This window comes from Lepus europaeus, chromosome 17 (assembly GCF_033115175.1).
Source record: "Lepus europaeus isolate LE1 chromosome 17, mLepTim1.pri, whole genome shotgun sequence".
Classification (NCBI taxonomy): Eukaryota; Metazoa; Chordata; class Mammalia; order Lagomorpha; family Leporidae; genus Lepus; species Lepus europaeus.
This window is the reverse complement of record NC_084843.1, coordinates 48,579,385-48,651,473: the sequence shown is the minus strand read 5'-3', so window position 1 is coordinate 48,651,473 and position 72,089 is coordinate 48,579,385. Positions and strand designations below refer to the sequence as shown.

The 72,089-nt window shown below is 42.2% G+C and overlaps 1 protein-coding gene, 1 non-coding gene and 1 pseudogene across 2 annotated transcripts; 1 reads left to right on the top strand and 2 right to left on the bottom strand.

Moving 5' to 3' along the window:
* Window positions 1-16,516: 16,516 nt before the first annotated feature.
* UBE2D1 (ubiquitin conjugating enzyme E2 D1) lies at window positions 16,517-60,298 on the bottom strand. Its single transcript, XM_062214649.1, has 7 exons — window positions 60,098-60,298; window positions 24,835-24,898; window positions 24,710-24,741; window positions 22,766-22,843; window positions 21,614-21,719; window positions 18,098-18,191; window positions 16,517-17,396 (listed from the first exon to the last, which is right to left on the bottom strand). Exons 1-7 carry the CDS (start codon window positions 60,119-60,121, stop codon window positions 17,351-17,353), a joined length of 444 nt encoding a protein of 147 aa, XP_062070633.1. The 5' UTR covers window positions 60,122-60,298; the 3' UTR covers window positions 16,517-17,350.
* On the bottom strand, window positions 19,959-20,161 carry LOC133776427 (small nucleolar RNA SNORA74). Its single transcript, XR_009868375.1, has one exon. It is a non-coding gene; the product is annotated as a small nucleolar RNA SNORA74 (small nucleolar RNA).
* A 1,284-nt stretch (window positions 60,299-61,582) lies between the features above and the next one.
* On the top strand, window positions 61,583-62,957 carry LOC133775799 (pre-mRNA-splicing factor 18-like; annotated as a pseudogene).
* The last annotated feature ends 9,132 nt before the right edge of the window (window positions 62,958-72,089 follow it).

The following is a 72,089-nucleotide window of genomic DNA, read 5'->3' as shown; positions in this document are numbered from 1 at the left end:
TGTACATTTCTTAAGCCAATAAATATAATAAGTGAGATTAGTATTAGTGATCTGATTTGTTTTTTATTATTATCCATTATTATTTAACTTGCACTAGCTGTCATTGAATGCCAATTAATCAATTACCTAGGTGGCTTGGAGAGGGCAAGAAGATATTAGAAAATAAAATGATGGGGCTGAAGCTCTGGGTAAAACTGCCGCCTGCAGTACCAGCATCCCATGTGGGCACTGGTTCGAGTCCCGGCTGCTCCACTTCCTATCCAGCTCTCTGCTATGGCCTGGGAATGCAGTAGAAAATGGCCCAAGTCCATGGGCCCCTGCACTCACGTGGGAGACCCGGAAGAATCTCCTGGCTCCTGGCTTCAAATAGGCACAGCTCCGGCCGTTGTGGCCAACTGGGGAGTGGGTGAGCGGATGGAAGACCTCTCTCTCTTTCTCTCTCTCTCTCTCTCTCTCTCTCTCTCTGCCTCTCCTTCTCTCTCTGTGTAAGTCTGACTTTCAAATAAATATTTTTTAAAAAATGTTTCAGTGGCACTAGTTCAAGGATGATGAGTATAAAGCTATGATTTTCAGGGTGCTGACATCTCATATGGGCACCAGTTCAAGTCCCCACTGCTCCACTTCCAATCCAGTTTCCCCTGCTGGTGTGCCTCGGAAAGCAGCAGAGGATGGCCCAAGTGTTTGGGCCCCTGGCAACGATGGAGACCAGGATGAAGATCCTGGCTCCTGAGTTCGGCCTGGCTCAGCCCTGGCCACCGTGACCATTTGGGGAGTGAATCCTTGTATGGAAGCTCGCTCTCTCAGTCTCTCTCCCCCCACCCTGCCCCCACACTAGTAACTCTGCCTTTCAAATAAGTAAATGTTAAGAAGCTACTGGGGGCCGGTGCTGTGGCACAGTGGGTTAAAGCCCTGGCCTGAAATGCTGGCATCCCATATGGGCACTGGTTCTAGTCCCGGCTGCTCCTCTTCCGATCCAGCTCTCTGCTATATCCTGGGATAGCAGTAAAAGATGGCCCAGGCTCTTGGGCCCCTGCACCCATGTGGGAGACCCGGAAGAAGCTCCTGGCTCCTGGATTCGGATCTGTGCAGCTCTGGCCGTTGCAGCCATCTGGGGAGTGAACCAAAAAATGGAAGACCTCTGCTTGCTCTCTCTCTCTCTCTCTCTCTCTCTCTCTGCCTCTCCTCTCTCTGTGTAACCCTGACTTTCAAATAAATAAAATAAATCTTTGAAAAAAAAAAGAATCTATTATTTGATCCACAGACTTCAGAGTGTAGACCATAATTTAATCCTGTGAAGGATGTTTGACTTACGCATCCTGGGATGGTGTCTCTTTTTAGGACTAAGTACGGATTGGCTCATGAGTGAAACATTTTCCTGTGAGATTAACATGCAGAGGGGCTAGCATTGTGGCATAGCACTTAAGCCACTGCTTGGGCCACTGGAATCTCATATTGGAGGGCTGGTTTGAATCCCAGCTGCTCTGCTTCTGATTAGCTTCCTGCTAGTGTGCTTGGAAAAGCAGCAGATGATGGCCCAAGTGCTTGGGTCCCTGCTACCCCCGTGGAAGCATGGATGGAGCTCCTGGTTCCTGGCTTCAGCCTGGCCCTAGGCCTGGCAGTTGTGGGCATTTGGGGAGTGAACCAGTAGAAGGAAGATACCTGTCTCTCTCTTTCACACTCTTTCTGTTGAATAAATCTTGTTAAGATATTAACATGTAGGCTGGCATTTCTAAAGGTAGGACTACACAGTTGTCTACTTCAAGCAGTTGTAACTCTCCTGGTTTTAAGTCTGTTGTAGGGACTTTACAGGGGTCAAAGCTGAAGTCTTCATAATCTGCATATTCATAGCTTCAGTATCAATGGCCTATAGTTTTTCCTGTTGGGAAATGGTTGTTAATTTCATCATATATATATATATATATATGTATTTATCATATATCAGATCATAAGGATATGGTGGCAGTTAAGATTAAAATAATAGTACAATGGCTCATATAGTTTCTGCCTCTTGGGCACCTATAGTACTTGTGTGTGTTAATTTAGTTGCTGACTAAATTTAAAGACCTACACAGCTAATTAAGATTACAATCATTAATGTGTGATCATGAAAATGTAGTTCTTCTTCTTTTTTTTTGGACAGGCAGAGTGGACAGTAGAGGGAGACAGAGAGAAAGGTCTTCCTTTTTGCCGTTAGTTCACCCTCCAATGGCCGCCGCGGTAGGCGCGCTGCAGCCGGCACACCGCGCTGATCCAATGGCAGGAGCCAGGTGCTTCTCCTGGTCTCCCATGGGGTGCAGAGCCCAAACACTTGGGCCATCCTCCACTGCACTCCCTGGCCACAGCAGAGAGCTGGCCTGGAAGAGGGGCAACCGGGACAGGATTGGTGCCCCGACCGGGACTAGAACCCGGTGTGCTGGTGCCGCAAGGCGGAGGATTAGCCTACTGAGCCGTGGCGCCGGCCGAAAATGTAGTTCTTCTGTATTAGGCAATGTTGATCTTAAAATCCTGGTTGGAATGGACATGTCATAAAGATGTAAAGGATTTAAACCTGTAAGTTAACTCTGACAAAGCTGTAGGGGGTTCTATTTCTTCTTTTTTAGTCTGAGCTTTCATATAAATCGGTTCTTCAAATATATGATGTGTCAGGAGGCACATCATATATTTGAGATTTGTGGCTGAGAGTTCAAACGTTGAGACTTCTGATTTTTAGGTGAAAACTTCTCAAATTAGGAAGATTATAACTGTAACAGCTGTCCATGAAATAAATGAGCCTGTGTGGATACGGTATTTCATTGTTATGTATGCAGCAGGACAGCTGGGGTATCATGGTGACATAAATGAAAGTCCAGGAAAATGTTGTCAGGAAGAATGCTAGGCTTACAATACAAATATAATTATATGATTTTAGTATATCCTGAAAATAATGGGAACCAATGAGCAAATCCTATGATGGAAATACAACTCTTAAGGATGACATAGTTGAAATATGCTACTATGCGGTAAGTTTGATGAACAAAGTTTGATCATAGACAGCAGGATTCCATTGATTTTCTATATAAATCATGAGATTGCACTGACTAGTTAAGAATGACTTTAGGGGCCGGCGCTGTGGTGTAGTAGGTTGAGCCTTGCCGATATCCCATGTGGGCACCAGTTTGAGTCCCGGCTGCTCCACTTCTGACCCAGCTCCCTGCTAATGTGCCTAGGAAAGCAGTGAAAGATGGCCCAAGTGCTTAGGTCCTGCACCCATGTGGGAAACCTGGCTCCTGGCTTCAGATCTGCCCAGCTCTGACCATTGCAGCAATTTGGGGAGTGAACCAGAGGATGGAAGACCTCTCTCTCTCTCTGTCTCTCTGCCTTCCCCTCTCTCTAACTCTGCCTTTCAAATAAATAAAAATCTTAAGAAAAATGACTTTAAAGATTCTAATTTTAGAGACTATTCCAATTCAAAATGCATATTCTGTTAAGTAAATGCTTTCATTATGTTATTTTTCTGGAAAAGAACGTATCCTGACTTCACAGGCCACCAAATCAAGGTTGCACATCTGGTAGATCTGACTTCTTCACCTCATGTTTTGTTTATTAATTGCACACAGACCTGCCAATGCCATTCTCACTTATTTCTACTTTATTATTTTAGTTGGGTTTCTCTTATGCTCATTAATGCCATCTCCATTTGCTATGCCAATTAAAATCCCAAGTACCTTCGAGGGTTTAGCTCATTCCCTTATTAACAACCCTTTTGAGTATCTGTGTGCCAGATACTGTTTCTAGGTCTCAGGGAGTCACAACTGGAAAGAACATTGAGGATCTCACAGTTAATCATACCAATAGCCCAGTGTGGGATGGGCAGCTGTAACGATGAACACTGAGTATGGCGGTAACACTGGTGAAGACTACCTATTTGCTCAACAGGCAAGAAAAGGAGAAGTGATCTTGAACTAGAGATTTAAAAGTTTGAGCAAGGGGCCGGCACCATGGTGCAGTGGGTTCATCTTCCACCTGCGGCACCAGCATCCCATACGGACGCCGGTTCTAGTCTCGGCTGCTCCTCTTCTAATCCAGCTCTCTGCTGTGGCCTGGGAAAGCAGTAGAAGATGGCCCAAGTGCTTGGGTCCCTGTATCTGCATGGGAGACCAGGAAGAAGCACCTGGCTCCTGGCTGCAGATCGGCCCAGCTCCGGCCATTGCAGCCAATTGAGGAGTGAACCAACGGAAGAAAGACCTTTCTCTCTGTCTCTTCCTCTCACTGTCTGTAACTCTACCTCTCAAATAAATAAATACAAATCTTAAAAAAAAAAAAGTTTGAGCAAGAGGACATTTTATGCAGAGTGAACAGCAGGGAAAGTTTGGGAGCCAAGGAGAAGCAAGTTTGATGGGAGGCAGGGAATGGCAGATGGGTCTGGAGATGCAAGTCATATCATGAGAGTCTCAAAGATTTAGTACTTTATTCTGTTGATTGATAGTTTAAACATAGGCAAAGCAGTTGAGAATCCAGGGGAAGGAACCTGATACACACATCAGATAAACATGAACTTCACTGTTTGAAGTAGAAACGCAGCATCTAAAGGTTAAACCATTAGCCTCTCCCTTCTCTCTCCCCCCCAGATCCCTCTGCAAAAGCACTGCTGAGGCTTTGAAGAGCTATTTAGAATTTTTATAGCTGATAACACACAGGATCAGATTTTGTAGACAGAATATTATGGTAATTCTGTGGAAGATGGATTTGAGGGCACCCTGAAGGTATGAAAACGTTAGGAGGCTGAAGTTGTAATGTCAGGTAGGGATTTCTGCTTCCAGATAGGTGGTCCACAGAGGATTCAAATTGGATAAAACATTAAAAATTATAATGGAAAAGGTACAAGAGACCTGCAGAAGCTATAAGAGTTTCAGATGTGAGCTCTGGATATCTGCAGTCATTTCTCTCCTGGAGTTCAGACTCAGCTTAACACAAGCAGAGGGCCACGGCTAGGAGACAGAGAAACAGTTTTCTGTGGTTGATCAGTGCTACAGTGACAGAACTGGAGACTTTTAAGGGACCTTGGCATGCAACTAGTTTTTCCCTCAGGACATGTGCCAAAATCTTATTCCAAACTGGACAGGAAACTAAAGAACTAAACTTTTAAAACACACAGTGGAATTTCCTGCAGTTTCTCTGTACAGAGGAAACAGTCCCAGAAGGCTGTGCCCTGTGATCAGGAGTAAAGTAGACACAGTTTGGGCTTCATAAAACTGCAAAACAGTCACAAATAATCACAGGCCTTGAGTGCACCAAAGTGACCATCCTCACCCTCTATTTGACAAGCAAACCGAGGATACACCCTCTCTGGTGGAAGATTACATCATCTGGAGTCTCTGCAGTTTTTATACACAACATCTAGCATCAATAAAAGCAGACATGAGTGATCCAGATACGGAAGTTAGCAAGAACTTCAAGATAACTATGATTAAGAAGTTTAGAAAACAGAGAGAAAAATGGGAAATAGAGGTGAAACAATCTAGGAACTCATAAAAAAAACGTAGAAAAAAACTACAGATAAGTCTAGAACTGAAAACTACATGTGGAATTAGCTATAATATCCAAAACTGAATGCATGGGTTTGAGTGCATATTGAACACAGAAAATAGGAGGTGTGAACTGGAGGAAAGGTCAATACAAAACTTCTACACCGAAGATGGAGAGTAGGGGAGGAAAATACAGAAAATAGGTCTGGAAGCAGTGAAGAGGCCCAATATCTTTTTGCTGAGGCCCAAAAGGGGGGGAAGTAGAATGGGGCAGAAGCAACATTTGATGTAATTATGGCTGGGATTTTCCATAAATGGTGAAAATGTATCAACCTACAGACTGAAGCAGCTCTATGAACCTCAAGCAGATCAAAGATAAAAACTATACCTTGTAATATCAAAGTGAAACATCTGAAAACAAAAAAGCAGTAATCTCAAAAAGCAAAGGGGTGGGCACTGTGGCCTATGGGAAAAAGCCCATATGGATGCCAGTTCACAACTCGGCTGCTCCACTTCTGATCCAGCTCTCTGCTGTGGCCTGGGAAAGCAGTAGAAGATGGCTCAAGTCCTTGGGCCCCTGCACCTGCATGGGAGATCCGGAAGAAGCTCCTGGCTCCTGGCTTTGGATCAGCCCAGCTCTGGCTGTTGCAGCCATTTGGGGAGTGAACTAGCAGATGGAAGATATGTCTGTCTCTGCCTCTGCTTCTCTGTAACTCTGCCTTTCAAGTAAATAAATAAATCTTTAAAAAAAGAAATGGGGGGAGGGTAGTGCTGTGGCATAGTGGGCTAAGCCTCCACCTGCATTGCCAGCATCCCATATGGGCACAGGTTTGTGTCTCAGCTATTCCTCTTCCATTTCCAGCTACTTGTCTGTGGCCTGGGAAAGCAGTGGAAGATGGCCCAAGCACTTGGCCCCCTGCACCAATGTGGGAGACCCAGAAGAAGCTCCTAGCCTTGGATCGGCTCAGCTCAGGCTGTTGTGGCAATTTGAAGAATGAATCAGCAGATGGACGACCTCTATCTCTGTCTTTGTCTGTAGCTCTACCTCTCAGATTAATAAATAAAATCTTAGAGAAGGCCGGCGCCATGGTTCACTTGGCTAATCCTCCGCTTGTGGCGCCGGCACCCCGGGTTCTAGTCCCGGTTGGGGCACCGGGTACTAGTCCTGATTGCTCCTCTTCCAGTCCCATCTCTCTGCTGTGGCCTGGGAAGGCAGTGAAGGATGGCCCAAGTGCTTGGGCACCTGCACCCACATGGGAGACCAGGAGGAAGCACCTGGCTCCTGGCTTCGGATGGGCACAGCACTGGCCATGGCAGCCATTTGAGGGGTGAACCAACAGAACGAAGACCTTTCTGTCTCTCTCTCTCACTAACTCTGCCTGTCAAAAAAATTTTTTTAAAAAAACTCAGAGAAAATGGACATATTAGTTGTAAAAGCAGTAATAAGACTAACAGCAGATTTCTCAACAAAATTAGGAATCCAGACACAATGGGATGGCATCTTTAATTTGCTGAAAGAAAATACAAATCCAGAATTCTGTTCCCAGGGAAAATATTCTACAAAAATGAAGGGGAACTTAAGATATTTTCAGAGAAACAGAATATATGTCACCAGAACATATGCACTAAAAGAAACAGCAGAGGCAGTTTTTTTGTTTTTTTTTTTTTTTTCAGAAGGCAAATGATCCCACAGAGAAACAGGAAAGCAATAAAGAGCAGGATAGAAATTAATAAGTGGGGCTGGCGCTGTGGTGTAATGGGTAAAGCCACTGCCTGCAGTGCTGGCATCCTATATGGGTACCGGGTTCTAGTCCCGGCTGCTCCACTTCCGATCCAGCTCTCTGATATGGCCTGGGAAAGCAGTAGAAGATGGCGCAAGCCCTTGGGACCCTGCATCCGCATGAGAGACTAGGAAGAATCTCCTGGCTCCTGGCTTCGGATCGGTGCAGCTCTGGCCGTTGCGGCCAATAGGGGAGTGAACCAGCAGATGGAAGACTCTCTCTGCCTCTCCTTCTCTCTGTGTAACTCTTTCAAGTAAATTAAATAAATCTTTAAAAAAAATGAATAAGAAGGTGGGGAGTATAATGACATTAACATACAAAACAGTAACATTAATGTCTTGTGAAATTTAACATATATCAAAATAAAATATACGAAAATAAGAATGCAAAGGGCTGGATAATGGAGTCCAAGTGATCGAAGCTTCACACATTACAGGGAAGACAGTAGAAGTAGTAATTTGTATTAAACTGAAATCAGTTAATGATTCTCTCTCTGTCTCTCACACACACACAGAAAGAGAGAGAGAGGAGAGAATGGATAAAAGAATATCTAACTAGTTGTCAGAGGGGAACAATGGGACTATATAAAAACGGATCAATCCAAAAGACAAGTGGGAAGGGGGTGGTGAAACCTATGGCTTAAAAGAAAAAAAAATGCAAATATAGTTGGTATAAACCCAATTGCATTATTAATTCTCCTAAATGGAAAAGAATTAAATATTTCAATGAAAAGACAAAAATGATCAGATTGGATAAAACAAATCAAATCAAATCACATAATGAGTGCAGAAGACACACATCTTGGGAGAAGTTACATCATCCAGTGCTTCCAGCTACTGAGGAAACCAGCCTGCTGGCCTGGGTGCTGCTCAGCATGCATCTGTCCAAGATAAGTCTTCAGATTCTATGGTGTGGATTTTCAAGCAGCTTATAAACCTCCATGTAAGATCGAGAAACTGAGGTGCAGAGAGGTTCAGGAACCTGCCTAAAGTTACACAGCTATTCAGTGCATCAGCTACGATATGAACACCGAATCCAAAGCCTAGGATTTGAAGCTTAGAAGACATGGGCTTGAATCCTGCCTCTGCCACTTTCTTGTTTGGTTTACTCCTCCATAAATGGGAATAACAACATCCATCTCACAGGATTTCAAGGGGAAAAAAATCTAATAAAGTATGAAAACATGTTGAAAACTGGAAATGTGCTATGATGATTGTTGTGGTGTCTGGGTCCCAGTTCTGGCTCTGCTCCCAGTTCCAGCTTCCTTGCTAATAACGTGCACCCTGGAAGACAGCAGATGGTGGCTCAAGTAGCTGTGTCCCTGCAGTCGACAGTAGAGAACTGGATTGAGTTCCAGATCTGGACTTCAACTCTAGCCCAGCCTTAGCTATTGCAGGCATTGGGAGAGTAAACCAGCAGATGAAAGTGCTCTCTCTGCCTTTAAAAATAAATATTAAAAGGGGGGGGGGAGGTTGGCACTGTGGCACAGCAGATAAAGCCACCACCTGCAGTGCCACATCCCATTAAGTGGTGTCAGTTCAAGTCCTGGCTGTTCCATTTCTTATCCAGCTCCTTGCTAATGCACCTTGGAAAGCAGCCGAACATGGCTCAAGTGCTGTGGACCCCTGCACCTACATGGGAGACCTGGATGAAGCTCCTGGCTCCTTTGGTTCTTGGCTTCGGGTCCACCCAGCTCCAGCCATTGCAGCCATCTAGGGAGTGAACCAGTGGATGGAAGATCTCTCTCTCTCTCTCTCTTATTTCTGTTTTTATTTGACAGGTAGAGTTAGACAGTGAGAGAAAGGTCTTCCTTCCATTGGTTCACTCCCAAAATGGCTGCTACAGCTGGCGCTACGCTGGTCCGAAGCCAGGAGCCACGTGCTTCCTCCTGGTCTCCCATGGGGTGCGGGGGCCCAAGCACCTGAGCCATCCTCCACTGCTCTCCCAGGCCACAGCAGAGAGTGGGACTGGAAGAGGAGCAACCGGGACTAGAACCCGGTGCCCTTATGGGATGCCGGCACCGTAGGCAGAGGATTAATCAATGAGCCATGGCCCTGGCCAGATCTCTCTCTTAAAAACCTTAACACACTTCTTTTAGTAATTGTGAGAATAAGAAAAATCGTAGGGGCTGGTGCTGTGAAATAGTGGGTAAAGCTACCACCTGCAGTGCTGTCATCCCATATGGGTGGCGGTTTGAGTCCTGGCTGCTCCACTTCCGATCCAGCTCTCTTCTATGGCCTAGGAAAGCAGTGGAAGATGGCCCAAGTCCTTGGGCCCATGCACCTATGTGAGAGACCTGGAGGAAGCTCCTGGCTCCCGACTTCAGATCGGCCCAGCTCTGGCCATTGTGGTCATCTGGGGAGTAAACCAACAGATGGACAACCTCTCTCTCTGCCTCTCCTTCTCTTCCTGTTTATCTGTGTAACGCTTTCAAATAAATAAATAAAAATCTTAAAAAAAAAAAAAGGCCTTGGAAAATGCATATTATAAAAAAAACTATAAACACAATGAATAAACTTTATCTAAGACACACACACACACATATATATATATACACACACACACATATATATAAATACTACACCTAATACAAGACTTCAAAAAGGTCTGTGGAAATGTGTACTTTTAATTCCATTTTCCATGGGGGTTTTAAAACTCTTATAACAGAATTCATAGTCTTTTCAAATGCAAACAGGACATTTATCAAAATTTCCATTTACTGGGTCATAAAACAAGTTTCAACAAATTTCAAAGAATTGAGATAATTCAGATTATTCTTTCTGGCTATGGAAAAATTAAGCTGCAAGTCAATAGTAAAAACAGAATTTTCAAAAAACTGCTTGGAAACAGAACTGTTTTTAAACTTTAAGAAATCAAAACAAGAACTAGAAAACATTTTAAACTAAATGATAATGAAAATGCAATATTTCAATGCATATAAACTGGTGCTTAGGGGGAAGTATATAGTATTCAAAACCTATGTTACAATAGGAGAAAGGCTGAAACTTATTTTTTCAATCTCAGGAAGCTAGAAAAAATAAAACAAGAAATAGGATAGAATTAAATGAAATGGAAAACAAATGTACAAAGAGAAATTTTAAGTTGAACACTGACTTTTTTAAAAAAATAAATTAGTGCCGGCGCTGCAGCTCAATAGGCTAATCCTCTACCTTGCGGCGCTGGCACACCGGGTTCTAGTCCTGGTCGGGGTGCCGGATTCTGTCCTGCTTGCCCCTCTTCCAGTCCAGCTCTCTGCTGTGGCCAGGGAGTGCAGTGGAGGATGGCCCAAGTACTTGGGCCCTGCACCCCATGGGAGACCAGGATAAGCACCCAGCTCCTGCCATCGGATCAGCGCAGTGCGCTGGCTGCAGCGCGCCAGCCATTGGAGGGTGAACCAACGGCAAAGGAAGACCTTTCTGTCTCTCTCTCACTATCCACTCTGCCTGTCAAAAAAATAATTAATTAATTAAAAATTTTTAAAAAATAAATTAGTTCCTAAAGACTAATTTAAAATTAAAATCAAAGGAGATACAAAGGTATTTATTACCTTAAAAAAGATGCTATGAACAGCTGCGTACCAAATAGACTGACAACTTGAATATGCAAATTCCTTGAAAAACACAAAACTGAGAGTAACAAATATATACCCAGTTCTATAGTTATAAAAAACTTAGCATTGTTAAAATCTTTCCATAACTCTAGGTCTAAAAAGAAAAGAAAACTAGACACAAATAACTTCAGTATGTTCTTTCAAATACTTAAGGAAAACAGCATAAATCTTATACAAAGTCTTTGCAGAAAGAAAAGAAAGAATTCTTCCCAACTCTTTTTATGATGCCAGCATAACTTGAGGAACCAAACTTGACAAAAATGTTTAAGAAAGGAAATTATGAGCCAACTCCTTTCGTGAATATAGATGGAAAAAGTCCTCAACAAAATATTAGCGAATGGGGCAGAGTATTTGGCCTAGTAGTTGACACCAGTTGGGATGATCACATCTCATATTGGAGGGCCTGAGTCTGATACCTGTTTTAGGCTCCTGGGTCTGGATTTCCCTTGGAAATCAAGAAAGGATGCTTCCTATCACCATTTCTATTCAGCATGATTCTGCAGTTCCATCTAATGCAAAAAAGAGAAATGTGGCATATAGATTGGAAATGGAGAAATAAAAATATCTATTTGATGGTAATGTGTATAAAACTTTAAAATTCTACAATTTTTTAAAAAGTTAATTTTGCAAAGCTGCAGAATACAAGGGGATTATAAGTTGTTTTTCTATCCATCAAAAAACATAGGAAATGAAATGACTTTTATAATAGGTTTGAAAAATTGGATACCAAGGAATTCAATGAAAATTGTGTAAGAATTCTACACAGAAAGTTACAAATGTAATTATACTACAAAACACAATTAAAAACTAAAGACAACCTAAGTACACTGAGTGATGCATATACTCATGCAAGTTTTTTTCTCATGGAAAGCTGAAAATCCACAAATATGTCTACTTCCCTTGAATCTGAGTGAGCTTGTGACTATTTGAACCAAAAAACTATAGCGTAAGTGACACCATATGACTTCCAAGGGCAGCTCTGAAAAGGTCGTGCAGCTTACTCCTCACTCTCTTGGAAGACTTGGTCTCCCAATGTTCTCTCTTAACTGAAGCACCAGGTTGCAAGAAACCCAAGCCAAGAAAGGTCATTAGGGAGTGCTCCAGGGGAGCGTGCCCACGCAGGTGCAATACATGCGTGGAGCTGTCTTCAGATGATTTCAACCCGAAGCCATGTGAGTCACCCCCAGCTGCCACTCTTAGCGCCAAGGAGCAGACAAGCCACCCCCACTGTACTCACCCAATTCAATCCATCAGCATAATGGAATGACTGTTCTCACACCATTTAGTTTGGAGTGGTTTGTCACTCAGCAATAACCAGAACAAAAGACATCACCTGTACCAAAGTTGCTTTATAGATTCAGTACACTCTCAAATAAAAATCTCAGCAGGAAAAATGGAGAAGCTGATCCTCAAACGCATATGGAATTACAAGGGACCTGAATGGTCAGAACAATATTGTAAAAGAGCAAAGATGAAGGACCCACACTTCAAGTTACTCCAAAGTCACAGTAGAAAGCAAAAGAAAATAAACCAAAAAACAGTGTGCTACTGGCATAAGACTATACTGTGAATCCAGAAACAAACCTTTATGGTTAGTTGACTTTCAACAAGGGTACCAAGACCACTCAAAGGGAAAGAATGTTCCTATTAAAAAATTGTACCCACCCCCGTCTTTAGAAGGGCCTGTTCTCAGCTGATATTTAAGAACTTGGCTTTTGTTAACTTTCGCTAAGTGATAAGGCTCTGCCTGTTAGCTAGACTAACCAGAGTTTTTAAATGAACACGATTTATTGTGAACACCCTTTCTTCTAGAAGACTAGAATTTTGGAGGACAAAGGGTGCCTGCAAGATTAACCCGTAATAAAAACCCTGGACTTGGGGTTTCCAACTAGCATTTCTGGGTGAAAATACACAGAACACAGGTAGGTTGCAGAGGAATTCCTCCTGGACTCTGCCTGATCTGTCTTCCTCTTCCTGACCTAGCCATGCATCCTTGCTGTGTTGCCATAATCAATCTTAGCTGTGAGTATGACCATATGCCGAGTCCTGTGAATTCTTCTTACACACCATGTGTGTGGGTGGACAGTGACTGCAAAAAGTGTATCAGAAGTGCTAACACAAGTGGTATCACAACTGCTCCCCATAAGATATACTGAGTTCGTATAAAAATATTTCATAGACAACTCACAGTATTCTTTGGCACTAAAGAGATCCTCACAGCTTTTTTCCTTTTGTCCATGAAGTAAATTATATGGGGAAAGCATATTTCAGACTTTATACATGTGCCAGTACAATAAAAGCAGCTCCTCATAAAGTAAGACACATCTCTCCAAGTAGCAGGACCCAGACAAGGCTGAAATAAGTTTCAAAAGAAATGTATCTTATACAAAATGCCCCCAATAGTAATACTAATACTTTTCTCATTAGTTCAGTTCATTTATAATTTAAGGCCATTTTCTTATACATAACAGGATATGGCAGCAAAAATTTAACAAAATAAAAGTGGTGCAACATCTGTTAGACAATTACACAAGTGGTATCACAACGTTTCCCACAAAATATTAAATTACTGCATTACAAAGTATTTCTACAACAAAAAATACCACCTGTCTACACATTTTTATTTGCCACCATTACTGGGAAACAACAACAAAAAACAAACCTTGGTGAAAGCCTGTGAATTACATGGTTGAAGAGCCTACAGACATTACCAGAAAAAAAATACATATATATGTATATATAAAAGAACATTCTTACAAATAAAATTAACATCTTCCTGCTGCCTTATTCGTGCAATACAAAGGGCAGTATAATAACAGAAGCATTTTTTTTCAGAATAAAAGTACAAACTTTCACCAATAATCTGAAGCACATTTTAGGGCTATTAAATTGTGATTAATCTTTTTTTTTTTTTTGGACAGGCAGAGTGGATAGTGAGAGAGAGACAGAGAGAAAGGTCTTCCTTTTTGCCGTTGGTTCACCCTCCAATGGCCGCTGCGGCCGGCGCATTGCGCTGATCCAAAGCCAGGAGCCAGGTGCTTCTCCTGGTCTCCCATGTGGGTGCAGGGCCCAAGCACTTGGGCCATCCTCCACTGCCTTCCCGGGCCATAGCAGAGAGCTGGCCTGGAAGAGGGGCAACCGGGATAGAATCTGGCGCCCCGACGGGACTAGAACCCGGTGTGCCGGCGCCGCAAGGTGGAGGATTAGCCTGTTAAGCCACGGCGCCGGCCAAAATTGTGATTAATCTTTAAAGAAAATAATGAGAAGTCCTAGTTTAGAGCTGGTAAAGTGATAGAAAATTTTTAAAAATTCAGACTTGCTACTTTGTAAATAGCCACTTAAAATGTTAAAACAAAGGAAAAATTATAGGCAAAACAGTCAAGACCCAGATGCACTGAAACTCTATTATACAACCATGGTCAAAGCATCAATCATTTTCCAATGATGAACAGAACTGCTGATCCTACTGCAGAACTCCAATTTTACAATACCATCAATTGGACTGCACTTTGAGTCCAGTTCACACTGACCACCGATAAATAGCTATGATACGAATAACTTTGGCTTTTAAATCTGAGACAAAAATTAATATCCCTCATCTTCTCATCTTAAATAAGAACTGTGGGAGAGCAAGATATTGTTCGTCAATTACCAAAACAAGTCAGAGAGAGAACACGGTGACAAGAGAAATGAAAACTATAATGTGGTATTATTTCTCATTTTTTAAAAGTACCTGTTCTAAATGTCTCAGAGTTGCCCTTGTACTCTGTTCCCCAGCACCATTTTGTCCTTCGAAACTGATGTGCAAAGTAAAATGTTAATCTTCCCTGAGTTTAGGGGGTAGATGAACAGGGCGATAAAGAAAAAAAACGAAGAGTTGTATGGGAGAACTTCATAAAGTCTGTTTTGGTGCAAATAAATCTTGAAATCAATGCATTTTTTCATAATATGTATTTTTCATGAACTTTATGAAGATCAGTTACATATATGGATTCCAAAGCTGGTCTGCACCAGAATAAACTTTTTAAATTTCATTTTCCACAATCCCTTTGACATCCCTGGATATACAGTTTACATAAGCAAATACATGTATGAAGCTTGTACTTCAGAAATAATATTTTTGAGACAGCTGAGGAATGATGATGAGGCTGCCCTGACAATGTGTATCACTGATCATCGTATGTGTAGCTTTGAGTCCAGAATCCAGTCTGAATATGGTTTTAAACTATTCTTCAAAGCATTCAGGACTTCAAGATGTGGAATCCTAAACTGCCAAAAGACTGCTGCCCCCTCCCCCGACTTCTGAATTTATTGTTTTAAAGGGCAACTGATGCTGTCAGAACTAAGCAACAACAATGTGCCCAAAGCGGTGATCTGACTATCTGGCCATTATCAAACCAAGATTTTTAGTTCATTGTGAGAATTTGTGCTCTATCCTTAGGAGTCTGGTTGTACAATTCAGAGGTAAGCAAAGGCAAACAAGAGTTAGGCAAGTTTCAAAAACTTTAATAAAGAAAAAAAGACACTTTCAAAAATAAATGCCACACAAATGAAAAGTTTAAAAAAAAAGAGTGAAAGATACTCAAGAAACAAAACCCTTTACTATCAAAATATACTAAATACTTAAATCTAAAGATGTTGAGTGTTCAAATTCAGGGCAAATGTAGCTTATATATATAGCCAGTGAAGTAGTGTTTTTCACATTATGGCTATTTCAAGACATCACTTAATAAAGTTGCTTTTTAAGACTATATGTTCTTAAACATCCATTTCACAATTCATTTAATTATTTTACATTCATTTTTAAAAACACATAATTTCTAACAACAAGGTTATTTTGTGCTTTAATAAAATAGTGAACCATGATCAAATACTCAAGTGATTTAATCCTTTGTTAACGACTACACCCATCACAGATTCCTGCACACTTACACAGCTACTACAATAATCAAGAGCTACAACTGTTCTTAAAAATGACACTCACTCAAGTTTGATAAGCATGCTAAACATTAAAGAGATGTATTTTTCTCAAGTTAAAACATTGGAGCTTTCTAGATTTTCTTAAAATCTACAATCTGCTAATTTAAAGCATTTTTAACTGGCAATTTATAAAAACAGAAGGAAGCATCTATTTAGGATTTTCTTTGTAACTTCTATAATAAAAAATGTTTTTCAAATTGTGATGGCATTAAAATTCTGCTTTAGAAAATTCAGATTTTAAAATGTTAAGAATTACATTGCCTATTACATCTAGAAGAGCATTTTTTTAAATTAATCTAGTGATTCCTCAGGTCTACAAACACAATTTTCTTCATGGTGGGTGACACTGCCTTATAATCACTTCAAGACCTTTGCAATAATCCATTTTAGATGTGATTTAAGACAAACTCCATCTTCTAAATTCTCCTCTACAAGAGACCAAAGTAACTATCTTATAGATACACAATTTATTAAAGAGATACTAACCTAAAGCAATAAAGTTTATAATTAATGGTGATTAATGCCAAACACAACAGACTCCATAGTCACAATTTGGAAATAATTTTCATGCAAAATTTTACACAGAGCTTTAATCCTTACTTATAAAGTAATTTTCCTTTTTTAAGTAATCAAGACAAATAGTAGAAAAAGCATTTTATTTATATGGAAAAAGCTACAGTAAGATCTGTAAAAGGTGTCAATATAATATTGCCTATACAGAAAAAAATTCAAATGTGAATAGCAACAAATAAAAGTTATACATCTTCCTACTTAGCAGTGCAATTAATTCACATTGCAATAAAGTTAAGTCAAGTATACAAAATCAAAACAAGTGTTTCTCCATAATCAGTATACTCAAAATTACAGTGTAAAGATCATTTCAGGTTTAAGAAATTTGCGATCAATCTACAGCATATCCTAAGACAAGGGAGACACAGTTAATTCATTTAATTATCAGCTGTTGGGTTTTTTCAATACTGTTCACAGGAAAAAAGTAATGAGTTGACACACATGTAAATAGAATATATTTAGTCTATACAGTAAAAAAATACAAATTATAAAGTGAGCTAACAAAGAATGAAATCTGAATACAGATTTATAAAAGTGACGACATCTTAGACAACACATACAGTATTTCTCATGTAAAAACATCTAGTTTCAGCAAAAAATAATTTGGTTGCTTTTCAGCTGCATTGTAGATCTTGTAAGCTGAAGATGCAGATGTCCAAGTATCTTAAATACCATAATAAATGTCTTTCTCAATGCATACAAAATGATAAATGCTCTCATCACAGTCTTAAGGGTATTTTTGGAAGTTTGTTTTGTCTTGCTTCAGAAACACACTTAGGATGGGTAAAAATCAAAGAGTTTCATGGTACAATGAAACAGTAAACAGTGCTCAATTTACTGCTAATGATGAAAAAAACCTAGATTTTACAGTACTCTGGTATATATGAAAAAAAAATTTTTTCATTTTACATTGCATATTTCTGAGTCCATTCTCTTGCATGTCTGTTGTATCTGTAGGCACACAAAAGGGATACAGTAAAAATATACCAATTTAATCTTTCAGAAGCATCTGTGAATAGAAATGTATATTCTATTTCTCGTGCTTAAGTGCAATAATCACACATACACTAATTACTGGGTCAATGTGACAGTTGTGCATAAATAAAACAGAAAACTAAATCACTTTTTAGCTCATGGCTTTCTGTACAACCTATATCAAAAAAGCTAAAATATAAAAAACACAATGTAAAAAACAAATTCCAACAACAATCTGTAAAAGCCAACTCTAAAAAGGATTACTTGGAAATTACAAATGAACCTACAGTCCTAGCAAAATGAAGCAGCTTGAAAATTAAGTCAATTAAGGCAGTTTGGGTGAGTATGGAGAGAACTACTCTTCCTGGAAGAAGACAGGGAATATAATATTCAATATTTTCCAGTGGTTAAATTCTTTCATTTTTAATTTACCACCTAGAATTATATATGTTCATAGTTAATGTGCACACACAGAACATGTTCTGCTAACAGCAACTGGGAGGGAACTATGCATTTTGCAAAAAGACTCGGAGTTTAAAAGGAAAAGTTTACTACCTCAAAAAAAGATAAACAAAATAAGCATAATTATATGTTCTTAAAAAATACAGATAAATCTCATATTTTGGCAAACTATTAGAAATGCACCCAAGTAGAAACCAATATAAGTACATACTTACTTTTCTTTGTCTGATTTATATATTTGTGCAATATCTGGTACTAAAGGGTCATCTGGATTAGGATCACAAAGTAGAGAACATATGGACAATAAAACTAGATTTAAAAGAGAACATCATATTAGGTAACAGTCTTCTACTTTATACAAATTATGTTTGTGAAAATAATTTTACTGAATACAGTTACTGAACTTATAAATACAAAATAAAATGAACACATCAACTACATTTTATACTAACTTTGCTTGATAGCACAATATCTTTAACTTTTAACTACCCCAGAATGTATATAACATAAAATTATACCATTTGCAGTTGTAAATTTTATCTAAAGGTGACAGAGTTTAATGTGAACCTCTGGAATACTTCCTAACAATCTTTAAACTCAAGAGTTCTCTACAAAGCAATCACATTACAATTAACAGTTCAAACCAGTTTGGATATTGTACTTGTGTGCTCTCTTTTACTCTGGCTCTGTACTATCAACAAAGAAGGAGGATTTGTAAGATTTTTTCCAATGAGTCTTTTATTCTATGTACCTTATTTGTATTCTGTTATTTAAAAATAGTAAAATAAATGTATATATGAACAGCTATTTTTAAATAACTTGTTACGACATAAATGAAAATTTTAAAAGGAGTTGTTGCTATACTGTTAAAGCACTAGTGCAGATAGATGGCTATGCTCAAAAGAAATACAAACATCTAAGTATCTGAAACTAGAGGAACAGGGATGTAGGTTCCTCACTTGCTTCTACTGCTTGCCACCAACTCTGAGACGGTGTGTGGAACCTTTCAAACAAAAGCCATTTCCAACCTTCCCTCTTCTACTACCATCCTTTATCTTTTCTTACTTTTTCAAGTCTAACGGTGGGTATCTGCAGGGTCTTCAAATAGTTCAGGGAAAATGTGCATTATATTTTAATTCCAGTCCCCATGAATTTTTTGAAGTACCCTTGTATAGAGCAGAGCTGACCCCCAAAACACAAGAAAAGGGGGTACTAAGGACTAAGGGAAAAAACCAATATTTTATTCATCTTCCTGATCTTCTACCTACCCAATGAAACTTGAAGATTTTCTGGGCTCACTTACGTCTCCAGAATACTTCCAGACTAGACCCATGAGAAAAAGCCAAACAAGATATTTAAAATACAGGAAAGTGAAAAATGTACAATTGAGCAAGTCAGGAGCTACCCTGTAAAATAAGCAAGAGTGAATGAAGTTCTTCCACACCCCACTCCTGCTGCCAGGAACCTTCTGCTCCGGCTTCATTATCATGCACACAAACCAATTGTTTAAGATAAGGAAAAAGGTAACAGTAAGCACTGATTTCAAAGCTTGTTATTTGCCAGGTGAATAGTGACACTACTATGATAGTACTATTTGAATTTTTGAAGGACAGATTTCCAGAAGCCAACATTCTATTCTTTGTAGAGAAAGGTATTCAGCATCCTGGCAGTCTGCCATTTCTTTTAAATGCATAAAGACTTAGTTATTCATGCCAAATGACACTCATTTTGTGATACCACTCCAGAAAACAGTTTATCAATCTGAATAACCTTTTGACACAGAATCATTGGTATAACCAGTACATGACACTTACACTTTGTGAAAGGTTTTAAAATGGCTACTGGAATCCATATGAATATTTTAGATAATCACTTTAGGTCAGAAAAACAACTGTACATAAATAATTGACCTTAAGGGCCATTATTTTTCTAATACTTGAAACAGGTTGTTAACCCTGCTTCCTATAAAACCTCATCACTTTTTTAAAAAAACATTTCAATATTCAGGTAGGATTTATTTAATTAAAAAAAGAAACGACCACAAATTCTTTCCATGACTTTTTTTTTTTTAAATAAATTGTTTGCACCCAGACTAGGAGCAACTCCACAGGAAGAGACATTCCACTCTCAGAGGCACAAAATACTGCCCAAGGGTTCTTGCCCCCAACACACCAAAACAGTGCTTAGAGCCAAACCTCAACAAAGACAGTGCTTGCTCTTCCAACAGTGTAACACCATCACAGGCATCATACAAGCCTGGACAGCTGACAACTGCTGGATTCAATGACTCTTTTAAGAGGAACAATTCAATTTTTTAAAAAGGGGAAATGTGGTAGTTACTTCAGGGGCAGATGTTTCTAATGCAAACTGTCAGACTCTCTTCTGTTAGAGAAACAAGACTCAAATACAAAGTGCTGCTACAATGAACACTACTGGTTAATGAAACAAAAATGGCTTTAGAGCTCCTATGTACTCCTATGTATCTGGCAATTGGGGCCAGCTCTGTGGTGTAGCGGGTTAACACCCTGGCCAGAAGCGCCAGCATCGCATGTGGGCACCAGTTTGAGACCCAGCTGCTCCACTTCCCATCCAGCTCTCTGCTGTGGCCTGGGAGAGCAGTAGAAGATGGCCCAAGTCTTTGGGCCCCTGCACCCATATGGGAGACCCAGAAGAAGCTCCTGGATCCTGGCTCCTGGCTCCTGATGGGGGCAGCTTCGGCCATTGCGGCCAATTGGGGAGTGAACCATCAGATGGAAGACCTCTCTTTCTCTCTCTCTGCCTCTCTTCTCTTTGTGTAACTCTGACTTTCAAATAAATAAATAAATCTCAAAAAACAAAACAAAACAAAACAAAAAACCAGATCTGGCAATTAAGCAGAGAATCATGCTACAGATCTGGGAGAGTCGAGAATCAGTCTGGATGTCATGTCAGTCATTATGATATTATCATTTATTCTAAGTTTAGACTGACATGCTCCATGTACTGACTGCATTATTCTAAAAGGGAAATAATGTCTGTTCTAATTCTCTCAATATCAATCTCAAATATAAAACTTTTTCTAAGAGGCAAAACAACCATAAAACTTAACTCATTACTGTCAATAGTTCTAGTTAATGAATGGCATAATTGGTGCCAGAATATCTGTGCTACTATCTCTTACCTTCTCTTTTTTTGTAAGACAAACTCCAAGCTAAGAGAGTAAAATCTCTAGGCTTATCCCCAAATTTCTAGTTCCATTACTGTCACTATCATCTTATTTCATCACTGGGATTTGCACATCCACATCTGCCGTCCACCCCTACCCCCAAGCTAAGTGCTAAAACAGAGGAACAGAAGAGCCATGAGAGTGAAGCAAAAATCAAAACAGGAGAAAGCACAGCAGATCAGTTTTTTAAAGCTTTGATCCTTAGGTGCAGGCACTGTGGCACAGTGGGTTAAGCCACTGCCTGCAATGCTGGCATCACATTTGGGTGCAGTTCATGTCCTGGCTGCTCCATTTCTGATCCAGCTCCTTGCTAATGGCCTGTGAAAAGCAGTGGAGGATAGCCCAAGTGTTTGGGCCCCTGCCACCCATGTGGGAGATCTGGATCCTGGCGAGTGAACCAGAGGGTAAAAGGCTCCTCTCTTTCAAATAAATAAATAAATCTTTAAAAAACACTTTGGTCCCTAAATACTTTAATTTTTCTGGTCTTACTTTTATCAAGTTTTTTAAATCTAATAAATGAAATTACCTTTTGATACAGTCAGGGCTGGTGACCACTGAGACCTCAGGATATCGAGACAAATACTTCCATTACTGTTTATATTTGGATGGTAAATTTTTGTTGTGAAAGCAATCTAAATATAAAACAAAACAACAACAAAAATGTTACAATCCATATGCTAGGAACAAAACAGAACTAGCATGCTCTGTGGTAAAACACCCACAATTTATATGGCTGTGGAGGAGACATACTTTCAACAGAAACTGAGCATCTACATGGTGCTGTGTGATGTTCTAGCTACGGGAAATTTAAAAACAATTAAGTCAGTTTCCCTCCACAACAAATTATCAAGTGCTTGCAGAGTGTAATCAGTAAGTCTGTAATAGCTGGTATGACTAGTTGAGGGGCACCTGGAGTCATTAACCAAGGCTTTCATCAGACCTTGAAGTAGTAATTCTTCTCTTGATTATCAGTGATACTTGGAAGGCACACTAAAAACAAGATGCTGATTCTGTTCTAGGGAATAGTCAAGAGGCCTCAGCTTGTCCTAAGAGACCCACCAAGAACCCTAATCTTCCATAAGGGTTACTGTCACATCATTTTACATATACAGTGTTAATCAGGCTTTTAAAAATCGGAAATAATTATATCCTGAGTGAAAGAATCTGTTTAATTTTTCCCCCTCCTTTATATTCTCGCCATTTGTTTCTTCTTTAGATCTTCAAAATTAAGTGTTTAAATAAGAATATGCTTTTACCTGACCCACTAAAATGAATAAAGGAACTGGCATATTTACTTCTGTATTCCCCAGTGTAGCAGAACATGGCAGGCACTCAATAAATATTTGTTGAAAACTAAGAAGGGTTGAGCTTGGAAAGAAAAATCCCATGAATAGATAGATAGGTCTGATCTCTGACCATAAAAACTTCCCAAACTACAGATAGCTATTAAGCAAGGAAAGGAAGGCAAGGAAGTTAACGTAGAGCCTAACAGACAGGGCCTTTTGTTTAACAGAGATAATACAATTTCTGAGTAAGAAACTGTATGTAAGATTCAGTAGCTTTAAAAATCAGTTTGAGCATGTTAATGTATCCACAGTCTTTGACATCAGAAACTATTTGTGGATACAGAATAAAACACCTGACATGAGAGCCGTATAAGTCATAAACACAAACATACCTTTGGTGGTTTAAAAGGATAATCTGTTGGAAAATGTACGGTGAGGAAGAAGACTCCACCTTGATATGCACTATCGGGCTGCAATGATAAGACACTGGCATCAGTATTTGATTTCTGTATTTAGTTCATAATTTACAATGATTTCTCCAAATATTTTCAGGTTGACAGAAATGCAATCACTGTGTCACACATTCAAATCATTTACCTTGAGGTTTTCCTTCACAAATATGAAGAAAAATTTTCCAACAATCATGCTGACATCACAAAGTATAAGAAAACAAAATTAGGACACACACAGTGCTGTGACTTGTCCAAACAAATCTGTTTATTAAAAATATTTTTAAAGATCAATATACATACAAGACTACTGTAAGGAAAGAGAATTTTCTGCAGTAGTAAACAGTATGAAAAGAGCTGAGGCTAGTATTTACCTTCTTATATATATAAAATTTAAGTTCTAATGTTCCCTTAAGGGCCAAGAATAGAGGTGAATTGAAGAGACCAAATTACACAATTTATCCTTCCACTCTTCATTCAGTACAGTTTATAATTAGCTATCAACTTTATAAGAGGAGTTTGGCTATCTATCTTTATGTCCATAACTATAACATTGCAAGCAATTAAAAAGAAGTTGAAAAAAGAAAAATGGTAGCAAAATATACCTAAAATTCTAATTTAACTCTTCATATTTAATTAAATACATCATGTTATATTAACATTTTAGTAATCACAACAAAACTATCATTACTTCCTTCTTAAGTTTCTGCATATAAATTAGAGGACTATACCAGGCAATTATTCTTACTTAGACATGTTGTTTAGTTCTAGTTGATCAAAAATCATAAGGAATGAAGAAAATATAAGCAAATTACAATGACAGATATGGTTTGCTTAGATATTCAAAGGGTACTACACACTTTACTAAAATAAGGGACATATGAATAATTATAACCATTTACCTAAGGTATTTGTGAAGGGCTACAACTCAGATGGTAAGGGTGGCCCTTTAAAAGATAGTATTTTGATGGGTCTCAGTAACTAATGAAAAACAAACAGAAATCATTGGATTCTTATTTGAAGGTTGTTATATGTTACACTTTACCTTTTAAAAAACAATGTAACAATTAGTAATTTGACACAGTTGCCCAGGAATCCTGCACTGAAATTCAGTAGTTTTCTTTTTTAAAAGTTAAACACAAGGTAATAGGATAAAACTCTGTAATTCACTCGATAAAGCTCCTGCAGGGGATGGAGAGATATGATGCTCACAGAAACATGTTACTAATATATCTCAGCAGATCAAAGTCATCAGTGCCCATTCTTGTACAATCAGGTTTTTGCTCACAGAAATGCCTGTTTCACGTCACAACTGTCTCTCTGGTAATGAAAGAAGTAATTTTTAAAAGGTAATAAATATTAAGAGGAGCCAGCTATAAAATACTAAATAATTTTGAGTTCAGGACAAACAATAAAATTAAAAGCAGCACATAAATAAGTGGTAAAAACAGACCTGCTACACTATTTATCAATTTTCTTTTACAAAAAAGAACAATGATGAAATGAACTGCAAATTGTTGCTTGTCATCTGTAGAAATTCCATCACTGGGTTAATTAATTTCTAACCTACTGCGGATGTGAGATGATTATGCTTAGTTATGAATAACCGAATCACTGCATTTAAATGAAATAAATAAAACATACACAAAGCCTGCTTGTAAATACCATCTATAATGATCAAGGATTTGGCAAAGAAAAACATCACAGTGATCCTGGCAAGTATATGCCACCAATGCTATAGAAAATCGTCATTAACTCCTTTCTGCTTCTTGGGTGACACAGAGCACAAGAAAATTCAACCTTAGTTGCAAACATCTGACAAAGGTGAAATGGCCACAGTGAGGTATGGCTGAGGGGATTAATTTCACAAATATGAAACATACTTACAGGCCCCATAATAGTTGCTTGCCAGTGGAACACTGAAACAAAGAAAGAAGTTTGGGAGTCATTAACAAACATTCAAAGCTGTATTTTTAACAGTAGCAAAATCTTAGAAATAGAGTAAAGCTTACGGTCATCTCCCACAGGGCCAGCAGAACAGTGAGCCGGTGGATCCCGCTGTAGATCACTTAATTCCTGAGGGAAAGCAAAAATATTTAATTTTTTCCCCAACAAAACAAGTATGATAATCCATTAAGACACACACTACTAACTTTCCTTTAAAATATTTTAGGCAGTTTTCTTATGCAAAATAAGAAAACATAAAATGTACTTTCATTGGTAGAGTATGGAATAAGGTATTAACTTCTTTTGTACGACAGCTTCAAACCTTGAAAAGATTAAATGGATTAAAACACTGTCTTTCTTTAACAACCCTAAAACAAAAATATTTAATGAGCATCCTTACATCCTTGTGAAGAGTGAGTAGGTAACTTATTTAAAAAAAAATCCCTAAAGCTTACAATCTAATGAAGCAGAGTAAATGGCTACAAGAGATGGATATTTAAGATAAATTTGAAGGTTAAGCAGAAAAAGACGACAGAAGTCAGACCATGTTTTCATATGCTGTTCCCTGCTCTCTCAGAATCACAGAATGAGCTGGCCAGTCCTGGGTTGGAATTCCCAGTCCCAACATAACCAGCTTCAGGGCTTTGGGAAGTTCCTTAACTTCCTTGGTGTCAGCTGGGAAGAAAATGATCATCCTCAAATAGGAATGTATAAATTCAAAATACAGGAATGTAACTGAAGAACCCAATTTACCCTGGAAAATCAAGGAATGTCATTGACAAAGTAATATTTCAGCTGAAATCTCAACGACTGGGAGGTTAGTTCTGGGGGAAAGTGAGGGAGATTGCATGGTAGAGAGACCTAAGATGAGGTTGGAAAGCTTAACAGGCAAAAGCCATGTAGAAAATACAATGACCAGGCCGGCGCCGCAGCTCAATAGGCTAATCCTCCGCCTGTGGTGCTGGCACACCGGGTTCTAGTCCCGGTCGGGGCGCCGGATTCTATCCCGGTTGCCCCCCTTCCAGGCCAGCTCTCTGCTGTGGCCCGGGCGTGCCGTGGAGGATGGCCCAAGTCCTTGGGTCCTGCACCTGCATGGGAGACCAGGAGAAGCACCTAGCTCCTGGCTTTGGATCAGCGCGATGCACCATTGGAGGGTGAACGAATGGCAAAAAGGAAGACCTTTCTCTCTGTCTCTCTCTCTCTCACTGTCCACTCTGCCTGTCAAAAAAAATAAACAAAATAAAACACAATGACCAATACATACTGTGTTTAAAGATTTGGGGTTTTATACTGTGTGCACCAGGACAGGTTTTAAGAAATGGCATGCTGTGATTTAAAGAACAGTTCTGGATGGATTAGGAATGGAAAAGGCAAGAAGCTACAACATTAGTTACTATAGGCAAGAGAAACAGGGCTTACAGTGGAAAAGAGGCCATGAGATCAAAGTGGTGGATCTGAAATACTCTGAAGGGCCCGCCTATCACTGCTTTGTATGATGATAAATTACATACGCAGTGTGAAGTCACAGAGAAATATGATGACCAGTGAACACTAACATTTACCCAGTGTTAGTCATCCCAACAACCCTCAGAGGGAGATGTTTGGTTTCCCATTTTACAGATGAAGAGTAAAGGTCATGTTGTATGCTCACGTAACTAAGGGTGGAAATGGGACTTAAGCCCAGGCACTTAAGCTATGTACTCATCTTCACATATGTACAGTATGCCATTTATTGACAGGGAACACTATTAAGATGAGCTGATTTGGAGGGTAGACATACTGAATGTGTGTGATCCCTGTGATAGCAAGAAAATAAATGTACTCAACATACAGGTCTGGATATTAAAAAGGATGAGGTTAGAAATCAGAAAATATCGTAGACATTTGGTATTTAAAACCGTGGAAGAAACAGGATGCAATAGGGAGGACATTTACCTGTGTCCCAAATCATAGTGCCTGGGTTCAACACCTGGCTCCAGCTCCAGACTCCAGCTTCCTAACATATACCCTGGGAGGTGACAGGCAATGGCTCAACTTATTGGGTTCCTGCCACCCACATAAAAGACCTGGATTTTGATACCGGTTCAGCTCAGCGCTGGTCATTATGGACACTTGGGGAATGATGGACACTTGGGGAATGATCCAATGCATAGATTCTCTTTCTCTCTGCCTCATAAATAAACACATAGAGGGAATTACATAAACATTTTTGTGGGAACATTTAATGAGTGTACTTGAAAAAATTTGTGGAAAATGGGAATTGCGGCTGGCATTGTGGTACAATGAGTTAAGCCCCTGCCTGTGGAACTAGCATCATATATGAGCACCAGTTGGAGTCCCAGCTGCTCCACTCTGATCCAGTTCACTACTAATGCACCTGAGAAAGCAGTGGAAGATGGCCTGAGCACTAGGGCCCCTGCAACCCACATGGGAGACCTGGATAGAGTTCTAGGCTCATATCTTCAGTCATTGTGGACATCTGGGGCATGAACGAGCAGATAGAAGATTCTTTTGTCTCTCCTTCTAACTCTGCCTTTCAAATAAATAAATAAATCTAAAATAAAATAAAATAAAATAACAGGCCAGCGCTATGGTATAGTGGGCTAAGCCTCTACCTGCATCCCATATGGGCACCAGTTTATACCCTGGCTGGTCCTCTTTCAATTCAGCTCTCTGCTATGGTCTGGGAAAGCAGTAGAAGATGGCCCAGTCCTTGAGCCCAGCATGGGAGACCCAGAAGAAGCTCCTGGCTCCTGGCTTCAGATCTGCCCAGCTCTGGCTGTTGCAGCTATTTGGGGAGTAAACGAGCGGATGGAAGACCTTTCTCTCTTCCTCCCTTCTCTCTGTCTTGTAACTCTACTTTTCAAATAAATAAATAAAATCTTTAAAAGAAAAAATAAAGTAAAATAAAATAAAATGGGAAAATGGAATTAAGATGTTTATTTTGGTGTTAAGGAAAACTTATATTCATACATAGGTTTTTCTTAATGTACATTTTCCATTAGCATTTCAAGGTTTTGAGACAAAGAAACAGAAGCAGACAACTGCTTCACTTCCCAAATACTAGAGCTGGGCTAGACCAAATCTAGGAGCCTTCTGATGTGGGCGGTAGGGACCCAAGGACTGCTGCTTCCCTGGGGGTGGGGGAGATAACAGGAAACTGGACTGGAATAGCCAGGACTCAATCCAAGCACTCTGATACAGGATTTGAGCATCCCAAGCAGCCACTGCTCACTGTGTCATATACCTGCCCCACCATGAATTTTTTGAAGACCCTTAGTATAAAGTAAATACTGCTTTTTATTAAATCAGAGATTTTTTTTTTATTTGATAGGAAGAGTTATAGACAGTGAGAGAGAGACAGAGAGAAAGGTCTTCCTTCTGTTGGTTCACCCCCCAAATGGCCGCCACAGCCGGCGCTGTGCTGACCGAAGCCAGGAGCCAGGTGCTTCTTCCTGGTCTCCCATGTGGGTGCAGGGCCCAAGCACTTGGGCCATCCTCCACTGCCTTCCCAGGCCATAGCAGAGAGCTAGATTGGAAGAGGAGCAACCGGGACTAGAACCCGGCGCCCATATGGGATGCTGGCACTGCAGGCGGAGGATTAGCCAAGTGAGCCACAGCGCCGCACCCCCCTTTTTTTAAGAGATTGTTGACAGTAAATCACATCCTTATTTTATACACCAGTAATGAAGGAAAAATGTTTCCAATTAATTTTAAGACACCATCCAATTCTAAGAAGCACACAGACTTCAAAAATGCTAAAATATGAAAGACGTGCACTTTAGAATCACTGCACTTTGGTAATTATAGCAATGAGTTCTGTGTTCTGATACAGAAAAACAAGGGAGACGACATACTTGGGAAAGGCTTTCTTAAGAAAGTGATATGTGAGCTAAGTAACTGAGCCAAGTGCAAGCTCAGGTCTCCTCTTTCCAAGTCCAGTCTTCTTTTCCAGTGTACCTTGGGACTTTCTTTTTTTTTTTTTTTTTTACCAGCTAATGCTATATTTTCCTTCCTAACAAGACTAACACAATTAGCTATGTCTTCTGGCCATGCACAATTAAGCACAAATGTGTTTATTTTGGTACAAAAAATTTTAAATCAATGCCTAGTTTCTACAGACTTGTATTTAAAGACCCCTTATACAGGAAAGGATGCGAGTCCATAGTGATTAAAAGCAAGGCTTTGATGCCTCTCCTCACCAAAAAAATAAGGACGGACCAATGGGAAACCTATCTTTTGAAAGTTTGCTTGTTGATTTATTTATTTATTTGAAACACAGAGTTAGAGAGAGAGGGAGAGGCAGAGAATCTTCCATTTGTTACTCCTCAAATGATCCCAACACCTGGGGCTGGGCCAGGCCAAAGAAAAAAAACCTAGAACTCCATCCAGGTCTCCTATGTGGGTGGCAGGGGCTCAACCACTTGGGCCATCCTTCACTGCCCTCCCAGACACCTCAACAGGGAGCTGGAGCAGAAGGGGAAGTGAAGCTGCTGGAACTCAAACCAATACTCATGTGGGATGCTGGCATCACAGGCACAGCTCAACCTACTGTGCTACAAAGCCAGCCCCAGGGATCTGAAGTTCAAATTTGCGTGTCACCATTCTCTTGTCACATGATTTTTGGGAAAATCATTATTTTCCCTCTCTAAAGCTTAGCTTTTTTTTTTTTTTAAAGATTTTATTTATTTATTTGAGAGGTAGAGTTACAGACAATGAGAGGGAGAGACAAAGAGAAAGGTCTTCTGCTTTTTGGTTCACTCCCTAAATGGTCACAACGGCTGGAGCTGCGCCGATCCAAAGCCAGGAGCCAGGAGCTTCTTCCGGGTCTCCCATGTGGTGCAGGGGCCCAAGAACTTGGGCCATCTTCTGCTGCTTTCCCAGGTCATAGCAGAGAGCTGGATCGGAAGAGGAGCAGCCGGGACTAGAACCGGCACCCATATGGGATGCCAGCGCTGCAGGCGGATGATTAACCTACTGCACCAGCCCCAAGCTTAGCTTTCTTTTATGTAAAGGGCATTACTAATTTCACTCATAGCTTTTATGACAATAACATAAAATAATACATGTCATGTGTATAGCACAGTTGTTAACACACAGTAAATAGTCAAATGCATGTTGAGATAATATGGAATTGATCACAAACATGATCGCCTAGTAGCAGAATACAATTATTTAAATAGGCTAAAAGATGGGGGGAGGTGCAGATCCTAAATCACAGTCCCACTTTTGAATGTGCCTTAATATCAGTTTTCTAATTGAAGATTTTAAGAGATTGCTTCTGAGATTATTCAGCATGTTGAGTCTCCAAAACACAGTACTAAATGGGACTTCTTTGCCCTCCCTTTTTCCTTGAATCAGAAAATGACAGTCTGTAATTGTGGTTTTAAAAAATCATTAGTGATGTGCATGTATATATTTTACACAGAGACATTATGTGAATAAATCATACTTAAAAATATATATAAACCATATTTGTTTATTGACAAAAAATCACATCTTAGAATAGCCTCGAGCGATATTCAAATTCAAATATCAGAATGTTTTTTCATGTCTCTTTAAACATCACACATAGGAATGGGTGTTCGGTACAACAGGCTAAGCTGCCACTTGGAATGCCAGTATTCCATATTGGAGTGCCCGGGTCAAGTCTTAGCTCCACTTGATTTCAGCCCCCTGCTAATATGGACCCTGAGAGGCATTAGGTCATGACTCAATTACTTGAGTCCCTGCTGTCTTTGTGGGAGATGGGGATTGAATTTAAGGCTTCTGGCTTGGTCTGGCCCAACCCTGACTATTGCCTGCATTTTCTCGCTCGCTCTCTCTCTCTCCCTCCCTGCCTTTCAAATCAACAACAGCAAATAAAAAATGTAAAAATAAAAAATATAAATTTTAAAAGTTACCTTGTTATTTCTTATGTCTACCTCCTCTGTTAGAAGTTAGGACCAAAGAAAAGAAAGCAAAAAGATAAACCCCATAAGGCTAGGTTCTTGTCTACATAAAAGCTCATCTGCTATAGGAAAGAGGCAGATGACAGTACATCAAACATACTTAACAATCACACTTTTCAGTAACTAAAAACTATAGTAGTGCTTTGGTAAACAGATTTACCCTTCCCAGACTTTTTAGGAGGGCCTAGATTTCTGATGTGCCATTCCTTTACTCTGTGTGTGTCTGGAAAACATGCCCCATTGTATGGCTTGGAAATATGGGGCATATGTGCAGACCAAATGACCAACAGAAAACAAAGGGCACATGACACACACTGCTTACTCTTGGAAAAAAAAAGAATTTTAGAAAATTCTGAGAAGTACTAATGAGTTGAAAATAACTAAAAAACAAAAACCCCATCCAAACAAATCAAATGCCACTTTCTGCTCTTAGTCTATTCAACAGCCAGGTTTTTTGGTAACACAAGAAGTCAGGGATCATTTATATTTTGTTAATTTTCCCTTTTGATTTAGTTTACTCTTTTTTCTGAAACTGCTGTATTATATGTATTATGCTGGCATTCTTATCTATCTACTTCTCATATAGTCACATGAGGTATTAAAAATGATTCAGTGATTCTTCCAATTTTCCCAAAAGGATATGGTAAGATTAGTTGTCTGTTCCTTTGCTCCTCTCCTCTTTTAAGACTGTAAGAATTAACACGGAATTATACAACTTGCTCAAGACCAAAGGATCCTCACAAGAGCCAAGGCTTAATGCCTTATTCCTTGATGCTAAGGAAAGTATCTCTGAAGAAAATCTATAATGCTTAGACTCCACTTCTTGAACACTACTTCCTATTCCACCACCACTCTGAAATCTTAGGTGTACCTTATAACACAGCCTTCTAACAGCTGATTCTTGAGCCCCTTTAGGCCTCTTGCCTCATCCTCTTCATGGCCATGTTGCTAAATCACACTAATTAAAAGATCTCAAAGACAAAGCATTTAAATATCTTACCTATCTGCATGTGTGTGTGTGTGTGTGTGTATGTTACAAAAGCAAAACAGCGATTTGTAGGAAAAAACAGAGGAAGTGGGGCCGGCACTGTGGTGTAGCAGGTAAAGTTGCTGCCTCCAGTGCCAGCATCCCATATGGACGCCAGCTCGAGACTCGGCTGCTCCTCTTCCAATCCAGTTCTCTGCTATGGCCTGGGAAAGCAGTAGAAGATGGCCCAGGTCCTTGGGCCCCTGCACCTGCATGGGAGATCTGGAAGAAGCTCCTGGCCTGATCAGCACAGCTCTGGCCGTTGCAGCCAACTGGGGAGTGAACCAGCAGATGGAAGCGCGCTCGTGCGCTCTCTCTCTCTCTCTTTCTGGCTCTGGCTCTGGCTCTGGCTCTCTGGCTCTCTCTGGGTAACTCTGACTTTCAAATAAATAAATAAATCTTTTAAAAAAAAAAACAAAAACAGGAAAAAATGTTAAAATAGTCAAATATCCAGAAAACCATTAGTGAGACCAGACCACTGTCAACAGATTAGAATAGTTCTACTGGGAAATGTGCACATCACTCTCCACTGGAGGGAGGGTAAGCTGAAAAACTTTTGTGGGGGCAATATGGCAACAACTGTGAAAGTGTAAAATGTATATGGTTGGTCTCAGACCTAGTAATTCACCTTACAGAAATAACTACTCAGGTAGTTAAAGCTATATATAAGGATGTTCAGCACAGTATCTTGGATAAGTACAAAAAACAGAATAATCAAAAAGCCCATCAGCAAGAGCATGGTTTTGTAAGATGAATATTATGAAATACTGAATGGCCATTAGAAAGAACCAAAAGGGGCTGGCGCTGTGACATAGTGGGTAAAGCCGCCGCCTGCAGTGCCGCCATACCATAAGGCGCTGGTTCAAGTCCCAGTTGTTCCACTTCTGCTCCAGCTCTCTGCTATGGCCTGGGAAAGCAGTGGAAGATGGCCCAAGTGCTTGGGTCCCTGTACCCTCTTGTGAGACCCAGAAGAAGCTCCTGGCTCCTGGCTTCAGAGTATCCCAGCTCCAGTCATTGCAGCCATTTGGGGGAGTGAACCAGCAGATGGAAGACCTATCTCTCTCTCTCTCCCTCTCTGCCTCTGCCTCTCTGTAACTCTGCCTTTCAAATAAATAAATAAACCTTAAAAAAAAAAAAAAGAAATGCATCTGTGTATGTTTACAATGAATAATGTTGCGTGAATACTGTAAGAGTGTTTGACTAAAAAATACAAGTTGCAGAACAGTATGTCCATCAGGCTCTCATAATACATTCATTACACATGCATAACCAAAAAATCCACATACAACTATTGACAATAGTTATCTCTGGGAGTAAGTTACTACTTTTTGCTTTACTGTCTTCCATTTTGTTTCAATCTTGTTTTGTTTCTATTTTGTTTCAATTTTACAATATCTTGGTAACTTATAAAAAATATTTTATTTAGGTTCTATGTACTTCATTTATTTACTTTTAAAGATTTTATTTATTTGAAAGGCAGCAGAGTTAGAGAGAAGGAGAGGGAGAGGGGGAGAGAGGGAGAGGGGGAGAGGGGGAGAGGGGGAGAGGGGGAGAGGGGGAGAGGGGGAGAGAGGTACATGTTCCATCCACTGTTTGACTCTCCAAATGGCTGCCAACAGCCAGGATGGGGCCAGGCTGAAGCCAGGAGCCAAGAGCTTCTTTCAGGTCTCTCGAGTGCATGGCACAAACAGTTGGGTCACCTTCAGCTGCTTTGCCCAGACCATTAGCAGGGAGCTGGATCCGAAGTGGAGCAGCCAGAACCCAGACTGGCACTCACATGTGATGTCAGCATCGCAGGTGACGGCTTTACTCACTATGCCACAATGCTGGCCCCTATCACGCGTTTCATTATTTTTTTAATTTACTTACAATTTTTTTAAGGTAAACAAATGCCATGTGTATGGATTTAGGAACATAGTAATACTTCAAAGAGATGAAATGACATTGATTTCTCCTCCACACAAGCTTTTCATTAAAATATTTTTATAACACAATGAAAGGCTGAGGAAGTGTCACCGATTGGATGGAAGATATTAAAAATACCCAACAGCTAAATTCAATATGGGACCCCAGGCTGGATCTTGGAACAGAAAGAGACATAAGCTGAAAAACTAGTGAAATCTGAATTAGATCTGCAGTTTAGTTAACAGTATTATACAAAGGATATTTTCTTTGTTTTGATAATGGCCGCATAAGTTGTATTGTACTGTTGTTATATAATTTATAAATAAATAGTAGGGTTAGGTCAAAGTTATATGTGAACCTTCCATATTATTTTCGCAACTTTTCTATAAGACTAAAAATTATTTCCAAATTAAAAATGTTAAACATTTCATATATATTCCAAACTTAATTCACTATTTTCTTTCTCAAAATTCTTTTTTTTTTTTTTTAAGATTTCTTTATTTACTTGAAAGAGTTACAGAGAGAGAGAGAGAGAGAGAGAGAGAGAGAGAGAGAGAGATGTCTTCCATTAGCTGGTTTACTCCCCAGTTGGCCATAATGGCTGGAGCTGTGCCAATCCGAAGCCAGGAGCCAAGAGCTTTTTCTGGGTCTCCCACACGGGTGCAGGGGCGAAGCACTTGGGCCATCTTCTACTGCTTTCCCAGGCCATTGCAGAGGGCTGGATGGGAAGAGGAGCAGCCGGAACTCGAACCAGCGCTCATATGGGATGCCGGCACTCCAGGCAGCGGCTTTACCTGCTACATCACAATGCCAGCCCAAAATTCCTTCTTTTACTGTGTTCCCCATATCTGTTAATGAGATCTTAACCACCCAGATACCAGGCTCAAAAATATCAGGTTTTTTTTTTTTTAAACTTTTATTTAATGAATATAAATTTCCAAAGTACAGCTTATGGGTTACAATGGCTTCCCCCCTCCCATAACTTCCCTCCCACCTGCAACCCTCCCCAGGTTTTTTTTCTTTATACACCGAAAGATATACCATACAATATACAATATACTGCTTACCATAATTAACTCAAAAATCAATGACAGTTCAACTATAACTACTTCTCAATATTCTATGTTTTACTTTCATAATAATCTTCTAAAAGCACAGCTTTTCATTTCATTTTTCTGCTTATAAAAACTTCACTGGCTCTCTATTGTTCATTAAAGACCAAACTCTACCAAAGAAGGAAGGACTTTTCATTATCTAGTCTCAAATCTACATTTTGAATTGGAGTCCCCTTCACAAACTTGTAATTCTCTAAAGAATCCCACTTTGCTTCCTAAAAGATTTTCAGGAGCTTTGTGATGTCAAAATTATCTTTGTGGTAAAACTAATGTGTTATTTATTTATTTTTTTTTACTCTCAAAATCTCTCGAGTGTATAGTGGAGTTTTGTGAAGGTTTAATGACATATGGTGGTGCAATAGCACATGTGAGAATCTAGGTGACCCCATGCCTAACTATAATGACATCTGAAAACATGAAACAATGCCACTTTATTTTTGTTTTGGAAAATATAATTATTTTTCACAAAAATTTAAAACTATACCAAGTATTTTAAATGTTTTAATTTTTCATATGACAAATAGCAGTAGATATAATCCACAAAAACAGAAGCTCTTTGAGGTCTTCAATACTTTTCAAAATATAAAGGAATCCTGAGATCAAAATGTTGAACAGCTGCTGGTGTAACTGACTAGTTAGCCTGCACATGGCTAAGTTTTCTGGCCTGCATTTTCCTTCTTCTAAAATTGTCTTTTTTCAGTCTCCCTATGCCCAATTTTACCTGTTCTTTTTCACAGTGGCCATGTTCTCAGGACCACTTTCAAAAACATGAGTTTTAGAATTAGATCTGGAGCAAATCTGGTCTTGTTATGAATCTACTAGCTGTGTGACATTGGGCAATTTACAAAGCCTCAAGCTTGCCATTTGTAGTATGAGGATATTACTGATTACTCTAAAGACTGCATTGAAAATTAAAGAAAACACAGGCAAACCATCTAGTTTAATACTTGTCATGTATAATGGATACCTAATAAATGCTATTTTTTTTTTCCCATTCTTTCTTATTCTATCAAAATGTTTTAGAAACCAGAACTTTTAGGGCTGGCATTGTGGCACAGCAGGTTAAGCCACCACTTGCAACACTGGCATCCCATATCACAGTATCACTTTGAGTTCCAGTTAATCCTCTTCTAATCCAGCTCCCTACCAATGTACGTGGGAAGGCACCAGATGATGTTCCAAGTGCTTCAGCCCCTACTACCCATGTGAGAGACTTGGAGGGAGTTCCTGGCTCCTGGCTCTAGCCTGGCCAAGCCCTAGCTGTTGTGGAAATGCGTTGAGTGAACCAATAGACAGAAGATTTAAATCTCTACTACCCACCACCCTGCCCTCTCTGTCACTCTGCCTTTCAAACAAACAAACAAACAAACAAACTAATTAAAAAAAAAACAGGACTTTTATAGTTTATTTAGTAATTGCTCCATAATACTTAGCACAATGACTTTCATGTAGGTATTATTTGAGCCAAGTAATAAAACTTAATAATGTGATCAGCAGAATCAAATTTCAATCTTTTAGAAAGATACCTAATCAGATTTGTTCCCTTATGCAGATAAGCAGATAAATATATAATTAAAATGTAACAGGTATTAAAAGGGAATCATGTACATCACTTAACACTGGGATAACCTTTTAAATGACATGTGACATCTAAAAATGAATATCAAAAGAATAAATCATGAAGATCCTATGCCATTATAACTATTTTCAAATCACAGAATGTATAATATATTCTGGCAAAATGTCCAAAGCACACAAAATTCTAATCAGAATATTTTTCTAATTTAGAAGACCTCAAAATTTTAAATATTTCAGGCTGTGGTGTCGCAGATTAAGCGTCTGCCTGCAGCACTGGCATCCCACATGGGCGCTGGCATCCACCAGTCCCAGCTGCTCCACTTCCAGTCCAGCTCTCTGCTATAGCCTGAGAAAGCAGTGGAAGATGGCCCAAGTGCTTGGGCCCCTACACTTGCATGGGAGACCCAGAAGAAGCTCCTGGATCCTGGCTTCAGATTGGCCCAGCTCTGGCTGTATCAGCCATTTGGGGAGTGAACCAATGGATAGAAGATATCTCTCTTTCTCTCTGTCTCCCCTTCTCTTTCTCTAACTCTGCTTTTCAAATAAATAAATAAACCTTTAAAAAATATTTCAAGCTTATTGTTTATTTAGGATGCTGCTGACATATTTTTTTGGGACACAGCTTTGGACTGCTTTTCTAAGAGGAGTTTGGAATTTATGCTGAGCTCATCTGGTGTCAAAATAAGTTGTAGTTGTCTTCTAACTGCTGGCAATCCTCAGTGACAGGGCTACCCATAGACAGGCCTGCTGCAGTCCGTAGCACGGGATTTTATTTTTTATTTGTCTCACGCTCAGTTTAACCAGCAATTCCACATCCTTTTTAACAGGTACCTTTTTGATTTTATACTTTTTTTTTTTTTTTTGACAGGCAGAGTGGACAGTGAGAGAGAGAGAGACAGAGAGAAAGGTCTTCCTTTGCCGTTGGTTCACCCTCTAATGGCCGCCGCGGTAGCGCGCTGCGGCCGGCGCACCGTGCTGTTCCGATGGCAGGAGCCAGGTGCTTCTCCTGGTCTCCCATGGGGTGCAGAGCCCAAACACTTGGGCCATCCTCCACTGCACTCCCTGGCCACAGCAGAGAGCTGGCCTGGAAGAGGGGCAACCGGGACAGGATCGGTGCCCCGACCGGGACTAGAACCCGGTGTGCCGGCGCCGCAAGGCGGAGGATTAGCCTGTTGAGCCACGGCGCCGGCCTATTTTTTTTTTTTTTTAAGATTTTATTTATTTATTTGAGAGGTAGAGTTACAGTGAGAGGTAGAGACAAAGTTCTTCTGTCCATTGGTTCACTCCCCAGTGGCCGCAACAGTCAGAGCTGTGCCGATCGGAAGCCAGGAGCCACGTGCTTCTTTCCGGTCTCTCATGTGGGTGCAGGGACCCAAGGACATGCGCCATCTTCTACTGCTCTTCCAGGCCACAGCAGAGAGCTAGATTGGAAGAGGAGCAGCTGAGACTAGAACCCGTGCCCATATGGGATGCTGGTGCTGCAGGCAGAGGATTAACCCACCGCGCCACAGCGCTGGTCCCTTGATTTTATACTTTCATCCTAACTCTACTGTTTAGAAGTTTTAAAAACTTCACATAATGGTATCCGATCATGATACCCGCCTGAATTGTGGTGTAGGAGGTAAAGCCATTGCCATGTGGGCACTGTCCATGTCCCAGCTGCCCCACTTCCAATCCAGTTCCCTGATAATGGTCTGGAACAAGCATCAGAAGATGGCCCAAGCTTCAGCCTGGCCTGGTGTTGGCTGGTGCGGCCATCTGAGGAGTGAACCAGCAGACAGAAGATTGTCTGTCTAACTCTGACTTTGGAAACAAATAAATCTTTTAAAAAAGATTATAACAGTAAGAAAAACCCTTACAAGTCATCACTCAGGCATATCTGCTGATGATTTGACTGGAATATCAATAAAAGAGAACTCATCGGTGGAAAAAAAAAAGTTATCTTCGTAAGATGTAGTTTAAAAGGTACAGGAAAGAAGCCTTCCGCGATCTTAGAAGATACAGTGACAGTATCTCCAGGAAATCCATTTAAGAGTAGTAATAAGCCCCCAGGGTCACCTTTTGAACATGTTCATCAACATTAAAAACATTCCCTAGGGGAGACTTGGAAAGAAAGTTTCTCCTAAGACAAAAGTATGACTGAGTGACCTAGTAAGAAACTAGCACAAAATATCTTAACTTATACAAACGATCTTCTAAATAACAAACATTGATAAACGAAACACTAAGAAGTAAAATTATAAGACCAAGTAAAATCAGTCACAAGAGTTTACATCCACCCATTTAACTTATGGTGCACTTTAGTGCTTAAATGTAACTCTTGGGGCTGGCACTGTAGTATAGTGGGTTAAGGCCGCCATGTGCAGTGCTGACATCCCATATGGGCACCCATCTGAGCCCTGGCTGCTCTACTTCCGAACCAGCATTCTTACTAAGGTGCACGGGAAACCAAAACAATGATCCTGTCCCCTGGCTTCAGCCTGGCCCAGCCCTGGTCACTCTGGCCATTTGGGAAATGGACCAGTGGGTGGAAGATCTCAGTCTCTCCCTCTCTCTAATTCTGACTTCCAAATAAATAAATAACTCATACATAAATGTGTTTGTGATACACAAACACATTTATGTATGAGTTATTTATATAATATATATATATATATGAATGTATATGTATAAACTCTTATTTGTTAAAAGGTCAAATGTTGGAAACAGGAAAAATTACTTCTTTATTACTATTTATTAGAAATGTAAATGCCAACAAAGACAAATGCCAACAAAAGCTGGGGCTGGGCAAGACTAAGTCAGGAATCCAGAACTCAATTCAGGTCTCCCACATGGGTACCTGAAACCCAAATACTTGAGCCATTACCTGCTGTCTCCCAGGGTACACATTAGCAAGCAGAGGAAATCAGAAGTGGAACCAGAACTGGAACTCAGGCACTCTGATACAGGATATAGGCATCCCTTAGTGGTATCTTAACTGCTGTGCCAAATGCCCACATAATGATATTTGTGTTTTTTAAATTTATTTATTTATTTATTTTTATTTGACAGAGTTAGACAGAGACAGAGAGAGAGAGAGAGAGAGAAAGGTCTTCCTTCTGTTGGTTCACCCCCCCAAATGGCTGCCATGGCCGGAGCTGTGCCAATTCGAAGCCAGGAGCCAGGTGCCTCCTCCTGGTCTTCCATGTGGGTGCAAGCGCTCAAGCACTTGGGCCATCCTCCACTACACTCCCGGGCCACAGCAAAGAGCTGGAGTGGAAGAGGAGCAACCGGGACTAGAACCCAGTGCCCATATGGGATGCTAGCGCTGCAGGCAGAGGATTAACCAAGTGAGCCACGACGCCGGCCCATGATATTTGTTTTTTTAAAAAAGATTTATTTTAAAGGCAAGATGACAGTGGGTGGTGGGGGAGAAAGGGGAGACACAGAGAGATCTTCCACTCATTGATTCACTCCCCAAAAGACTGTAACAGTCAGGTCTTGGCCAGAAGCCAGGAGCTTCTTCCAGGTCTCCCACGTGGATAGTAGGGGCCCAAGCACTTGGGCCATCTTCTGCTGCTCTTCCCAGGCCACTAGCAGGGAGCTGGATGTGAAATAGGGAAGCCGGGACACAAACCAGCACCCACATGGAAATGCCAGCATCATAGGTGGTAGCTTTACCTGCTCTGCCACAATGCTGGTCCCCAAATAGCACCTCTGATGTGGAAGCAAAAGTGATGTTGTCTGACATCTGAGCAGGACCATGAATACTTATTTTTACAATGTGGTAAAAATGGAGATAAACAAAAGTAAGCCTGGAATTTAAAAGTTAAAATGTGAAAACAGCAAACTGTAGTAGAGGAAAAGGAAAAAAAAATCAATAAACAAACAGGGTCAACTAAGGTTTCTTTAGGGGGAAAAATTGACTTTGATCTCTTGAAACAAAACATACAAAAATGAATTCTAAGTAGATTATAGGTTTTAATGCAAAAGGTAAAATGATAAAGCTTTTCCTTTTTAAATTTTTATTCATTTATTTTATTTATTTGAGAAACTGACAAACAGAAGAGATCTTCCATCTGCTGGTTCACCTTCCAAATGCCTACAATAGCCAGGGCTGGGCCAGGTCAAAGCCAGAAGCTCAATGAGGGTCTGCCACGTGGGAGGCAGAAACCCAAAATCTGAGCCATCACCTGCTGCCTCCCAGGGTGTGCATTAGCAGGAAGCTGGAAATGAAAGCAGAGCTGGGACTTGAACTGAAACACTCTGATAAGGGATGTGAGTACTCCAAGCAATGTTTTGTTCTCTGTGACCAACACCCATCCCTAGAGTTTTTTTTTTTTTTTTAAGGATTTATTTATTTATTTGGAAGGCAGAGATACAGATGGGAGAGGCAGAGACAAAGAAATCTTCCATCTGCTGGTTCACTCCCCAAATGGTCACAATAGTCAGGGCTAGGCCAGCTGAAATTGGGAGTCTGGGAGTCCATCTGGGTCTCCCACATGGGTGGCAGGGATCCAAATACTTGAGCCATCCTTTACTGTTTCCCAGGTGCATTAGCAGGGAGCTGGATTGCAGGTGGAGCAGCCAGGACTGGAACTGGTATTCATGAGATAATGGTGTTGTGGGCAATGTTCCCTCTCCATCCAAAGGTTTTAAAAGAAAACATGGCATAGCAGGTTAAGTCACTGCTTAGGACACACACATACCATGTCAGAGTCCTGGTTTGAGTCTTGGCTAACTCTGTTCTCATGCAGCTTCCTGCCTGGGCAGACAGCAGAAAATGACCCAAGTACTTGGATCCCCACCAATCATGTGGGACACCTGAAAGGAGTTCTGGATGGTGCTTTGGGCAGTGAACCAGCAGATGGAAGATCTCTCCCTCTCTGTTCCACTCTGCCTTTCAAATAAATAAATAAATAATAATAAATCTTAAAAGAAATGTTTGAGGTAGGCATTGTGCCCAAAGGTTAGGAAGCCTTCATCCTATATTGGAGTGCCTGGGTTCAATTCCTGGCACTGGTTTCTGTTAACACAGATCCTATGAGCAAGCAGTGACAGCTCAAGTAGTTGGGTTCCTGCCACACAAATGGCACACCTCAACTGAGTCCCAAGCTCCCAGCTTTGCCTGTTGTGGGCATCTGGGGAGTAAACCAGCAGATGAAAGTAAATAAGCAGGTGAGAGTTCTCTGTCTCGTTTCATAATTCAGATAAAGATTTTTTTAAAAAAAAATTAAAGAAAATATTAAATATCTTTGGGGCTGGCATTGTGGTATAATGAGTTAAGCCACAAGCCTGCAATGCTAACATTCCATATGGGTAGTGGTTTGAGCCCCAGCTGCTCCATTCCAATTCATCTTCTGCTAATACACCTTGGAAAGCAAGACAAGATGGCCCAATTCCTTGAGCCCCTGCACCTACATGGGAGACCCAGATGAGGCATCTGGCTCCAGGCTTCAGTCTGGTTCATCGCTTGCCATTGCAGCCAAGAGAACCACTGTGAACCAGCAGATGGAAGATTTATCTCACCTCTCTCTTTCTTGCTCTCACTCTCATGAGATGTAAGACATAAAATATCTTCATGATCCCGAGAGGCAGAGATTTCTTTTTAAACAGGACACAAAGAGCACTAAGCATGAGAAAAAAATGGGAAATTTGGACTTGATTAAAATTAAGAACATCTGTTCATCAAGAGGCACATGAAATGTGTGAAAAGGGAAGCTACCAAGTGGCAGAAAATATTTGCAATACATATATCTGACAAAAGACTCATTCAGAATATGTAAAAAAAATATTCCTACAGATCATTTTTTTAAAAAGGAAGCTTTAAGGGCAGGCATTTAGCGCAGTGGTTAAGCCACCACTTAGAAATACGCTTATTCTGTATCAGAATGCCTGAGTTAAGTCCCAACTCCACTCTGGATTCTAGCTTCCTATTATTATATATGCCCTGGGAGGCAGCAGGTGATGGCTCAAGTAGTTTGGGTCTTGAGTTGGCATTTCTTTTTTTTTTTTTTTAAAGACTTTTATTTATTTATTTGAGAGGTAGAGTTACAGACAGTGAGAGGGAGACAGAGAGAAAGGTCTTCCTTCCACTGGTTCACTCCCCAAATGGCTGCAACAGCCGGAGCTGCGCCAATCCGAAGCCAGGAGCCAGGAGCTTCTTCCTAGTCTCCCACGCAGGAGCAGGGGCCGGAACACTTGGGCCATCTTCTACTGCTTTCCCAGGCCATAGCCGAGAGCTGGATTGGAAGAGGAGCAGCCGGGACTTGAACTAGCGTCCATATGGGATGCCAGTGCCGCAGACAGAGGAATAACCTATTAAACCACTGCGCCAGGCTGGCAGCCCCAGGCTGGCATTTCTGATGCGGAGTGGTAAACCCACTGTTTCTAACATCCAATGCATGAGCCCTGGTTTTAGTCCCAGTTGCTCTGCTTTCAATGAAGCTACCTGCTAATCCATCTGGGAAAGCAGTGCAGATGGCCCAAATACTTGGGCCCCTGCCACCTCTGTGGGAGAGCTGAATGGAGTTCCTGACTTCCAGCATGGTCCAGCCCTGATTATTGTGGGCATTTGGGCAGTGACCAGTCAACGGAAGTTCTCTCTCTCTGCCTTTAAATAATAATCATAATCATAACCATAAGAAGCAACAGCAGCAGCAGCAGCAGCAGTAGTAGCTGGGCCCCTGTAACCCAAGTGGGAGACCCCAGGTTGAGTTCTGAGCTCCTGGCTCTAGCATGGCCCCAGCCTGAGCTGTTGCAGGCATTTGGAGAATAAAGCATTTGGAGAATAAACCAGCAGACAGATCTCTGTCTTTCAAATAAATTTTAAAAAAAATGTTTTAAAAAATTTATTTATTTACTTGAGAGGCACAGTTTGAGAGAGAGAAGGGGGGAGAAAAAGAGAGGCCTTCCATCCACTGGTTCACTCCCCAAAAGTATGCAATGGCCAACGTTGCGCCAGACTGAAGCCAGGAGCCAGGAGCTTCTTCAGTTTTCACACACGGGTGCAGAGGCCCTAGCCCTGGGCCATCTTCTACTGCTTTTCCAGGCCATCAGCAGGGAGGGTTCCAACTAGCACCCATATGGGATGCAAGTGCCACAGGTGAATGCTAAACCTACAATGCCACAGCGATGGCCCCCAAATAAAATATTTGTAAAAAGTCAGCTTCGGCTGGCGCCATGGCTCAACAGGCTAATCCTCCGCCTAGCGGCACCGGCACACGGGGTTCTAGTCCTGGTCGGGGCACCAGATTCTGTCCCGGTTGCCCCTCTTCCAGGCCAGCTCTCTGCTATGGCCCAGGAGTGCAGTGGGGAGGACGGCCCAAGTGCTTAGGCCCTGCACCCCATGGGAGACCAGGAGAAGCACCTGGCTCCTGCCTTCGGATCAGCGCGGTGCGGCGGCCATTGGAGGGTGAACCAACGGCAAAAGGAAGACCTTTCTCTCTGTCTCTCTCTGACTGTCCACTCTGCCTGTCAAACAATTAAAAAAACAAAAAAGTCAGCTTAATCCTAGCCTTCTCCCTGGGGGCAGTTTAGGAGATCCTCATCAGCCTTTTATCAAGGGGGCTGTTATGAAAGTTCTGGGAGGGATTCCCTGCCCAGAAAGCCTTCCACCCAGCAATATCCCAGAAAGGCCATAGAGGGAGAAGAAACAGAGGGCTCACACCCAGCATCCGTAAAAACTCCAGTCTGAATGCAGACTGGGCTCTCAATTCTTCCCTGAGATGACTGCCTTGTGTGTCAGGTGTACTGTCTTCATTATTTCTTGTCATTAAACTTTGTTAGCATTCTTATCACTAAAAAAAAAAAATAATAATAAGTCACCTTAAATAGACACTTTACAAAAGAGACTAGTCAAATGCTTGTCTCAGGGCCAGCATTGTGGCATGGTGTAACAGGTTAAACCAGCATCCACAATGCCAGCATCCCATATGGGTGCCAGTCTGAATTCCAGCTGCCTCGTTTCTGAGCCAGCCCCCTGCAAATGTGCCTGGGAAAACAGCAGAAAATGGCCCAACTGCTTGGGACCCTGCACCCACAAGGGAAACCTGGATGAAGATCCTCGCTCCTAGCTTCAGCCCAGCCCAGTACTGACCACTGCGGTCATTTTGGGAGTGAACCAGCAGATGGAAGATGGAAGATCTCTCTCTCTCTCTGCCTCTCCCTCTCCCTCTCTCTCTCCCTCTCCCCTCTCTGTAATGCTGCCTTTCAAATAAATAAAATAAATCTTTTTTTTTTTTTTTTGACAGGAAGAGTGGACAGTGAGAGAGAGAGAGAGAGAGAAAGGTCTTCCTTTTGCCGTTGGTTCACCCTCCAATGGCCGCCGCGGTAGCGCGCTGCGGCCGGCGCACTGCGCTGATCCAATGGCAGGAGCCAAGGGCTTATCCTGGTCTCCCATGGGGTGCAGGGCCCAAGGACTTGGGCCATCCTCCACTGCACTCCCTGGCCACAGCAGAGAGCTGGCCTGGAAGAGGGGCAACCGGGACAGAATCCGGAGCCCCGACCGGGACTAGACCCTGGTGTGCCGGCGCCGCAAGGCGGAGGATTAGCCTAGTGAGCCACAGCGCCGGCCAAAATAAATCTTTTTTTAAAAAGGTCTCTCATATAAATATTTTATCTCAGAAGGGGCTCAGTTTCATTAGCCATCAGAACATGCAATTAAAGTCAAATGCTATGCCACTACACACCCAAAAGAATGGTGAAAATGAAAAAGAAGGTACAAGTGTGGGTAAAGATGTGAAGCAACTGGAACTCTCAAACACTGCTGGTGGAAGAGGAAACTGATCAACAGTAACCGCTAAAGGTAAACCTAGAAATAATGAATGACCCAGCAGTTCTACTGTCATGACATTACATACCTAACAGAAACGTGAATATATGCTAACCTCAACGGCACAATTCCTAATGGCCCCCAAACCAAAACAATCCAAATATCCCCAAACAGAATGAATAATTTGTAGCATCTTCCTGCAATGAGAACGGATGAACTAGCTCCATGCAACAAGACAGATGAAATCTCACAAACATGAATCTCACAAGTATGAGTACATTGAGCAAAACACAGCAGAAAAAAATCTTTTGAAGACTGCAATGACTTTATTATGGGTTGTTATCAAGCGCATAGCCTGGTATCCTGCTCACGCCACTCTGCCAGTAGGTGTTCCATCAACAGAAACTAATCTCTGCTGAAAATGGGGGAACTTTTTTTGTATTATGAATTTCATACTTCCTTAACATGAAAATATTGATAAAATGTTTGTCTTTCAAGGATTTTAGGTTGATGCTTTCTTCTGACTTGACTGACTTCATTTGCTGAAGGCCTTGTGTGTTGTTTAGGATGATGTGACTACATAGAGGTGCTTTCTTTCCAAGTTCAGACTATGGCTAGGAACAGCCTCGGTGCAGGCCAGCCGTGAGCAGTTCTGAGGAAGGGTGGGGACGTCTTTCAGGGGATGCACAGCTGACTGTGAGCTGCATGATCCCACTTTAAAAAAAAAAAAAAAAAAAAGGCCCCTCAGATATACCTCATCTCTAAACTTTGATTACTGTTATTGTATTTATTTACTTTTTAAAAAAAGATTTATTATTTGAAAGAGTTACACAGAAAGAGGAAAGGCACAGAGAGAGAGAGAGAGAGAGAGAGGTCTTCCCTCCGATGGTTCACTCCCCAATTGGCCGCATCGGCTAGAACTGCGCCAATCCGAGGCCAGGAGCCAGGAGCTTTCTCTGGGTCTCCCATGTGGGTGCAGGGGCCCAGGCATCCAGGCCATCCTCTACTGCTTTCCCAGGCCATAGCAGAGAGCTGGATCGGAAGTGGAGCAGCCAGGTCTTGAACCGGCATCCATATGGGATGCTGGTGCTTCAGGCCAGGTCATTAACCCACTGCGCCACAGCGCTGGCCCCGTATTTATTTACTTTTAAATTTATTTATTTGAAACACAGAGAGAGAGAGGGGAAGACAAGGGGAGGGATACAGAGAGACAGAGACATCTACCATTCGCTGGATCACACCTCAAATACCTGCAACAGCCAGGTCTGGGCCAGGTGGGAGCCAGGAGCCAGGAACTCCATCCAGGTGTCCCACATTGGTGGCATGAACGCAAGTATTTAAGCCATCATCTACTGTCTTCTTGGGTGTGCACTAGCAGGAAACAGAGGTGTGGCTTGATCCCTGGCAATCTGATATAGGATGTGGGCATCTAAAGCGGCAGCTTAACCTGCTGTGCCACCATGCCCTCATCTGGATGAACTCCTTTAAACAAAGTTCAAAAACAGGCAAATCTATGGTGATAGAGGTCAGAAAAGTGTTTTACCTGAGAACAGAGGAGAAGCTAGAAAGCAAAAAGAAAGGGCTTCTAGGGTCACTGCAATGCTATTTTTTTTTTCCTTTTCTTTTTTTTTTTTTTTTTTTTTTTTTGGATAGGCAGAGTTAGACAGTGAGAGAGAGAGAGAGAGAGAGAAAGGTCTTTCTTTTTCCATTGGTTCACCCCCCCCAAATGGATGCTACAGCTGGTGCGCTGATCTGAAGCCAGCAGCCAGGCGCTTCTTCCTGGTCTCCCATGCAGGTGCAGGGCCCAAGTACTTGGGCCATCCTCTACTGCCCTCCCGGGTCACAGCAGAGAGCTGGACTGGAAGAGGAGCAACCAGGACAGAATCCAGCACCCCCCCCCCCTCCCCGGGACTAGAACCTCATCAAGCTTGTAGGCTTTATGTATGCATATTTTACTACATTTGTACTTTTAAATGGATCTTTCCAAAATGAGTGACACTAACGATAATATCAAAAGGTAGGCTATATAGAATCTACATAATATAAAAATGGCTATCAAGTAATGAGACTATTTGTAAATCCACACACAAAAACAACTCATTACAGTATAGATACTAACAGTGTACTACAGGGTCTGTGTGTGTGTGTGTGTGTGTTTCAATTTCATTTCCAGGGACTTTAACCTAAAGTTTAAATTCACTGCTGATTTGATTTTATCCCTCCCCTTTGATAAAAAGCTTAAAACCAATCCTGTACCTACAGAGCTCAAGCAATAAATATAATCAAGCATGACCTGGACAGAAATAGCCTGTGCCAATGAAGCAACTTTCTATTCCAGTATGATTATCTCCCAAATAATAGTAATTAAAAAAAAAAAAACTTGCTGGGGTATCTAAACATCAAAATAAAAATATATTAATGAGCAGTGCATACAGGACAGTGTCCTTATATCATGCCTGGAACCATAAAAGCACTTATAAAGCCACAAAAATGTGTACTTAGTGGATTTATATAGCCTTCATGGCTAAGCACCTCTATTCTAGTTCACAAAGGAAAGTACTGAAAGGTCTGAAACTGAATTTTAAATTGGCACAGATGGCATGTTTATAACACCCCCACAATATGCTGAGTGTTCTCCATAAAACTAACCGAGACACAGCCCCTGCCTTAGGGGACTTAAAATCTAAAAGTAGATGAGGCAGTCTAATTCAAAGAAAGTAAACAAATAGAAGGAAACAAAGAAGGGAATGTAAGAGAAGCAGCCTGTGTCAATCCCCCAGCTCCCAGACGGAACAGGGGAGAATGAAGGCCAACAAGTGAGTGCTGCCTTATTTAACATAAGACTTTGTATGACACCATGCTATAAAAATGTCCTGAACGATTACGCTGACCAGACTGAAAATGCTTTGTTGTTTTTTAGCTTCAACAGCCAGAAGATCTAAATCTCTGTAATAGAGATCATACATACCCCACTTGGTTTCTGTAGAGGACATTAAATAGTCTTGCGTAGGGGCAGATTTACAGTCCAAAATTTAAATTACTAAAATCTAAAGCATATAAAAGTATTATTTCAAAAGTCTTGGTTCAACTAGCAATTAATTAATGTGACAAAAACATTTTCACCTCAAAATTCCTAAAACGAGACAGTGATTCTTACAAGATCTTTTTTTTGATGTTGTCTCTACAGGGATATGTGAGCTATATTTGGTTTGTCTGTAAATAAACATTTCCTGGGCTTCCAGTTCAGGCCCTGATCTCCTTATCCAGCTGACTAGAGCAATTTCAACAAGATGTCAAAGGACTATCAGAAATCTCTTCCAGGGCCAGCACTGTGGCAAAGCAGGTAAAGCTGCCACCTGCGGTGCTGACATCCCCCCCTGCTCCACTTCCGATTCCGCTCTCTGCTATGGCCTGGGAAAACACTAGAAGATGGCCAAAGTGCTTGGGCCCCTGTACCTGGAAGAAGCTTCTGGCTCCTGGCTCCTGGTTTGGATCAGCCCAGCTCTGGTCATTGCAGCCATTTGGGGAGTAAAACAGTGAATAGAAGATCTCTCTCTGCCTCCGCTTCTGCCTCTCTGTAACTCTGCCTTTCAAATAAATAAATAAATCTTTAAGTCTCTGAATTACAGAATATCTAGATTTTTAAACTATTTACATTCTCCCAGGCAGACTTCAAAATGCTGACAACATCCAATTAATTAAGTTATAGGAACCAAACTCACTGGACAAATGGATCTTGATGCTTTACTGTCACTTTGGATCAGGTATCTCTGGCAAAGGCTGTTTTTAATCTACCAAATTCTACACAGAAAGATGGCAAAAGCAATGACTTTACTGCATCAGAGTAATATCTATTAAATCTGAACTCTAAAGACTACAATTTAGAATAAAAGTCTAAGGTCAGGATTACTGACTTCATCTATCCAATGCCTCATATCTACAGCCACCCAGTGATCTTTGTGCCAGCCAATGACTCAGTTTCCTAAAATGTTATCTTGCTTCTAATTTCAAGCATGTTTCCTTTTAAATAGAAGACTCCCACTTCCCTATATACATAGAATATGCATCAGAGGAATTACATAAATAAAAATATATTTTAGACAAATACAAGGTAGCCCCATAAAAGCTGTATTTGAATATAGTTGTTGAAGTCTTATAGTAAAAAGTATTTTTTTTCATTCCAGTAACCCAAACTCTGTACCTTGTCATCATCTAGTTCCTTCTTCCCTTCATGTCCTATTGTACCCTTTCACTCCCTCACGTTAATCAGTATCAAACCATTCAGAGTCTCCTGCCCAGTCTCTGAAAGGTTCCTAGAAGAAGGCCCATCATACAAGACTGCCGAGACCCACAGGGCAGAGAGTCTGAGAAGAGCCAGAAGAGACTTTTCAGGATAAGGAGCCAGGCAGACGCTATTCAGGCATCCAGGATCAGACTGCACAATGGAAGACACAACTTGACAGGCCAAGCAGGGTGAAAGACAGTGGATCAACCAGACACAAAAGGGCTTGGTGGTACAAACGCCCCATAATTTTTCTCACATTTTCCCCTTCAAGGTACCTGCTCCCACGCTAGTCCCACCCCTCCTTGGAACTCATCTGAACAACAGCAATGTCTTAACTGACTTCTGGCCTTCCATTTCTCTAATTACACACTGCTGCTATCTTCTTAAAGTGCCCTATCAAGACGTTTCAATGTTTTAGCCTCAAAGTAAAACCTATCAAGCTTCAAAGTAGCTTGCCAAACGTTCCAGGATCTGATTCCTTCTCTTAGCTTTGTATCTGCCACCTGACATAATGATTCTCAGTTCCTCAAAATGCTATCTACGTATTCTCTTACTCATTTCACCTCTCTACCTACCTTCACGTCTCACCTCAAAGAGGTTTTCCTGTAATTGGATCCCTACTATATTCCCAGGGTTCTCTGTGCTCCTCTTGCCATTGCATTCAAAATTATCACTATAACCAGTGAGCAATCTTGAGCTTTATGAGGACAAGAATGGACACCGAGGACTGTGAGCTAGAATGCTACTGCTTACTCGAAAACATTCCATGCCACACTGCAGCATAGGGGATAAAGCAGGCCCCTGTGATGTGGCGTCTCCTGTCCTTGTTGCTCTACTTCCGGTCCAGCTCCCTGTTAATGGCCTGTGAAAAGTAGTGGAAAACAGTCCAAGTCCTGGGGCCCCGGCCACGCATGTGGGAGACCATGATGAAGCTCCTGGATTCAGGCTGGCCCAGCCCTGGCTGTTGCGGCCATCTGGAGAGTGAATCAGTGGATGTAAGATCTCTCTCTCCCTCTCTCCCTCCCTCCCTCCAACTTTCAAATAAATAAATCCATCTTTAAAAAAAAAAAAAAAAAAAGAGCATTCTGGGAATTTAACCACATCCATGCAGTCTTTAAAGAAAGAAAATTCCAGATGTAGAAAACAGACACTATGAATTTCTTAGCCAAGGTCACAAAGCCAAACCCAGGACAAAGGTTCAGATCATCTAACTTCTACTCCACACTGTGCCTACCTCAATTCAATGCTCACCTCAAGACCATAATAAAACTGAAGTACATAATTCTCAAACAACATTCAAGCCAACAATTCTGCAGTACTGAACTCAGGCTATTTGCACATTTCTAATCATGTTCAAGAAAAACAAGAGTGAAGAGTAAAGGAATGAAAAGGAATTTTGTCTTTTCCCAGGAGACCTGTATCTCATAAAAAGTTAGAAATGAATTCTATTTCATAAGCTTTGAGGAGAGTGTGTTCAAAGGCACTCTGAGAGGCAAGAAAAAACATGATGGGAAATTACATACAACTTCAAAAAATACATAAAATGGACACATTATGGAATATGCTGCATAGGGCACTATGAATACATTATCAAAATTTATTATTTATGTCATAGTAACCAAAAAAGATTGTGCTTCAGGGGAAAAAGAACACACCAAGCTGCCTGTTTCTTAAAATGTACATAAAACCTGAATGTACCTACCAATACCGGCCAAATATTTATTACTCTTATAGTTTTAGCCCTAATTAAGCAGCATACATTAGGTACTTCATCAGTGCTTGCATAAAACTCTTAGTATCTATTATCCAGTGCTATTATTAACTGTTTTAACTGTATATCAGTGACTATAAAACTGTGCTACTTATAGTAAAAAAATGAGTACTGATATTTTGTATCAAATAGAAATGTATCCAAAGCAGGAAACATTTTACATTATGTGTAGGTATGTATACACAAGCACATTCGTGTTTGTGTGTGTATATATATATTCATCCACCCTGTCTTATAATACACATATATGCACTTATGCATAGCATGTATTCTTGACCAAATTAATTTTATCTGTGGCTCTTATGCTATGGAAGTGATTTTCAAAGTTTCCTTACAGTAATTTATAATAAAAACATTTTACATCATGAGCTGGCACACTTATGCAGAGGGTTCCCCCTAGAGTAGGAGTGGGAAACATTTTTTCTGATGAGGACCATTTGTATATTTACATCATTTCATGGGCCACAACAAAATTACCAACTTAAAAAATTAGCCTGCTTTAGATTTATTGAATTTTGAGTCCCACCTGCGGCTGCTTGGGCAGGGCTAGACCAAATGATTTCAGTGGTCCCTATGGGGTAGACCTTCCCCATCTGTGCTCAAGCCCATTAGATTACGCCCAATCTCTGCTCACCTCTAACAGGTGGCCACCTGAGTAAGAACAATCAGACTATTATTTGAGGAAGCTTAAGGTGGAAGGAACCAACTCCCCAGCTCTCCCCTGTTGCAGAGTCCTGGGCATCTACATAAGCCACGCACTATGGGAGGTGAGACATGCAAAGAGGATCATATGGATAGAGACCAAAAGGAGGGGGCCAGACAGGAGGCTGCACAGCATAGAGGTGGGATGGGCAGCAGACTGTATGCTTGCCTTGACGCTAATTTCCTCCACATACTTAGAACAAATCCTGGAACTAGCAGGATTACTGCTACTGAGTAATGTATAAAACCAAACTCTCAAAGATTCACCTCAGAACCTAATTAAATGCAGAAAAGCTTCAGCTTCTCAGAGACCACCTGCACCAAGAAATAACAGAAATAGAACCTATCTCGCCATTACACACATGATCTTAGGTGACCTGATGACTCCTCCAACCCTCCAACTCTACAAATCAGGGCCATGCTAACTATTCAATAGTATTTACTCCAGCATTTAACGGGGGTAAGAGGAAAGAGAACAAATATTTAAACCTACGTTTTCAATTTAATATAATACAGTTCATCCACTATTTTAAAAAGATGGGGGAGATAGGCACGTAGCCCAGTGTTTAAGAAGCCCATGTCCCATACTGGAGTGCCTGGGTCTGAGTCCTGGCTCTTGCTCCCAATTCCAGCTTCCTGCTATTGCAGACCTGTGAGACAGTGGTGACAGCTCAAGTAACTGGGTTCCTGTCACCCATGCTAGAGACCCAAATTGAATTCCTAGTTGTTGGTTCTGGCTGCAGCCCAGCCTCAGCCACTGAGGACATTTCGAGAGTGAATGGGTGGGTTGGAAGTATTTTTCTGCCTTTCAAATACAAAATAAATAAATACATACATAAATACAATTTAAGAACATAGAAAGATGGACAGAAGGGAAAGGGGAAATATTTCATTAGACAACCATTAACTGAGTTAGATGGCTAAGTATTAGGTGTATCATTTTGAGCAACAGTTTTCATAAAAAGAAAATAAGGACCCGTATGTTTTCTATGTGTATCTCAGGGAACTACAGCAAGTAGATGCTACTCTGCTTTACTGGAGGCAATCCCACATCCTGCCAGGTTTGGTTTTCATACGTGCCTGGCTTCCTAAAATAGGCATGTACAGTCTTATTTAGTTCTAAGCTATTTATTTCCACAGAGAAGGATCTCAGAACTTCTTAACTATAACATATCATCTCGCCTTTTTACACCTTCACTGTAAGGAAGAAAAAAAATACATACTGGGGGTAAAAGAAAAACTGAGCTTAATTACAAAGATTTAAAAGCAAATAAAATCATATAGTAGCTTAGTAGAAAAAAACACTTCATTCCTCTCATCTAAGAGCAAACCATTAAAGAATCCAAAAGCAAAAATATTGTGCTTTTCCTTTAAAAAAAAGTTATAGCCTTCTTTCTCAAAAGAATTGGAGTCTTGAAGTTAATCTTGTAATCTGAGCAGTTTACTTTTCAAGCCACAAAAGAACCAAACAATTATATCAATTCATAAAGCTATCTCCAATGAAAACTCCTCATGAAATGAAGCTTTTGACCGATCATTTGTGAAGTCCAACAAATTTTTCTAAATCTCTTTGGACAGGAGATTTTTAAAGTGACAAAACACAGATGCACAAAGTTATAGTACTTATTTACAATGTTAAATGATCCAGTATATGTTACCTTGGAGCAGAGATTTACAATGTATAATCAACACAACGAGCAGATGTGTCAGTGAAAATGATTAAATATGCCATGGTCTTAATTATATTATCACTTTACATTTGAACAGAACATCCCAGTTGTCGAAGCACTTACATCCACATACTCACTTAACTCTACACGTCTTTTAGTTGAAACACAATAGCTGGAATACATGAGTCCATGTGTATAGCCAACTGCCTGGTTTGGAATCCTAGCTCTATCACTTACTAGATACGTGATCCTGAAAAATTGGTTTACTATATCTGTGCTCAGTTTCATCATCTGTAAAATGGGAACAATACTGTTTCTATCTCTTCAGTATTAAGAATTAAACAAATTAATATATGCCAATTACTTAGAACACATGGCAACAGTTATTTACACACCAGTGGTTGTTAGCAGCATCAACGTATGGATAAGAAAACTGAAGCTAGAAAACCACAAAGCCAAAAATAAAAAGTGGGCCTCTAGGCATTATGTCACAGTAGATTAAACCATTAGTGGGATGGTGGCATCTCTTATCTCAGTGATGGTTCAAGTTTTGGCACCCTCTTCTGATCCAGTTTCTTGCTAATACATCCTAAGAGGCAGGAGATGATTGCTTAAGTGCTTGGACTCCTGCCACCAAAATCAGACACCCAGATATAGAGTAACAGGACTCTTGGCTTCAGCCTGGCCCAGCCCTGGCTGTTGTAGACATCTGGGGAACGAACCAGCAGATAGAAGAGCTCTCTGTCTTCAAGCAGATGAAAATCAACATTTTAAAAGATGGTTTTTTTTTTTTAAATGGACTTTCTCCCATTTGATGCTCCATCCACAGAGGAATGGATTTTTTTTTTTTTCTTAAAGATTTACTTATTTGAAAGTCAGCTTTACAAAGAGGAGAGACAGAGATATCTTCCATCTGCTGGTTCACTCCCCAAATGGCTGCAACGCCAGGGCTCAGCCAAGCCAAGGCCGACAGCTTCATCCAGATCTCCCACGTGGGTGACAGGGGCTCAAACACTTGGGCCATCCTCCGCTGCTTTCCCAGGCTACTGACAAGGATCTGGACTGGAAGTGGAGCAGCTGGGACAGCAACTAGCACCCATGTGGGATGCTGGTGTCGCAGAGGATTTAACCTCTACACCACAATGCCGACCCCTAAAGCTGCATTTTAATCTATGTTCGTATGTAACATTTTAAACTAATTAATTTTGGGGACAGAACTATATATGAAGGAATGGTTATCTGCATTGCTATATTTATAAAACAAAACTTTTTATTTCCCCACTGGTCAAAAGGTAGACAAAAAGGCAACAAAGTTTATCACATCATATATGCTAGCAGGATGCTCACTACCTAACCAAATTTAAAAAAAATGGAAATATACTAAGATGATAATGATGACTTTATTAGAATTTCCTTTTTTCCCATTTGGGCTTTCAAATAATCAGTGTTATATTTATAATTTAAAAAATGATTTCTCAAAAAATAAGTGTGCCAAAGATTGAAGAATAGTTCTGATGGACAAATACTTAAAAAATAATGCTAGAAAATAGTTGCACAACTGGAAAACTGCTCCTTTACTTCACACATGTTTTTAGATACCTATCCTCAGACTTTGTTCAAATTTTTTCCTTGTTACTGATTTAGGTGACTGTGATAACATCCTTCACTGTATCTAAAAATAGGGCATGGGTGTGTAAATTTATGAGCTGAAATGCAAAACTGGCACAGGATGTCTAAATCAGAGCATTAAATGACTTAGTATTCTCTAGTACAAAAATATATTTTAAGCATTTGTACATAAAAGTGCTTTGTACATACACATAATTTTATTTTTTTAATTTTATAATATATTTTTATTTATTTCAAAGGCAGAGAGAGAAATCTTCCATCCACTGCTTCATTTCCCAAATGCCTACAACAGCCAGGGTTGGTGCCGGCTGAAGCCAGCAGTCCAGAACTCAATCTGGAACTCCTACATGAGTGGCAAGGCCACAAACACTTGAGCCATTACCTGCTGCCTTCCAGGGTTTCCATTAACAGGAATCTGGAATCAGAAGTGGAACCAGGACTCAAAACCAGGCACTTCAATGTGGGATACAGGCTTTCCAAGCAGCGTCTTAACCACTGTACCAAATGCCTAGCCACACATACATACAATTTTTTTTTTTAGATTTATTTATTTATTCGAAAGGCAAAGTTACAGAGAGAGAGAGGTCTTCTTCCATCGCTGGTTCACTCCCCAAATTGCCGCAACAGCCGGAGCTGATCCGAAGCCCAGAGTCAGGAGCTTCCTCCAGGTCTCCCACGCAGGTGCAGGGGCCCAAGCATCTGGACCACCTTATACTGCTTTCCCAGGCCATAGCAGAGAGCTAGATCAGAAGTGGAGCAGCCAATAGCCCAACCTGTGCCCATATGGGATGCCAGCACCACAGGCGGCAGCTTTACCCACTATGCCATAGCACCGGCCCCCATACAAACAGTTTTAATTCAACCATCTTTTATCCTTCTCATAGTGAAAAAAGGTGAAATTGAGAATTTTCTAACATTCTCAAATATTCCAAATGATTCCTTTTTTAAAAATTTCTATTTATTTATTTGAAAGACAGAGAAAGAGAGATGGAGATTTCCAATCCTATGGCTCACTCCCACAAATGCCTGCAAGAGCCAGGGCTGGGCCAGGCCAAAGACAGGAGGCAGGAAATCAACCTGGGTCTCCAACATGGATAGCTGCCCAACCAGCTGAATCATCACTTCTGCCACCCAGGGTGCACATCAGCAAGAAGCTGGAATCGGATGCAGAACCAGGACTCAAATTCAAGGATTCTGATTAGGGATATAAATGTCCCAAAAAGTGTCTTAAGGGCTACAAATTACTGCACTTCAATTTACTTCTTAAGAGACTGACTTTACGCAGAGCAGGGCTCAGGTTCTTTTTGAATAAGGATAATAGGGCAGAATATCATTAGTTTACCACCTTCTTTCCACCCTAGTCCAACCGATGGATTCAATATCACTCCAGTTACAGCAGTGGTACAAATGTCCCACAGGTGATCCTGATGCGCTGCTCTAGCAGCTGTGCCGCTGGTGCCTACTACTGTACCACTGCAGACTTCTCTGAGGTTCTACAGAGCTCGAACCAGCCCTGCTGGTTGAGGGACAGAGAAATTACAATCCAATGACCTGAAAGTTATGACAGTGTTACTTTAAAACATTTTAAAAAATAAAGGTAAAAAGTTAATACATACCTTCATTTGTTGGAACATGTAAGATCCAAATAAGATTTTGTATACTGATGTTATCAAAGAGAGCTCTGTTAACTGTTCCAATGGCAGATAGCATATCTGACCTGGAACTGGTTTCTAATCAACAAGATAAGTAAGGGAGGAAAGTGGAGAATCTGTCAAAATAACCACCCTCAAGGTCTGAGGGAAAAGCCTGAATGAGTGAGCTATGGAAGAGATTTGTGCAAGTGAGCTTTCTTATAACAGAAATGGGAAGCCAAAAACTGGCACACAGTGATGTGATGTCAGGTGATCACCAACTTTTTCTGTAAAATATCAATGGGGACAAGGAGAGGCACTGCACTGTGGTACAGTGGGTTAAGCCACTGCCTCCAACACCAGTATGAGAGACCAGGCTGGTGTTTCAGACTCCTGGCTTTCAGTCTGGCCCAGCCCAGTCAGTTGCAGCCATTCAGGGAATGAACTAGCAGATGGAAGATCTCTCTCCCTCTCTGTTTCTCCCTCTCTCTGTAACTCTGCCTTCCAAATACATCAATCTTTAAAAAATTTGGATATTTTGAAATCAATTTATGTAAGTGATATTTCTGTGCTAATAATTGTTAAAAACTAACTGGCACTGGCTGGCACTGTGGCACTGCAGGTTAAAGCCCTGGCCTGCAACACCAATATCCCATACAGGTGCCAGTATGAGTCCCGGCAGCTCTACTTCGGATTCAGCTCCTTGCTAATGCACCTGAGAAAGCAGCGGAGGATGGCCCAAGTCCTTGGGACCCCGCAACCACATGGGAGACTGAGAAGAAGCTCCTGGCTCCTGCCTTCAGATCGGTTCAGCTCCAGCTGTTGTGGTCATTTGAGGAGTGAATCAGTGGATGGAAAATTCTCTCTTTCTATCTCTACCTCTCCCTGTAACTCTTTCAAATAAATAAAATAAATCTAATAAAAACACCACTAATAATAATCAGTAAGTACTTTACAAAGGTTGTGGGGGTGGTGGGGGCGGCATTGTGACATAGCAGGTAAAGCCTCTACCTGCAACGTTGGCATCCCAAATGGGCACCAGTTCATGTCCCAGCTACTCCACTTCAGATGCAACTCTCTGCTAATGGCCTGGAAAAAGCAGTGGGAGATGGCCCAAGTGCTTGGGCCCCTGCCACGCATGTGGGAGACCCAAAAGAAGCTCCTGGTTCTTGGCTTCAGCCTGGCCCATCACACTGCAGCCATCTGGGCAGTAAACCAGCAGATAGTTTCTTTTTCTTTTTCTTTCTTTCTCTCTTTCTCTCTCTCTCTCTCTCTCTCTCTGTGTGTGTGTGTGTGTGTGTAACTCTGACTTGCAAATGCTAAATCTTAAAAAAACGATTGGGACATATGATATACTATAGTTACAGTATCCATATTTTATGTGTCTACTTAGATGAATTCCACAGTATTTAAAAGCTATTGTAGGTGTAAAGTCTTGTGAAAAAGTCTCACAACTAGAAAAACAGGAAATAGAATTTGAAAACTTCCTTGAAACGTGTGTTGTCTGATCCAAATGTGAACCAATATTACATCATCATTAGTAAGTATTCTAGGGATGGTAAAGACACTGGTGACTCCAAATGTATATTTGTATTTAAAAAAATATGTAAACATTATCAACTAGTAAGTACATTTTTTAAAAAATTATTTATTTATTCATTTATTTATTTGAAAGGGAGAGCATGAGTGAGTAGGATTGTGCATATGCTGGTTCACTTCCCACACGGCCACAATAGCCAGGACTAAACACAGCTGAAGCCAGCGGTTAAGAACTTCATCCTGGTCTCCCACATGGATGGCAGGGCCCAAGCAAGAAGGCCATCATTCTCTACCTTCTCAAGTGCATTAGCAGGAAGGTGCATCAGAAGCAAGGTGGCTGGGACCTGAACCAGCACTCTGATACAGGATACCTGTGTCGCAAGCGGTGGCTTAATCTGCACACAATTCTACATCTTATAGTGAGATAACTCTTTAAATGGCACAGTGATCCACAGATTTAGTATTTGAATCAAGAGAAAAAAATAATAATTGACTGGATATAAAAGTTGCTGTCCTCTGTACCTGACGATACCACCAATGTTGAGTCAGAACACAATGTACAGACCCTCTCCTACTGCTCTAACACATACCATGGCATATAGACTCATGGTTAACAAAGTTGATAACATTTTTGGTATGCATCAATTTCTTCTAACATCAATTATAAAACACACTGTCCATCGTTGGCTTAACTTGCTGAAAGCATGCCCTATTTAACAGACAAATTCTCAATGGTCCCAAAATGAACTGTAACCTCTAAAAGTTGGGTCAGTGAACAGACCAAATCAGCCAATGAGAAATACAAGCAAACAGAAAACAATGCCCCAGATCCAATTTCATAAGATGTTGACATCTGAAAGGTTGCAGGGAAGACTATGAGGACAATTCCTTACACAGACTTGCGATGAGTAACTATTTGGTCCATGAATACATAATATACCTTTCTTCCTCATTCTACACCCATATGTCAAAGCATCAAAACAATTTAATTTGTGGCAGTTTGTGTTGTGTCCTCAACTTTACATGTGAGTTTATCATGCGGGGGTATTAAAAAAAAACCTGCTTGGCTTGATTCACCGTGAATCACAGCCAGGAGGTCATCTTGTTGTGGATCAGCAACTATGTTTTCACTACAGCTATGTGACCTGAAGTGGCAGCAGCAAAGGCACCAAAATAGAATGGGCAGGAGCCTTGTCCTGGCTTCTCAGCCCCAAATGGGCTCTTCCAGCCCATTCGGGCAAGGGAGCAAAGAGCCAACCGCAGAGCACAGAAAGAACAAACCCGACAGCCAAGAGGAGAAAGGCTGTAGGCCCACCACACCTTCCCTGCCCTCCTGGGGAGCCCGCAGGAACAAGAACATAAAAGAGGGCAGGCTTGAGGGACAGCACGGAGAAAACACGGCATGACAGAGGCTAAAACCAGCCCTGGGAAGGGCAGAGAACCCAGCTGCGGCCGAGGAAGCACAGATTTGGGGAGGGTCTGGACACCGACGGAGAATCCCCACCCAGAGACTGCGAGCGCAGCTCCGGCGAGGGCGCGCGGAGGGGCCCGAGTCCTACAGCACCTCCGGCCACCAGGGACCTGTCCCCCGCTCCCACCTCACCTGCCGGGTACCTGCTGACCCGGTCGGCGCCTCCAGCCCTCTGCCCCCGCCCCGACCCACGCTCACACCCCGTGCTCTCCCAGCGCGTCTCTCGGGAGCCCCGGCCCGGTCAGAGAGGGCAGGGGGCCGAAGCCCGCCCAGTCGCCCCAGGCCCGGCCCCGGGCACTCACTTTCTGAATCCGCTTCAGCGCCATGGGTCAGGGAGGGCAGAGGGGACACCAGCTGGCGGGGGGACGGCTGTGGGGCTCGGGGGCGTGGGTGGTCGCAGACTCGGCTCGCGGACTGCTCGGCTGGCTCTGCCCGGGGCGTCCCCGGCTCGCCGCTGGCTGGCTCGCTCCGGGAGCCGGTGGCTGCTCCGAGTGCGCCCGAGCGCGAGTGTGCGGGCGGGGACGCCGGCGAGACTCTTTTGTTTCCGCTTTTGCTTCTGGGAAGGAGCGTGCGCCCTCCCCGCCGCGCCGCGCCCCGCCTGGCACACTGGGAAGTGTAGTTCCTGCGCGCGGCCCGGCCGCCGGGGCTGGACCGCGGGGACCCCGCGCCGCGGGCTGCCCGGCCGCCCAGCTCCAGCGCAGCCTGCGGTGAGCGCGCCGGTCCGGGGGCTGCGGGGCGTCTCCGCGGCTGGGTTTGGAGCGAGTGACTGCCGCTGCGGCTGCGAATCCGTCAAATGGGGACAAGGGCTCTTCCAACACACATCTAGGGATTTCCAAATCTGCGGTTAACCGTTCGGTCCTGGTCCATCAGGTGCTAGGGCGGAGCGTTGCTTTTATCTCCAGAGATTTCACTGTTCTCTCAAGTACGAGCGGCTTATATTTCCCACCCTTCGCCTATGCACAGGTGTATGGTTAGCTGGGTCCCTCAGCGACCTCGTTAGTTATTTTAGAGGGAAAGGTGCCTGCTTTGGACCCCTTCTAACTCCAAGCTCCTTCCCTTCCCTTGACAGCACCTACTCACACTCCGCGCTCCCTCCAGCTCCCTGAAACTGCGCTCATCAACACTTGGCCTCTGCTTGCCGCCCCGGCAGAGTCGGGTTTCACTACCGTCGCGCTGGAGCTTCAAATGACCGAAGTCAGCTGGCTCCTTGCTCTCCACTCGCGTTTGGACGCTTGGATGGGCTAGCCGCACCTTCGCCTCCCGCGGCCACAGCACCCGTTGGGGCTTCTGTGTCTTTCCCCGCTCCGGCATTGGAGCATCCTAGGGTTGCAAGCCTTGACCTCGCACTGTCAGAGGTCGCCCCGGTGTGCTCTCTCTTGAACCGGGCAGGAGGGAGAGGCCAGCGCAGCGTGGGCTGCAGAGCAGGCGCTTCGTCGATGGACCTTCTGCCCGCTACCAACTGTCTTACTTTGGCCAAGCCACTTAACTTGGAAGCCTCAGTTTCCTCATTTGGCAATAGAGATAATGATTTCTAGATGTACTGTTCAAAGAATCAGCTAGTGCATATGCAATGTGCCCGATGCAGCACCCAGTATGTTGCAAGTGCTCTGGATTTGTTATTTTCCTATTTGTTTGCATCCAAGTAGTCATGACTGCAAAATCCCTCTTCCCAGTTCAAACTGTCACATTATAGGTTTCATCTTCTATTTTCAAAAGCTGAGCATACCTTTCTTTCTGTGGCCATTGTGAGATGGAGAAAGGATTGGGTGCCTATTGGGTCAGGATCCATGTTGGGGGAACTTGAAAAGGAAAATGGAAAATATTTCAAGTGCAGTGAACTTGCCAAAAAAAAAAAAAAAAAAGAGGAAGAAGCATATTTTGAAAGATATGGCTGCAAGACACAACCAAATGAGGAGGACCAGAAACCATTAACTTCATAAAATCTAGTATTAGAACTTGAATCAATGCCGGCACCGCGGCTCACTAGGCTAATCCTCCACCTTGCGGCGCCGGCACACCGGGTTCTAATCCCGGTCGGGGCACCGATCCTGTCCCGGTTGCCTCTCTTCCAGGCCAGCTCTCTGCTGTGGCCAGGGAGTGCAGTGGAGGATGGTCCAAGTGCTTGGGCCCTGCACCCCATGGGAGGCCAGGAGAAGCACCTGGCTCCTGCCATCGGAACAGCGCGGTGCGCCGGCCGCAGCGCGCTACCGCGGCGGCCATTGGAGGGTGAACCAACGACAAAAGGAAGACCTTTCTCTCTGTCTCTCTCTCTCACTGTCCACTCTGCCTGTCAAAAAAAAAAAAAAAAAAAAAAAAAAACTTGAATCGGCAGAGGAAAAACTACCCATGAGTCTTTCTAGGCAAGAGGTTATCGGAAGATTTCAAGAAAGAGGAAAACCAATTGGACTTTCTGGAGAAACTGATTATGATGCTTTTTTTTTTCTTTCAACATTTAAGGAAAATAGAGCTCCTCATGCCTGAAGTCAATGAAATTGTGGGTAGTCAGGCACCTAGAGAGGAAGACACACAGAATGATTTGAAAGTTCATGAAGATGGCCAGCGCCGTGGCTCAATAGGCTAATCCTCCACCTTGTGGCGCCGGCACACCAGGTTCTAGTCCCGGTCGGGGCTCCGGATTCTGTCCCAGTTGCCCCTCTTCCAGGCCAGCTCTCTGCTGTGGCCAGAGAGTGCAGTGGAGGATGGCCCAAGTCCTTGGGCCCTGCACCCGCATGGGAGACCAGGAGAAGCACCTGGCTCCTGCCATCGGATCAGCGCGGTGCGCCCGCCGCAGCGTGCCAGCCGCAGCGGCCATTGGAGGGTGAACCAACGGCAAAGGAAGACTTTTCTCTCTGTCTCTCTCTCTCTCACTGTCCACTCTGCCTGTCAAAAAAAAAAAAAGTTCATGAAGATAACACCACAATTGAAGAGTTAGAGGCACTGGGGGAGTCTTTAAGGAAAGGTGATGATCATAAGGACATGGACAGCATCACCAAGTTGCTGAAGTTTCTTCTTGGAGTTTCGACTAAAGAGTTTGAGTGGTGGGCTAAAACCAGGAAGTCTAAAACAATAGCTACCATAACATCCCAAAGGCTTTCACAGAGCAAGGAACAAAAATCCAGTGAAATTTTAAAAAGAGAGAAAATGTCCAAGGGTATGCGGTAGTCCAAGAAAGAGGCAAATAAGTTAGGGGACTTAAAACTTACCTTTGAAGCCACCTCCTCTCAAACTATATGAGACCCTGCCACTCTTCCTTTCTAGGGAGTCCTGTTTCCCTCTGCACAATGGCTCACCCTCCTTTTCCCAGTTTCCCTTTAGCTTGTGCTTGCCACAGTCCTTGGTCTGCTTGCTGATGCTCTTCCTAGCAACTGCTCCTGTTGCTAAATGGCCAAGCCTTTTTTTGCTTCCTACTCCCTCCCCCTTCTCCCCCAAAGGTAGAATCTCCCTGATGCAACTCATCTGTTTTCATTCCAGTCTATAAACTGCCAGCTACTGAACAAACTATAGATTGACTACTCTAGGGTTAAGCAACCACTCATGGTCCAATCAGCTGTGGAAAGTTTGGAAAACTCTTGGGCCAATGGACTTCCTGAAAATACTAGCAAAGGCTTGTCATCTGCAGAGGTATAGCTGGGCTAGCTGGAAAAATGATTTCTGCACACCAGAAAGAGAGGTGCTACCTCCACGTTGCTCTTCCTTTTTTAAGGTAAGCGTGAGGCTGTCCTCGTAAGTGGGAGACAAATGGGATGGTGTTGAGCACCAGCTGCTTTGGAGAGTTACATTCCCATGGTGAGAGCATCTGGATATCATGTCAGAACTAAGGCTGGGGCCAGCATTGTGTTGTAGCAGGTAAGGCCAACGCCTACAACTCCAGCCATCTCATACTGGCTGCTGGTTTGTGTCACAGATGCTCCTCCTGGGATCCAGCTCTCCACTTATGGCCTGGTAAAAGCAGTGGCAGATGAGCAAAGTGTTTGGGCCACTGCCACCCATGTAGGAGACCCAGATGGAGCTTCTGGCTCCTAGTTTTGGTCTGGCTCAGCCATGGCTGTTGTGGCCACCTGGGGAGTGAACCAGCAGATTGAAGATCTCCCTCTCTCTCTCTCTGTGTGTGTGTGTGTGTATGTGTGTAACTCTCTGACTCCCCCTTTCTCTCTGTAACTCTGCATTTCAAATAAATAAATATTTAAGAAAAGAAGAAGTAGTAAAGCTTTGTTTACCTGCTAACCACTTCAGGGAAGCGCTAGCTGCAGGTGGCTCATTGCTAGGCAACGCAAAGAAAACTCCAGGGCCCTTCACTCCATAGGTAACAAAAAATATACACTCTAACAGGGATTATGGACAGAGTGGTTTTGTTCAAAAGGCATGAGAGCATTAGGATAAACTGGCATCAGTTTCTCCTTATTTCAGGATACCTTCTATACTACTGAAAGATGCACTTATCATAACACTGGATTGCTAAATCTTTCTGCTGGTTTGTATCTTGGAAGCCCAATGCCTCAGCTTACTGAAAAATGCTCTAAGTAATTTGCTCTTAAGCTCTTCCTTTTCAACTCTACCCCTACCCCACACACTATAGTTAGTTAATATGTACGTTTGCATGTCCATTCGCTTTGCATGGAAAGACCTCTTAGGGGCTGGCGCTGTGGCATAGGGGGAAAAGCCAACACCTGTAGTGCCAGCATCCCATGTGGGCGCCAGTTTGAGTGCCGGCTGCTCCACTTCCCATCCAGCTCTCTCTGCCTCTGCCTCTCTGTAACTCTGCCTTTCAAATAAATAAATAAATCTTAAAAAAAAAAAAAAAGACCTCCTACCATCTACTAGGCAAACTCCTATCCATCCTTCAAGACCCAATTTGTATGTATTCACTGAGATGGATTTATTACTATTTTTATTATTATTTGAATTCCAGAAACACGATGTTCATACTTTAGAGATATCACTTATGTTGTTCATGTCTCATTTCATCATTAGAACATGAATTCTAAAACATGGAAAATCTCTTGCTTTTTTTTTTGTAAAGTAAAAATTACCTTAAATGAAATGCCCCCATCTAAGTGTACAATTTAATAAGTTTTGACAAATGAGTATACCTGTGTGACAACACCACAATCAAGATATAGAGCACTTCCATCACCACAGAAAATTCCCTTGTGACTACTTCCAGTCATTCTCCACCCCACCAGAGAACCACAACTCCGCAATGCATACTCTTTCATATTTTACTTATTTAGCTTAACACAATTTTTTAAAAAGGTTTATTTATTTATTTGAAAGGCAGGGTTTACAGAGAGAGAGATGAAGAGATAGAGACGGAGATCTTCCATCTACTGGTTCACTCCCCACATCTCAGCCCAAAGCCAGGAGCTAGGAGCTTCCTCTGGGTCTCCCACATTAGTGCAGGGTCCCAACAACTTGGGCCAACTTCTGTTTTCCCAGGTACATTAGCAGAGAGCTGGATCAGAAGTGGAGTATTGGGGCCGGCGCTATGGCGTAGTGGGTAAAGCTGCCACCTGCAGTGCCAGCATCCCATATGGGCACTGGTTCGAGTCCCAGCTGCTCCACTTCCGATCCAGCCCTCTGTTATGGCCTGGAAAAGCAGTCGAAGATGGCCCAAGTCCTTGGTCCTGCACCTGCTTGGGAGACCCAGAAGAAGCTCCTGGCTCTTGGCTTCGGATTGGTGCAGCTCCAGCCATTGCAGCCAATTGGAGAGTGAACCAGCGGATGGAAGATCTCTTTCTCTCTCTGCCTCTCCTTCTCTTTGTGTGTAAATCTGACTTTCAAATAAATAAAAAATCTTAAAAGAATTCTTAAAAAAAAAAAAAAAGGAAATGGAGCATCTGGGACTCAAACTGGCACCTGTAGGGGTTGTGGGCATCACAGGCAGCAGTTTTACCTGCTATACCACAATGCCAGCCCCTTAACACAATATATTTGTATTTGTATTTTTTTCTTCAAACATTGATTTATTTCTTTGAAAGGCAGAGTTACAGAGAGAGAGGGAGGTAGAGAGAAAAGGATCTTCCATCAACTAGTTCACTCCCCAACTGGCTACAGTAGCTGGCGCTGGGCCATGCTGAAGCCAGGGGCTTCCTCATGGGTGCAGGAGCCCAAGCATTTGGCCATCTTCTGCTGTTTTCCCGGGCACATTAGCAGCGAGCTGGATCAGAAGTGGAGCAGCCAGTGTCATCAGCAGCTCAACCTACTGTGCCACACTGCCAGCCTCAATTTGTGCCTCTTCTTCCACTCTTCCTGATCCCTGAAATGGGTTGTTTAGGAGTGTGATGATTAATTTCCAAATACAGGGGTGGGCATTGTGACACAGCAGATTAAGGCAATGCTTGGTCTGCCCACACTTCATATGAGAGTGTCAGTTTGAGTTCTGGCACCTCTGCTTCGGATTCCAGCTGCTAATGCATTGAATATTTGTATTTTATTATAATTCCTTGAATAGCTTTTTTCTTTTGCACTAACTGCTTTGCTTGATCAGTCTAACAACCCTTTAAGAGTAGGTACAACAACCTATACAACAATCTAACAACCCTATAAGATAGGTACAAATTTCATTCTCTTACAGATAAGAAAAATGAGGTCCACAGAAATTTAGTTATTTGCCCAAAGTTTCACAAACAGAGGAGCTGGTATTGTAATCTAGGCAGTATGGTGAGGCTATTGTTTTGGCTTTCTAAAAAAATAATCTCATGCTTAACTAAAAGATAAAAGTACAGTCTAAGCTTTTTCCTAAACAATACCAAAGGAAACTGTCAACATGATGCTCCATCACCCATGAACACATCAATGTGTGATTCCAATGAACAATAATAGTTTCCTGAAGTTGGTGTTGTGGCATTGTGGTAAAACCACTAACTATGATGTCAGCATCTCATATGGGCACAGGTTCAGGTCCCAGCTGCTACACTTCTGACCCAGTTCCCTGCTAATGCACCTGAGAAAGCAGAGGAAGATGGCCCTAGTACTTGGGCTCTTGTACCCACGTAGAAGACCTCGATAAAGCTCCAGGCTTCTGGCTTTGGCTTGGCCCAGTCATGGCCATTGTGGCCATTTGGGAAGTAAACCAGAGGATGGAAGATCTCTCTCTCTCTCTCTCTCTGTCTCTTATCCTCTCTTCCTGCAAATCTTTCAAATAAATAAATCTTAAGAATTTATATTTTCTAATATAATAGCATAACCTTAAAGATCAAGGAATTGATACTGATGTATTACTACTATCTAATTCTCTCATTCCAGTCAAATTTGCTGATTGTCCCAAGATGTTCCTTATATCAAAAGGGTAAGATGGGGCTGGTGCTGTGGTATACTGGTTAAAGTTGCTGCCTGCAATGCCGGCATTCCATATGGGAGCTGGCTCTGGTCCTGGCTGCTCCATTTCAAATCCAGCTCCCTATTATGGCCTGGGAAAGCAGTGGAAGATGGCCCAAGTCTTTGGACCCCTGCACCCATGTGGGAGACCCAGAGGAAGCCCCTGGCTCCTGGCTTCTGAGCAGCACAGCTCCAGCCATTGAAGCCAACTGGGGAGTGAACCAGCAATTGGAAGACCTCTCTCTCTCTCTGCCTCTCCTTCTCTCTGTGTGGTTCTGATTTTCAAATAAATAAATATATATATTTTTAAAAAAGCATAAGATTAGAATCTTGTGGTCCCTTTAGTTGTCATGTCTTTTAGCCTTCTTCAAACTGGAATCATTCTTCAGTCTTTTCTCGGCTTTCCTGACTTTGACACTTGAAGATTATAGGCTTTGTAGAATGTTCATTAATTCAGTATCTTTTCATGATTAGATCCAAATCATATATTTTTGGCAGGAATGTTACAGAAGTGGTGCTATATGCTTCTTAATCACTTTGAACTCTATCCATTGCTAATGTTCATTTTGAGCCGTGGATTAAGACGGCATCTAGAGGCTTCTCCCAGAAAAGTTTAACTTTTTTAAAAAAGATTTATTTATTTATTTGAAAGTCAGAGTTACACAGAGAGAGGAGAGGCAGAGAGAGAGAGAGAGAGAGAGAGAGAGAGAGGTCTTCCATCCGCTGGTTCACTCCCCAATTGGCCGCAACAGCTGGAGCTGCGCTGATCCAAAGCTAGGAGCCAGGAGCTTCTTCTGTGTCTCCCACGTGGGTGCAGGGTCCCATGGACTTGGACCATCTTCTACTGCTTCCCAGGCCATAGCAGAGAGCTGGATCAGAAGTGGAGCAGCCAGGTCTCGAACCAGCGCACATATGGGATGCTGGTGCTTCAGGCCAGGGCATTAACCCATTGCACCACAGTGCCGTCCCCAAGTTATTCATTTCTGTATCAATGTAAACTCATTTTTTCCTATTTTATTCAGTGGTTATATTCTATTACCATCAGTATTTATTTTGATGCTTAAATTCTGTCACATTGGATCAGTGGTCACCCCTTCAATATGACTTCTTTGTCCTTTTGATTTATGCTCTCACTCTTTGTTACTTTCCTTACTGTCTACACAAAAACTACTTCCAGCTCATCTACTTTGTCTCCCCCAACCTTGGGACAAGTCATTTCCTTCAAGCAATTCTAATTGCTTTCAATGGCAATATTATTTAGATGCCAAAATCTGAACATCTGGTAGACTCACTGTTACTGGGTGTAGCTGTTCCCAGACCCTGTCAGTGGACAAAGCTTGGAAATACATGTGTGGGTATATATGCACATACAGATATTTATGTTTATAGTTGTTCTTATAGCCATCTAGATATATTGAAAACTAGGGGTTCACAGCAGTATCTCCAATCTGATTCCAACACCATGGGGTTGATTCTAGTTTTGTCCTTTCCATGTTTTAAAATTTTTCTTAGCAATGAGAGCATATTTCCCATTATATTCAAAATATTTCCCTTTTGCCGGCGCCACGGCTCACTAGGCTAATCCTCCGTCTACGGCGCCGGCACACTGGGTTCTAATCCCGGTCGGGGCTCCGGATTCTGTCCCGGTTGCTCCTCTTCCAGTCCAGCTCTCTGCTGTGGCCTGGAAGGCAGTGGGGGATGGCCCAAGTGCTTGGGCCCTGTATCCACATGGGAGACTGGGAGGAAGCTCCTGGCTCCTGGCTTCGGATCAGCGCAGCACACCAGTGGTAACAGCCATTTGGGGAGTGAACCAACGGAAGGAAGACCTTTCTCTCTAACTGTCTAACTCTGCCTGTCAAAAAAAATGTACTTCCCTTTTTAGTGAATTCCTCTGATACAGTTTCCCATCACCACTGTTCCTGTGCTCTGAGCACATTCTCAGCTTATTCCACTTGGGTTCAACACTCTACCTGGGGCTGCAGCAGCCCACACCCCACATGAGTGGCTTTTCATTCCATCCTTGTTCCATCTCCTTGTTCTAGGCTTGTCTCACTTGTGACCACCCTCTTCATTAGTCAGGCCTGGAAACCTTGCCTCCAGTTACCCTTTCCCTGGCCAAGGTCCCATGGATGCTTTCCTTATCCTATTTAGTTTCTGGACCCCCCTGTTGGATTGCTGTCCTATGTGGATACTGTGTCCTACTATCCTGGGCTCTGTTACCCACGCCAACTGTATTCCACCAGGATACCTTTCTCATTCCACTTGCTCTCTGAGACCCTGAGTATGGCTGTTCCCGTTACCCATCTTGGACTGACTTACCTGACACTGAGCCAACTTTTTACACAAATACCTTCTCACCCAGTTTTGCTTCTAACAACTCCCATTAGTCTGTCCCTGGTGTGTACACCCTCCTCACTCAGCTCAGGCTCCAGTTCCTCACGCTCAGCCACCTTTCTCCCACATGGATACCTCTCTACTCCACTTAGGCTGACAAATCACCAGCCCTACCCTTCTACACTGATGCTCCCAGGCACATACACACACAAACACACACACATGCACACACATATGCACAGGCACTCCTGCATGCACACACATTCCAACAAAGCACACATATACACATTCACACACTGACACAAGCACACAGGCACACACAATGATACCCTGTGCTATGTTACCCCATATTCAAATACCTTCCTAACTCCACTTGAACTCCAATAACCCAGGCCGGAAGGCTTTCCATGTGGATGCCCTCCTCACTCCATTTAGGCTCCTACACCTTGCGCCAGGCATTGTTACTTTGTAGACACTTTCTGTATTCTTTTTTTTTTTTTTTGTGACAGGCAGAGTGGACAGTGAGAGAGAGACAGAGAGAAAGGTCTTCCTTTGCCGTTGGTTCACCCTCCAATGGCCGCCGCGGCCAGCGCGCTGCTACTGGCGCACCGCGCTGATCTGATGGCAGGAGCCAGGTGCTTCTCCTGGTCTCCCATGGGGTGCAGGGCCCAAGCACTTAGGCCATCCTCTACTGCACTCCCTGGCCACAGCAGAGAGCTGGCCTGGAAGAGGGGCAACTGGGACAGAATCCGGTGCCCCGACCGGGACTAGAACCCGGTGTGCCGGCGCCGCAAGGCGGAGGATTAGCCTATTGAGCCACGGTGCTGGCCTGTATTCATTTTCTATTGCTGTGTAATAAATTACCACAATCTAAGCTGTTAAAACAACACCTATTTACTATCTTATGGTTCCCCTAAGTCAGAAATCCAGGCATGTCGTGGATGGGTTCTGTACACAAGGACTCACAAAGTAGTTAAGTTATTTAGGTGGTAGGAGTTTAGGGGATTGCAATGGATTGACTACTATCAACCCAACATTCATATCTGCCCAGAACCTCAGAACGTAACCTTATTTAGACATAGGGTCTTACATACGTAATTAGTTAAGGATCTCAAGACGAAATCATCCTGAATTCAAGGTGGATCCTAACTTCAATGTGTGTTTACAGGAGTAAGGACAGAAGGGTGGGCTGGGCATTTGGCCTAGTAGTTAAGCCACTCATGTGCCACACCTGAGAGCTTCAGTTCGATTTCCAGCTCTGGCTCCTGATGCTAACTTTCTGTTAATTCAGATCTCAGGAGGTAGCAGGGCTGGCGCAAGCGATTGAGTCCCTGCAGCCCATTTGGGAGACCTGAATTGTGTCCCTGGCTCCTGGTTCTGGCCAGGGCCCAGCCTCAGTTATTGTAGGCATTTGGGGAGTAAAACAGTGAGTGGGAGCTTTGTCTCTGTCTCTGCCTCTATCTGTTTCTCTGCCTCTCAAGTAAATAAATTTAAAATAAACTTTTTTAAAAAAAGTTTTATTCATTTATTTGAAAGGCAGATTTAAAGAAAGAGAGTAAAAGACAGAGAGAGAAATTTTCCATCCATTGGTTCACTCTTCAAATGGCCACAATAGCCAGGACTGTGCCAGGCAGAAGCCAGGAGCCAGGAATTTAATCCGGTCTCACATGTGGGTGCAAGAATTGAAGCACTTGGAACATCTGCTGCTGCTTTTCTCAGGCCCTTCTCAGGGAGTTGGTTTGGAAGTGAAGCAGCTGGGACTCGAACCAGTGCTCATTTGGGGACCCAGCATCACAGGCAACAGCTTTACCTGCTACACCCTTGCATTTGCCCCCACATATTACCATTTTGATCCTTTTTATTTCTTTGCGTAGACATGGGTTTTCATTTGGTGTCATTGTTTTCTTTGTCTTGAAGAACTGAAATCAAGGTGTTGCCTGGGCTTTATTCTCATGTGGAACTTGGTGTCTTTTTCTAAGCTCATTCAGGTGGTAGGCAGAATTCAATTCCTTATAATTATAGGACTAAGATCCCTGTTTTATTGCTGCTTGTCAGCCAGCTGTCACCCTTAGCTCTTGGAGAGACCTCCCTCCGGTTGTAGCCATATGGCCTTCTCACAATCCAGCTGCGTATGTCTTCTAAGTTAGCAGGAGAACCTCTCTCTGCAACCTACTAAAACAGAATCTTATATAACAAAGCAGTCAAAAGAGTGATTATTGCATTGTATACACAGGTCAGGTCAAGACTCCAGAAGAGGGGACATTGTGATTTGCAATGTGCCCCCAAAAGTCCATGTCTGAAAATCTTGATCCCCAAAGACTAAAGTTAGTGGTTAATGGATTAACATTAATGCTGATGAATGAAGGGTAGAGGTTTGACCCAATAACGGTGGGATGTACCCTTGGAAGGTAGTTCTCTTAAGAGAAGTGGTTATGAAAGACTATTTCAGCCTAGCTTCTCCCCCTGATTCCTGGCTTGCCATGTGATCCTTCTGCACACATTCTCCACCCATCACCCTCATTGGACATGAGACCAACTGGCCCCCTGATCTTGGACTGTGAATTTTCAAAACCATGAGCCTTGAGATGGGCATTTAGCATAGTGGTTTAGTTGCTGCCAGGGATGCCTGCATCCATCATTAGA

Coding starts and splice junctions, on each gene's coding strand:
- UBE2D1 (XM_062214649.1), bottom strand. CDS start 60,121: ATGGCGCTGAAGCGGATTCAGAAA. Junction 21,720..22,765: donor ATCCTTTTAAACCACCAAAG/GTATGTTTGTGT, acceptor TTTTATATTTAG/ATTGCTTTCACAACAAAAAT. Junction 18,192..21,613: donor AGCCCTGACTGTATCAAAAG/GTAATTTCATTT, acceptor TTTTAAATCTAG/TTTTATTGTCCATATGTTCT.